Here is a 72,089-nt window from a genome sequence, read left to right as displayed (position 1 = left end):
AGGAACACACCGGCATTTACATGGGTAACCATACACCGGGGAATAGCCAGACATATTGGGAACCATTGCAGAGAGTCCAAATTGGCCGAATACCCGAGGACCTGAAACACTATCATGGACCCCTCATAGAGTTGGGACATCTCCTACTGGGTCCAGTGAGTCCATGGAACCATACAATAGTCATTCTTACCTATCTTCAAGTAAGAACTAGAATCAACATACTTGACATCTTAACATTGAATCTTCCAATCCATGAACATGGTATAAATTTCATTTTACATAGCTCTTCATCTCTTCACAGTGTCATAGTTTCCAGTGTAGAGATCATATATATACTTTTTGTTAAATTTACCCTAAGTGCTTTATAATTGTTATACTACTATAAATGGCATTCTTAAAAATCCCTTTATATCTGCATCTATTTTTCCAAGTCTTTGCTACTATAGTATAGAAATACAATTGTTTTTATTTTTTGACCAGACCCACTACCTTGCCACCACAGTATTTTCATTTATTAGTTCTGATAGTTGTTTGATAGTTATTTCGTTCTGCTTTGACTTTGCATTTGATGAAACAGCTTCGAATAAGACAATTTTACCACTTTATTTTTGATTGCCATGATGGTTTCTCTTTATCTTGCTTCATTGGATTGCTTTCCAGGTCCTCCAAAATAATGCTGCAAGCGCTCATCTTAGCTTTGTGTCTGATTTTAAGTAAGATGTAAGCAGAACATTTTTAGTAGGTACTGCTTATCAGTTGAGAATAAGCCCTTCTTCCTAGTTTGCTGGGAATGTGTATGATGAATATTTGTTGAATTTTGGCAAATGATTTTTCTGCACTCCTAAGATTATGATATGGATCTTCTCTATTGTCAAAGTAATGAATGTCAAATCCCTTTACAGTCCTGAGATAAAAGTCATTTGGTCAGGATGTGTTTCATTTTTACATATTGTTGTATTTGATTTGCCAGTGTTTTGTTGGGATTCTATTATATATCTTCATGATGGATATTAGTCTGTAATTTTTTTAACATCTTTTTCAGGGTTTGATAGTACTAGCCTCCATAAAATGAGTGGGACCTGTTATCTATTCTTTTATTACCTTAAAGAGCTTGAGTAGGATTCGTGTTATTTCTTTTTTAAAAATATTTGATAAAATTCACCAGTGAAACCATTTGAATATAAACTTTTCTTTTGGGGAATATTTTTATTTAAGAATTTAATTTTTCTATAAACATGATGCTATTAAATACAATTGCCTCCAATGCCCAGCTGCACTAATTTTAACCACTTCAGCACCCTGAATTATGGTTTATGCTATGTCTCCTAGGGCTCCATTCCTTTGAACATCTCAGTTTCAAAGACACTGTCTTTGAAAGGCCTCTCACCATCATCTGAGATTACGTTAAGTGGCCTGGCCAAGTGGTTTTTGAGGTAAATTGGTAAGAAAAATTATTTGGCAGCTATATGAGGAAATTGAGACAGGTAACTTAACAAACTAGCAGAACATTTCCAATCAGATACAGGAGGTCACCAGGGTGGAAATCCCTGGGTGCCTAGCCACAGCAAAACTGGAGCTGGACCTCACCCCCAGGGTGGCCTTTCCTTCCCTGGTATATGCTGGCCATGCAGTTTAGACACCACCCTCCCCTCCCCCTTTGACCTTTCCTCTCTAGAGATCTAGGCTTCAGTTGTATTTCAACTCCAGGCCTAGGCAAGCAGCAAAATCAGATAGGCAATGCCAGGACCAGCTGTGATGACTAATGACCCCCTAACTTTGTGCCAACCAATCAGTGGAGACCATGACCCTGAAAAATACAGTGGAAAAGCTGATGAGTATTCCATTGCGATCCTTCCCTAAGACCCCTCCCTAAACTTCCAGCCTTTAAAACCCTCAAGACAAAGAACCCAGTGCAAGCTCTGCTTCCCAGGTGCAACCCAAGTGCCTCTGCCTTTCCCACTTTCTTCCCCCACAGGCCTGCCTCTCCTAAACACCAAGGGACCCCATGAGACTTTCAAGCAGGGGAACAATGGGCAGTGGCAGCTCATCCGGCTAAACCCCTGAACTTGTCTCTAAGGCCTGCTTTTCTCTGACTTCCCAGTGAGCAAAAGCAAACCCACCTAGGCTCACTTCTTTCCTAGAACATTTCTGGAGAGCCAAAGCAGGCCTGCCGAGGCTCTCTCTGATGCTTACTTTATCCCAAGCCCTTCCTTGTTTCACTGTCCCAGCTTTAATAAACATTCTCTCAAAATTACCTCGACTCATATTTTGAAATCTTTCCTGCATGACGTCAAGAACCCCACACACTATAGTCTGGCTTTAGGCAGACGTGCTCCAGGTCTGGTCCTCTATCCAATAACAGTGTTACATCCTATGGAAATAAATTGACTATTTTCTTCTCTACTGCCTCATAGACAAACTCCTTAAAAGACTGCTTCATTCACCACTGCATGTGAGAATTTAGCTTTGAGTATAGTACATAGTCATCAAACATTTATAGACATAAAGAGAGGCAGAGAAACAGAGAAGATAGCAAAGGTAAGATAGGAAGGGAGAGAGAGAGAGAGAGAGAGAGAGAGAGAGAGGTTGGGAGACAGTGAAAAGAAACAGAGAAGGTAACATAAGAAGGAGAGAGAGTGAGAAAGGTTGGTTGGGAGACAAAGGGAAAAGAGAGAATTTTGATGGTGAGGATGCAAAAAAATGTACCAATATGATGAAAATAATAAAAACATTTATGTCATAGAATATATGAGACATTAGTAAAAATATAATCTTTCTAAAAGTTATTATTTTAAGTGCTGGGGAAATCTGCATAAATTCTATCAGTCTTAGTTTTTCCTCTGTAAAATACATTGATTGGGATTTAATAAAATTGTGGTAAACATTTTTTTGTTACAACTTGTTTGCATATTTTTTCTATAGTTTTTTTTTCCAGATTCAAATTAATTTGTTTGAATGGTATAAACTTGCTAATATTTGATCACTATTGACCTACTAAAAGAGAAATTTAATTTGGTTCAATTTACTATATTAATTCCATGATTTTAATGTGGTAAATCTCTTCCTTCCTTGACAACATAAAGTAATTTTATGGAGAATTTTTTCTTTCATTTCAACTGGAATAAAATTGTGATAGAACATACACTGGCTTGCAATCTTGTTCATGTTACACTATAAGGGTTAGTTTCTTTGTCTATAAAACATGAACAGAAAGAGTAACTGCTTTATGAATTGTTTTCAGAATGTGAAGTGCCTTACAGATACAAATACACTCACAGTAAATGTTAACTGTTAGTAACATTATCACTATTATTATAAAATGATTTTGTACTTTAAAATATCCTCGGTATAAATACGGTTAAAATGGGTTGTGTGATTATTTTTCAAGGACAAATATTTTTTTAAATAAAAGAATCTTTAAGTTGTGATCTCAATTGCAAATGGACTCTCTCAACTATTTCCTGACCTTTAGTATATGCAATTTGTCCCTGGATTAATTCTCACAGAGTGTGCAAAGGTTAATATGAAATGCACACAATGCAGTGTGTCAATATTCTTCCTTTATTTAACTCCCATATAAGTCAATGAGGGAAATGTAAACACTAGGATAGAAAACTGAACAAAGTATGAACAAATGATACATATAAAAAAGCAAATGACAAGTAAAATCTACAAATATTCTATTGTTTTAGCAATAACAGATGCAAATTAAAACAGCAGTAAAACATGATTTTCACTGCCAAACCAACATGACTAAAAAGAGTAATACCTCACGTTAGTAAGAATGCAGGAAAGTGGACAGCTATAGACTGATGACAAAGCTGCAAATTATTATTATTTTTAATGAATGGCAGTCATCAATATATATATTGAAGCAATAAATATTCAAACCTTTTGACCCAGAAATACCATTAGGAATATATCCTAAGGCAATAAGAAATAACTATGATTTATATCAAAAGAAGTTTATCACCACATGTTCCAATATGAGTAAAAAATAAATAATAACCTTAATGTCTAACAGTAGAAAACTGGTCATATAAAGTATGACAAAGTCAGGAAATTGGGAATTTAGAGGACTATGTGATATTGTTAACAAGGACAGATGTTTAAGTACTAATATAATGTAGGATAGGGTCCTAGTTTTGAAGTTTGAACCTAGGTGTTTATTAATGCTGCCTTTGGGTGTTGAAATTACAGGATGTCTTTCTCTTCCTCGTGGTTTTAAGCATTTCATCACAAACACACATTATTTTAATAACTGCACATTTATTTTGAGAAAATGGTTACTACAGTAATTCTAGAGGCTTTTGAATTCTCTTTCAAGCCTAACAATTATTTTAATATAAAATCTTGTTGAAATTTCTATAGCACTTGTCTTACATTAAATGCTTATTAGGGAAGATGTTTTAGGGAGACCAACATCTCCAGCTTTTATCTAACTGGAGAAGAGCAATCAGTTCCCCGGCAGCACCGAGCAATATATAGAACAGGAAAGTGCTTTGCTAGCCCACGGGAGGGGCTATCAGCTTCCATATAATTAATTAGACAATGGTCTCTACTAGAGAGACATAAACGGATGCAGAGGGAAACGTGGCAAGTGCACAAATGACCTTCTGCTGCAAAACTGGATGTGAGTTTGTTTAAGGTAACTGTTTCGTTCTACAAAAGCTCTAATAGTGCCCATAAAATTAATCTCCTGGCATTGAGTATTTGTTAAGGATAAAGACCTTTGTCTCTGGCATGTTCATAGTCTGCACTATTTTGCTTTAATAATAATAACTCAGAATAAGAGATTGATAATAAATAATAAATGTAATTCTGGACTATATTATTCTTCTGAGATACAGTTTGAATACTTTATATACATATTTATATACTAGAGGCCCAGTGCATGAAATTTGTGCACAGAAGGGGGGGCAGGGTGTCCCTCAGCCCAGCCTGCACCCTCACAATCCAGGACTGCTGGCTCCCAACCACTTGCCTGCCTGCCTGCCTGATTGCCCCTAATGGCTTCTGCCTACCAGCCTGATCACTGCCTAACCACTCCCCTGCCAGCTTGATTGATGCCTAACTGCTCCCCTGCTGGCCTGATTGCCCCCAACTGCTCTCCCCTGCTGGCCCAATCACCCCCAACTGCCCAGCCCTGCTGGCCCGATCGTCCCCAACTGCCTTCCCCTGCCAGCACAGTTGCCCCTAACTTCCCTCCCCTGCTGGCATGGTCACCCCCAAGTGACCTCCCCTGCCAGCCTGGTTGCCCCTAACTGCCCTCCCCTGCAGACCTGATTTCCCCCAACTGCTCTCCCCTACAGGCCCGATCACCCCTAACTGCCCTCCCCTGCCAGCCTGGTTGCTCCTAACTGCCCTCTCCTGCTGGCCATCTTGTGGTGGCCATCTTGTGACCACATGGGGGGAACCATCTTGTGCGAGGGCATGATGGTCAATTTTCATATTGCCTCTTTATTATATAGGATATTTCATATATATATATAAATTACTTATTCTAAAAATATTCAGACCTTCCAAAAAAGTCTACCTTCATATACTCAGATAGTCCTTTTTTTGCAAATAATAGGTGTTAAAACACATAAGTTTTTAATTTCCTTATGTGAAAATCAGGATTATTGTATTTACATTATAGAGCAGTTGTAAGCATTAAATATATTAGATATATAAACATATATATAACTGTTATTCTAATTTCTCTCAACCAATTTCACAAGAATTACCAATTCTTTGAAGTCATTGAGTTGGCATTTTATAATATTAAATTGTACTTTTTGATCTTTAAAATTGGCCAATGAAACATAGTAGAACTTGCATGAAATATTATTCTCATGCAGAATTTGAATCTAGACTCAATCATGCTGGAAGAAGAATGGATTTTCATAAGGTAAAGATGGATGGCTTCATATTTTTATGAAGGCTAGGAGTCTCTCTCTCACACACACACACACACACGCACACACACACAAACACACACACACACACACACACACACACTTTCTCTCTCTCCCTTACAGTGGGCAGTAATACTCATTCCCCACCCTAAGATATGATGTCTATGTACATCCTCTTGTTTTCAGCATGAAGTAGTATATTGGTATACACTGTGATTTGTACAGTATGAATCTCATTGGAATAAACCTTTGTCTGAAATTATTTGAATGTATCTACTGGAGATTGAAATATCACATAAATTGATTATTCTGTGTTTAGATTTTGGTCTCAGACTTGAATGCCTAAGAACAAAGGGACCATTTATAGAGTTTTATCTTATATCATTTCTAGTTCTATTATGTGTAAGTGATCATGCGAATTTTTAAAAAATTCAATCAACCAGAAACCACTTATTAAACATCTATTGCAGAAGTTTTCAAATTTTGGCAAGTATTATATTTATATGGGAATTTATTCAAAATACAAGAACCAATTTTCTACTATTCTATGGTTATGGCAGTTGCTATAGGACATAGTTTAGGACATTATCTGCTGTACCATCCCTGCTATAATTTTCAAACAATGTATTTTAAAATTAAATGCCAATAAGTTTTATTTTCCTTTTTGAATGGGTAATTTCTCCCTCTATAGGTTGTGATCTATCAGATCACATGCAAAAAAAGAAAATCATCAATACCATGCCAGTCACTTGCAATCTAGATAAAGAACTACCCTAGAGTGCCAGGAATTGGAAACAGGATCCTGAATTCATTTCTCTGGGACAGTGGTTTGGGCAAATTAATGGAAGCACAGGACTTGACTCATTTGTGATAATTTCATTTGCCCAAGCATGCTGGGATATGGGAGGTGGGGAAAGAGGAGGGCTGAGGACCAGTGCACATATTTTGAGTCTCAATCTTTATTAGCACAAATGGTGCAAGTCCCCTGTAGAATCATATCCATAGATCATATTGCAATACATTTGAATGAGGCCATCTATTTTTAAAAAGTCATAGTTCCACCTAAATAAAAAACATTCAAAGTACTATTTAATACAAAGCATGAAATATAATAATTGCTTTAAGAAATTTATGATATATTTTTTAAATTATTACTTTTGCAGCCTACCAGAATCCTCTGATTCATGAGGCAATTGCAAAGGCAGAAAAGAAAGGTGCTCTTGTTTCCAGTTGCAGTGAATGGTATTATATCTAACAATTAAATAGTAGAACCAAATGTCATAATAAAAAGAAATGGCTATTATATTTTACCACAGAGCCATTTGCAGGTAGGTAAGGATTACATCTTTAAAACTGCTGTGTCTTCATGCACTGGCTTACACATGATAAATGTAACTTTTGTTGCTTGAATAGAAGATTCCTATTTTAGTTGAGTTGTTGCTGTTTTGACTAAGAAGCATTTTTTCCAAGTATATAGTTATAAAATAATAACTTGTTAATGATATGTTTTAGAGTGAAGTAGATTTTATTCAAGTGGCATGCCATATTTCTCATAACATGTAGAGTATTATAGTGAATTTTAGTTTGTTGTAAAACATTACATCCAACTCAGTACACTAGTTTTTATCCTACCATATAAATAACCTCATAAAATTTCCTTGGTAATTCAGGCTAAATAATTTACATAGCATTCTTTTAATCCTCATCAGTCTTTGTAATTTCTTCCTAAAATCTAAAACTAGATGGCCCACACTCCATTTCTTTAAAACAAGATATAATACAAATTCTGGAAACTAAGTCTTTTTACCCCTCTACATCTATCGCCTTATAGAAGAAGTGTGTGTGTGTGTGTGTGTGTGTGTGTGTGTGTGTGTGTGTGTGTGTGTGTCAGAGACAGAGGTGGGAAGAGAATAGATTTGCTTCAGAAGTCTTTTAACTTGAAAAATTATGAACTTAATATATATTCAGTTCATATCTCCACTAACATTCTTTAAAAGCAAATTTAAGAGTTTGTTTTATATCTTGTATCATATCTTGTTTAAAAGTTTACTACAGCCTGGCTGATGTGGCTCGGTGGTTGAGCGTCGACCTATGAACCACGAGATTATGGTTCGATTCTGGGTCAAGCCACATTCTGGGGTTGCAGACTTGATCCCCAGCAGGGGGCATGCGGGAGACAGCCAGTCAATGATTCTCTTTCATTATTGATGTTTCTGTTTCTCCCTCTCCCTTCCTCTCTGAAGTCAACAAAAATGTTTGTTTTTTTAAAAGACAGTTGATCTTCATTCAGGTTTCTTTAACATCTTCATTCCTGTTAATTCAGACATCATTGGTGAATTGTCTGAAACACAGAATCAAAATATTCCCTATAGGGTAGATACAAAAGAAAAAGGTAAAATAGCTATGCATTATTATTCTTTCTCTCTTCCTTCCTTTCTTTCTCTCTTCCTTTCTTTCTTTCTCTCTTCCTTTCTTTCTTTCTTTCTTTCTTTCTTTCTTTCTTTCTTTCTTTCTTTCTTTCTTTCTTTCTTTCTTTTTTTCTTTCTTTCTTCCTTTCTTTCCTGCTCTCATAAGCAAAGCAAGAGTTTACAATAAATACATACATTTTGGAGTCCTGACATAACAGTAATTCAGAAACTTACTGAATATTCATCAGGTTGAGTCACCATTGGTGATAGTCCATTGCACAAATTATCCTCCCACACACACATCATAAAACAAGTTTGACATTATTTAACCTGACTTTATATTGTTATACCACAGGACTCTGCAGTAGGCCTAGTAAGTTGCTTTAATGTCTTTTTATTTAACTATGTTGCACATAGTGAAGAACCTGTTCTTTTGAAGTAAATGTCCAAAGATACATAGAAAACCAAAGTCTACCTACAATTAAAATAATCAGAAGCAATTTCAAATAGTTCGCTCTTGATTTTTATTTCACGAACATTCTTCTTACAGTTATAGATTAGAAGATGGACTGTGTATTCATATATTTTCCAGGCCTATATAAAGTTAAAACTTCTAAGTTAAAAGTAAAAACAAACAACCCAGATGCAAAATTCTTGAAGCTATAAATTCCCAATCTCATGTTTACTCTTAGAGCTCCAAACTGCTACTCTTGTACTTTGCCTTGTGTGTGCTTTCTTTCTGTACTCACATTAAATGCTTGGTTATACATTAACTCCTTTGCCATATTTATCGTTATTGTCTGTGCTACTGTACCATACTTGACTAATGCAATGTTAACATTTCATTGAGTATTATTTAGCAAGATTTAAATATTTTATGTAAATCCTTATAGCAATAGTAACAAAAATATTTCAATTAGAAGTAATATTCTAAAGCATTTTCAAATGTATAATATTGGGGAGATTTAAAAAGAGGAATTAAATAAGCATGTTTCCTCCATGCTTTGTCCCTTTGTCCTAAAGGAGAAAGTTCAGTGAAAGATTGATTTTTTTTAACTCATTTAGAGGATATCCTGTGAGAGATAACTTGACATTAAAAGTGATTGATAAGCTTATTTTAAAATGTTGAAGTGAAGGATAATTTTAAATAGCTCCATGGAATTGGAATGGATTATGGATTATACCTGGTTCTCTAACAGACTCAATTCCCTATTTGGGTATTAGAAGGGCTTTGCAAGTCTTCTATAATCTAAACTGAGGATGACCAAATAAAATACTTTAGCATTCAAAGTAGGACCCTTTGTGAATAAAATAGGACTCTTTGGGGATAATAATAACACTGAAATACTAGGCATAAATGCAGATTGTCTCAGATAATCTGAGACACCTGAGATATGTCCCTCTAGCTACAAAACATATATACCTTTTCAGATGTAAAGTATAATAATCCAAATAAAATGTTTAGTTAAGATGAAGTAAAGAAAATACAAGGGACCCAGAATAGCAGAACTGTTATTCAAAAAGATCTAGGTTGGACTCAACTGGCGTGGCTTAGTGGTTGAGCAGCGACCTATGACCCAAGGAGGTCTTGGTAGGATTCCTGGTCAGGTTGTATGCCTGGGTTGTGGACTCCATCCCCATATATTGTTATTCATTTCAGAGAGAGGGAGAGAGAGATAGAAACATCAATGATGAGAATCATTGATAGGCTGTCTCCTGCACACCCCCTACTGGGGATCGAGCCCACAATTGGAGCATGTGCCCTGACAGGGAGTTGAATCATGACCTCCTTGGTTCATAGGTCAATGTTCAATCACTAAGCCACACCAGCCAAGCAGAGTTGCCCTTTAAACTATTAGGTCTATGCAATGGCCATCTCAAAACAGATAAGTCTGCTTACTATAATTGTAAGTTTTGTTTTTCAGCCGTATTCCTTCCTGTGGTATGAGGCCTTCAGTGTTCTTGCCCCTGACCGAGGGAGCATGCTCACCTGCCTGGTGTGTAAGCAGTGGTCCTCAGAGACTGCACAGGTAGCAGTGCTTGTTAGGAGCAGCATGAGTGAGTGGAATAATGGGACCAAAGTGGCCATGAACACTAAGGCAGGCCTTCGGTGCAAAAGCTTATAACCCCCACAATTCAATAATGCGTCCCTCTGGGAGTGAAAGCTTCAAATGGAAATCCTGAACTCTCTCCACACCTGCAGCACAATCTCCTGTTCATCTCCCCTTCTAGACCCAAAGGAATTTTTTCTAACTCCCCTCCCTGTGAGTAGAGGAGGGAAATTACATTTCATCCCTTACACATAGTGTTTTGCTAGGTGTGGGTCTTACATCTTTGTTGATTGAATAGTAAAATTTTGAGCATTAAACCACAGAAAGAAATATACAAGGACCATTCCATGACGTTACCAACGGCCCCAGTTCTCAATGCCTGACCTTATTCAAGCTTCCTTGTAGACTTACCTGCCATGCAGAACCTTCTTCTTTTACATCAGCACATTCTAACAAGAAATTTTAATACAGAAGCCAACTAAAAATTACTTCCATTTAGGATATTCTCTCAGCTACACGTGCTTTGGCAGGCCCAGTATGTTATAACTAATGAAGAATTAAAGAAAACCATGATAGCCCTGGCCAGTGTGGCTCAGTTGGTTGAGCATTGTCTTGTGTACCAAAAGGTGTCAGGTTTGATTCCCAGTTAGAGCACACATCCAGGTTTCAGGTTCAAGCCAGTGGTCAGGGCATGTGCGGAAGGCAGCTGGTCAATCTCTCTCTCTCTCCCTCTCTCTCTCTCTCTGAAATCAATGTTTTTTAAAAAAGAGAAAAAATCATGATTATTTTCTGTAAGAAGTGTCAAGATGCTATCCTAGCCATTTTCTAGATCCTTTGTGTTAATGGACATCTGTAGCTTATAAGCACTAGATTTATAAGGAGAATGTTGAGTATTAACTACAGATTTCTATTGTTTATTCCTAAATCAATACCCACAAAGCATTAAACAATTTTCACATTTTGCTGCCCTTGATTTGACAATGTTGTTCACAGCTCTGTGAAAACATGGCACTTTTTGACATTTGTAGAACTAGCAATTACCCATAGTAAGAAACACGAAAAGGGCCCAGTCAGCTTGTCTTAACTTTAACTGTGTCCAATGACATGATCAAAATTGGTTCAGAAACACAGTTACTCAAGTGAATAACTATTAAAGTAATAAACCCGAGGAGGAAAATCCATCTTTGTTGAACCGAGTAGGAGGGAGGCAGTAGGCCAGCACCATTGCAACTAAGCAGAGCATGTATTCACCTTATAACAAGGCCAAACAAACAAAAACAAGGTGTTCAGCTCACTTCCCCATGTTCTCCCTTCCTGAGATATAATGTGGTATGAAGAATGTGGCCACACCTTTAGGGGAACAAATATGACACATTTGTGATTCCCAAAGCCCAGTACATCCTGGGCGGGGAGGTTTGCTTTCATTTCCCATTCATAGATACTTAGAGCCCAGAAGCCAGTACCCAAGCATTAAACCTCTGTCCAGGGGCCATAGTTCATGATCTGCTGCCAACTTCCCAGGCAGTTCTATCAGTTCACTTACCTTCCAGTTGACTTACCTGCTCTGTAATCCCCTCTTCTAACCTGAAGCAGGGATCAAAATAGTTCCCTCTAATTCAATCTTCTAATCTTTAAAAGGGATGCTCAACTTTACAGGCATGCTGCTAAAAGAATATTGTTTAACTTTAATAAAAGCAAAAGAAATTCAGATAAAAATCACGCTGTACCATCACTGTTATCATTTTTAAGTCCCTTGCAGACCTTACAGTTTTGAGAACAGATTAAGTTACTAGGAGATATTTTAAGAGCTTCAGAGTATACTACTTATACTGTGTATCTAATTTCTCTTCCTCCTCCTCCTCCTCCTCTTCCTCCTCCTTCTCTTCACTCTCTCTCTTTCTATCAATTGCTATTCAAAAGACTTGTACAGTTTTCATTGCCTCTAGCCATTTTAAGAAATGCCTCTGGGCATTTCTTCAGAGGGCTAGTTCTTTGTCCATCCATTAGGTCAGACTGCACATTATGCTCACTTCTACACAAGAAGAATGGAATCCCATTTGATGAGAGTTTCCCACCATTGTGTCAAGGCACAATCGCATGGCACAAATCAATTGCAGTTGTTCCAGGATATTGACACCCTTCATCTTCAGGGCCAGAAAGCTAAGACCTCTCACATAACATCCTTATCTAGGTACCCCAGTGTTCTATATAATCCCCTCATTTTTCTAGAAGGGTAGGGTGGTAAATAGTTTTGGAAGGACTAGATTATACTATTCAGCATCTTAGAGGTGTGGTGGTCTTTATCTAATTACCCTCTTCAGAAATGTTATGGATAGAATGTTTATGTCCCCACCAGAAATATTAATATGTTGAAATCTACCCCCCAAAGTGATGTTATTAGGAGGTGGGGCCTTTGGGAGATGATGAGGTCATGAGAGTGGAGCCCTAATGATGAAATAAATGTCTTTATAAAAAAAGAGCCCAGACAACCCCCTTGTCCCTTCTGCCACGTGAGAACACAGTGAGAAGTCTGTGACCTGGTAAAGGGGTCCTCACCCAAGCTGCTGGCACTTTGATCTTGGACTTCAAGCCTCCAGACTGTGAGGAATAAATGTCTGTGTCGCCCTAGCCAGCTTGGCTCAGTGGATAGAGCATCAGCCTGCAGACTAACGGGTCCTGGGTTCGATTCCGGCCAAGGGTGCATGCCTGGGTTGCAGGTTCTATCCCCAGTGGGAGGCATGCAGGAGGCAGCCGATCAATGATTCTCTCTCATCATTGATGTTTCTATCTCTCTCTCTCTTTCTCCTTTCCTCTCTGAAATCAATAAAGAAATATATTTCAAAAAATAAAAATAAATGTCTGTATCTATAAGCCCCCCAACCTCTGGTGTTCTGTTACAGCAGCCAAAACATACTAACAAGAAATAAAGGAATCTGTTCTCTTGCAGCTTGAGTGTTGATGGATGAGAACACACAGCTGAGAATTCTTGCAGGAACTCTTTCTATGGCAGCAAAATTGTCATGCCCAAGTGGATGTCCCATCCCAGGTGCTCAATAACTGTTTGATCTGGAGTGATGGCCCAGCTTCACTGCCTAAATTTGGGACACGGCTGAAGAAACACTGTGGGACTTCTGAGCTCTCTATGGATTCCACTGAGGCCTCCATTGCAACTGTGTGATGTGCTCCCAGGAAGTGTCTAAAAGACAGAGCTCCACCTCAGGGTCTGTTTGCTGGGGAGCCCAACCTCACATAGGATTTACCCCTAAGACGGTGATAAAGTCACTTCCCATGACAGGTAGATTCTTAAGAAAAATCAGTGTTGTGTTAGCAAAGAATGAATATGAACTTTGGGTAAAAACAGTGTCAAGACTTTTTCTAAAAATGAACTGGCTTTATCCCTAACACTAGAGGCCTGTTGCAGAAAGATTCTTGCAAGAATAGAGCTTCCTGCAGCTGGAACGAAGCAGAGAAGGGAGTGAAACCCGCCGAGGCGGTCTTTGCTCCCACCTCCGCCGCCCCGCTTGCTTCCCTCCCATCTCTGCGGTCCCACTTGCTTCTCCGCAGCTTTGCTCCCTTCTGCAGCACTTGGCTTCCTTCTATGTTGTCTTCAGTCTTCACTCTGCGCCTGCTTATGCAAATTAACCACCATCTTTGTTGGGTTAATTTGCATACTCATCTGTTTGACTGGTGGGCATAGCAGAGTGACACTAATTTGCATGTTTCTCTTTTATTAGTGTAGATAGGTAAGCCCTATACCCCTAAATAACAAATTTCAATCCAAATATTAAAGACATTTAGCAATAAGTAATCAATGATAATGAGGCCTTGTGAAAACTATTATGATCATTGGTTAGGTCTGGAGACCTTGCCAAGTTTTATTGTTACTATTGCTCTTACTCATAATCAACCAGATGTACTTAGAAATTAGAAATATAATCTCTGGTATTGAGATCCCTCCTACTTTGTTCTTTCTCAGAATTGCTGCAGCTATTCAGGGTCTTTTTATTGCAGATGAATTTTTGGAGAATTCGTTCTAGGTCTGTAAAATATGATGTTGGTATTTTAATGGGGAGTGCATTGAATCTATAGATTGCTTTGGGTAGTATGGACATTTTAATGATGTTGAGTCTATCAACCCATGAACACGGTATGTTCTTCCATCTGTTTATGTCTTCCTCTATCTCTTTTCAGAGTCCTGTAGTTTTCTGAGTACAGGTCTTTTACCTCCTTAGTTAAGTTTGTTCCTAGGTATCTTAATTTTTTTGGTGTGATGGTGAATGGGATTGTTTTTTTAATATCTCTTTCTGTATGTTCATTATTGGTGTATAAAAATGCCATAGATTTCAATTTTGTATCCTGCTACATTGCTGAATTCATTTATTAAGACTAATAATTTTTTTATAGAGTCTTTAGGGTTTTCTATGTACAGTATGTCATCTGCGAATAATGACAGTTTTATGTCTTCTTTTCCAATTTGGATACCTTTTATTTCTTCTTCTTGTCTAATTGCTATGGCTAGCACTTCCAGTAATCTGTCAAACAGGAGTGGTAAAAGTGGGCATCTTTGTCTCATTCCTGTTCTTAGGTGAAATGGTTTTAGTTTTTGCCCATTGAGTATGATGTTGGCTGTTGGTTTGTCATATAAGGCTTTTATTGTGTTGAGGTATGATCCCTTTATTCCCATTTTGCTGAGGGTTTTTATCAAGAAAGGGTGTTGGATTTTGTCAAATGCTTTTTCTGCATCAATTGATATGACTATGTGATTTTTATCTCTCAACTTGTTTATGTGATGTATCACATTTATTGATTTGTGGATATTGTACCACCCTTGCACCCCCAGGATAAATCCTACTTGGTTATGGTGTGTGATCTTTCTGCTGTAATACTGGATCCAATTTGCTAGAATTTTGTTGAGGATTTTGGCATCTATGTTCATGAGGGATATTGGCCTATAATTCTCTTTCATTGTGCCTGGTACTGGCACAAGAATAGACATATAGACCAATGGAATAGAATAGAGAACCCAGAAATCAACCCAAACCACGATGCTCAATTAATATTTGACAAAGGAGGCAAGCACATACAATGGAGTCAAGAAAATCTCTTAAATAAATGGTGTTGGGAAAATTGGACAGATACATGCAAAAAAAAAATGAAACTAGACCATACACACAAAAAAACTTATACCAACTTATACCATACACAAAAATAAACTCAAAATGGATAAAGGACTTAAACATAAGACAGGAAACCATAAAAATATTAGAGGAATCTACAGGCAGAAAAATCTCAGACATATGCTGAAGCAATATCCTCACCAATACAGCTCCTAGGTCCTAGGTCAGTGATGGTGAACCTTTTGAGCTCGGCGTGTCAGCATTTTAAAAAACCCTAACTTAACTTTTGTGCCGTGTCACATATAGAAATTTTTTGATATTTGCAACCATAGTAAAACAAAGACTTATATGTTTGATATTTATTTTATATATTTAAATGCCATTTGACAAAGAAAAATCAACCAAAAAAAATGAGTTCGCGTGTCACCTCTGACACGTGTGTCATAGGTTCGCCATCACTGCCCTAGGTAAAGAAAAATAAACAAATGGAACTACATCAAAATAAAAAGCTTCTGTACAGCAAAAGAAATCATCAACAAAACAACAAGAAAGCCCACTGCATGGGAGAACATATTTGCCAATGTTATCACCAATAAGGGTTTAATCTCCAACATTTCAGGGAACTCATACAACTTAACAGGAAGATAAACAAAAGGAAGATAAACAACCCAATCAAAAAGTGGACAATGGACCTAAATAGATACTTTTTAAAAGAGGACATAAGGAAGGCCAAGAGAAATATGAAAACATGCTCAAAGTCACTAATCATCTGAGAGATGCAAATCAAAAAAACAATGCAGTACCATCTCACACCTGTCAGAATGACTATCATTAACAAATCAACAAATGACAAGTGCTGGCGAGGATGCAGAGAAAAAAAGAACCCTTGTGCACTGCTGGTGGGAATGCAGACTGATGCAGCCACTGTGGTGAACAGTATGGAGTTTCCTCAAGAAACTAAAAATGGAACTCCCATTTGATCCAGTGATCCCACTTCTAGGAATATATCCCAAGAAACTAGAAACACCAATCAGAAAGGTTATATGTACCCCTTTGTTCATAGCAACACAATTTACAATAGCTAAGATTTGGAAACAGACTATGTGCCCATCAACAGATGAGTGGATTAAAAAACTGTGGTACATCTACATGATGGAATACTATGCTGTGGTAAAAAGGAATACTTACCATTTGCAACAGCATGGATGGAACTGGAGAGCATTATGCTAAGAGAAATAAGCCAGAGAAAGATAAATACCACATGATCTCACTCATTTGTGGAATATAATGAACAACATAAACTTATGAAGAAATACAGATCCAGAGATAGAGAAGCATCGATCAGACAGTCAAACCTCAGAGGGAAGGTAGGGGATTATGGAGATAAGGGGGAGAGATCAACCAAAGGACTTGTATGCATGCATATAAGTCTAAAAAATGGACACAGTCACCAGGGGGGTGAGGGCATGAGTGGGGGGGGGGTGTCAATGGAGGGATAAGGACACATATGTAACACCTTAATCCAGCGGTTCTCAACCTGTGGGTTGAGATTCCTTTGGCGTTCGAATGACCCTTTCACAGGGGTCGCCTAAGACCATCCTGCATATCAGATATTTAAATTATGATTCATAACAGTAGCAACATTACAGTTATGAAGTAGCAACAAAAATAATTTTATGGTTGGGTCACAACATGAGGAACTGTATTTAAAGGGCCAGAAGATTGAGATCCACTGCAAGAAAAAAAGAAATATAATCTCATTTTTGGCAAATGCAGTAACCAAAAAAACAACATTTGCGTGATTTTTCAAGGAATGTGTGTAAGATCCTATAGTGTCAATGTCACAGGTAAACCTAGAGTTGCTCTTCTGTGGCCCTATACTGTCTAATAAGGGACTTCTAGACATGCAGCTAGTCCAAATTAAAATATAATGTAAGTACAAAATACATATTGGATTTTGAAGACCAAGTGCAAAAATTAAAAAGTCAATATCTCAGTAGAAATTTTGCTCTTGTTGCAGCTTGTTTTTTTTTCTTTCTAATGAATGGTGCTGTGCTGTGTGTCTCTCTTATGTTCTAAAGATATTTGTCTCCTGTTTGACACATACACACCCAACTCTTCAGAATTAGTCTGTCAAAAGAATATTATACATATCTTGTTTCCTCTTCCAGCTGAAATTTCAAGTGCCAAATCCCTGGTACGTTTAATTTGTCTACAATTAGCATTAAAATGTTCCTCTTAGTCACAATCCAAAAGACATCTTTGTAATCAGTCACTTCTGTTACCATTGTTAGGATAATGTAATTTGACATAATCATATAAAATTAAGGTTTAGTATCATCAAGTTTTTTCCCCTTGAATAAAACAAGGGTAATGAACAAAGCAAATAACCCTTACCAAGCCTACCATTTCCCCCCATTATTGAATTAATGTCTGCAATGACAGTACTAGGATAGACAAAACAGTAATTTAGATTTCAGGTATCATTTTTTAATTGATGGAAGCAGGTACCAGATAATGATAGTGTAGGACAGAAAGAAAATGAAACAAACAAACAAAAAATAAATTGTGAAATGTGCCCAAAAGCATTTAAATTGCCTTAACCTACAACAATAAATTGCCTTAGCTAACAATAAAGTAGTTGGACTATTTGGCTTTTTACCTGATTATATTTAAAGATTTAAATTTGAATTCCTAAAACTTACAGGATACATTTTCTTGCCACCTTCCATGTCACCAGCATTTGGGGAGCTAAAGCCCCACGCTGAGTACATTGTCTGGTTTGGTAATAGCTAGATTTGTCAAAGAAGATGACTCCTTCACTCTTGCAGTCTCATGAAGTTTATCTAATTTAGTTCTCTAAATTGCCTCATATTGTGAATCTCAACGGGCCCCGTGTAACAGCTTTCTTTCTAATGATTTTTCTTCTGGAAGTCATTGTGGCCATTGCATTTGGGGGTATTTCTCCTCGCTTTTTATTCCCAGAAGTACTGAATTTACGCTCACTTAAAATTACACCACTAATGACGCTCCTAGCCACATGATAATATTTGAAAAGAATAAGCACAAACCACTTAGCTAAAATAAATAAGACTTTTTTAAATTAACAGTGACTTATTAAGGTCATACGCTGTCTAATTCCCCAATCACCTTTTATTTTCAACTGGCTAAAAATTCCTTTTACATGTTTAATTTATCATGAAGGAAATGAAGCACACACATAATTTTCTTTTATTGGGAACTCGTAATTTGGGATTTATAGATACAGTAAAAAATTTATTTATAAAATCAGAATGCCAATGCAATTTAAAAGTTGAATGAATTTTCATCATTTCCTTTTCTTATAAAAATATAATTCCATGTAGTTTCACAAGACATATCTTATTTGTTCTTAACAATTACAGTTAATTTCCTATGATTCTAGATCCCCATAATCTTCACAGCGCCCCCAAGAGCATAGTTACTGGTGGTGGTGGATGCAGGGGGCATATTAGGAACAATTGCATAAGGTCTGCCTCATATTCAGCCTTTCGATTTGTAAATTCCTGGGGGGCAAAATAAAATTAAAATCTTATTTTCATTGATTTACAATTAAATTATTCAAATGTATTTTTATGAAAGCTATTTGATGTTCAGAAAACCTCATAATTCCCTGATAGATGTTTTTCTTTGAAGAAACAAGTTGTCTTTGGCCAAGCACAACCCAAATCCAAACCCTGATAAGTTTGGTTGGAAATTGATCACAACATTATAATGAATTCTTTTTTAAAATGTACTTATTTACCCTTCATATTAGATGACTCTATAGTTTGGACATTTTCTTTTAAATGGAGAAAGTATCATCTGCATCCTTGGAAATTATCAGAAAGATGTGAAGTCTAGAAAAAGACAGTAGAGAGAAGCGCATGCTGTGGTATTTTTCAAGCATCAAAAGACAAAACTCTTTATTTTGTTGTGCAAAATACCCAATTCTGCTTTGTTTTCACTTCTGTTTCTCCATGTTCTGCATCTGCCTAGTCCATACCCAGAAGTAGAGTCAGACAAAAGTAAGAAACTGAAAAATTATCTTCATATACCAATCTCTATTTTGTTTAACACGATCTAATGGAAAGTGTACAAGACCAAGATATAAATGGAATTCTAACACAGGTTACTTTATATTCATAAGTTTTCTGTCATTTTTATTAATGATTAATTTACTTTGAGATAAAATTCATATACTGTAAAATTCACCCTTTTAAGCAAAGAATTCAGTGGATTTTAATATATTCATAAATGTGCAATCACCACCACTATCCAATTCCAGAACATTTTCATTACCTGAAAAACAAACTACATACCCATTGTCAGTTGGGTACTATCCCTACCCCCGCCTCCAGTCTGCCTCTCCCCCAGTCTCTGGCAATCAATAGAACTTATAATCAAATAACTTATATGCATATTAGGGGCCCAGTGCACAAATTTGTTCACCTTGAAAGGAACTGTAGGCCACGAGGCTGCAGTGGGCACAGGGGCAGGTTTCCTTTCATCCTCTGCACCCCCTCCCTACCCCTCCTGCCAGGGTCCCCAGTACCCTGACTGCCGGCAGCCCTGCTCCCACCGCCACCACTCCCATGTGCTGATGGTGCCAGGCTTGCTCACAACCCCTGACAGCATGGAGCGGTTGGGCCAGTGCCAGCAGCGGGTGCGAGCAGTGGCTGCTGCCCCGATCACCCCACAGGAGCAGGGGGAGGTGGAGAACCCTGTGGGGCAATTGAGGCCGGCAGCCGCAGCTTGCACCCACTGATGGCACCAAGCAATCGGGGCCAGCACCGGGTGCAAGCACAAAGAATTTTCAGTAACCCCCAGAGGCTCACCCCGATGAAAGTGACTGGCATCCCTCCTTGATCTGGTGCCCCCGCTCACCTGCTCCACCATCCTATAGCAGCCGACACTGGCCATGTTCCGCACATGTTCCCTAGTGGTCAACGCACATCATAGCGACCGGTTGTTTGGTTGTTCTGCCATTCGGTCTATTTGCATATTAGGATTTGCATATCAGAGTTTTATATATATATAGATATGCATATTCCATGGACTCAGACAATAGGCAGGTGGTGACCTGGTGTGGGGTGGGAGCCAGGTAGAGGGAGATGGGGTGGGGGGAGGAATGGGGGACATCTGTAATATTCTCAACAATAAAATAAATTTTAAAAAAACATAACTTATTTTCTATCTTTATAGATTTTAGTATCCTGGATATTTCATATAATTCTGGGATTCTTTCACTCAGCATGATGTTTTCAAGTCTAATCTATGTATCAGTACTCATATGCCACAATCTGTTTTTCCATTCATCTGCTGGTATAAATTACTGTTGTCTTTAATTTTTGTCTATTTTGAATAATGCTGCAATGAACTTTCATGTACAAGTTTTTGTGTAGGCATATGTTTTAATTATATGATATGTACCTAAGAGTGAAACTGTTAAATCATATGATATTTCTATGTTTAATATTTTGTTGAACTGCCAAAATGTTTTCTAGTACGTTTATTATTCAAGGTTTTAATGTACTGTAGCAATTTTATAATCCTAAACATATCAATGCCATATTTTGTCTATATCAGGGGTGGGCAACCTTTTTGTGAGTGCGTGCCAAAACCAGCAAAATCTCTGACTCAAAATTCTTCTGCGTGCCAACCCTAATTTTTTGAGAACATTATGCCTACTTGATATCTCTTAAGGTGTACGTATGTGAAGAACCTTGAAGAAATAATAAAATTCACTCGAGCGACAAAAACACAGTATATGATGATGAAAAATACATTTATTTTTTAATGTATATATGTACACTGATAGTCCGACAGAAAACTTTATGACTCCGTTTGATATTATCAGTGAGACTTTTGCTGCTGCATCACTGATGACAGAGATTTTTACATCAGGTTTATATTTTGTGACCTTCAGAGATATACACGAGCTACTACTTTCATCCGTCAGGCTACTCCTATTATGAGACTTAACAAAATTCATCACTGAGAACAAAGATTCACAAGCCTTTGTGGTTGAAACCAAAACACTGGTCGGATCTAGGAAGGCAGGGAGAGTTAAGGCAGAGGCATAGAAATTGCTCTTCTCCTCTCTCGTCAATCCATGTCTATGGTCTTTAAAATAACTTGTTATGTAAAATTATTTATTTATCTAAGATGCACCTACACTGAATTTATCTGAAAAATAAAAAAGTCGATATTTAAGAAAAAAATTGTAAATGGAAGATTATAAGAGAGGGTTTCACATGCCAGCAAAAGTTACCGGTGTGCCAAATTTGGCACGCGTGCCAGGGGTTGCCCACCACCCCACCCCCCGGTCTGTATAGTTTATTGGCAAATTTTTCACATTAAATACTTTGTAGCCTTCAGTCCACTTTTTTTTTTTCTTGGAGTAACGTTGTCTTAATGTTTTTAGTCACAGGAAAAAGAAGTGCTAGTTTAATGTTTTAACACCGGCACGAGAGTGCATAAGACCTCGTTAGGGGAAGAAGCGGGGTAGAACAGGGAGGTATCTTTAATACTATCAGCAATTTAAAAAAAAAAACAACTTTTTTTAAAAATAATTATTTCCTAGACAAGGTTTTTGTGGGCAGCTTATTCTAGTAAAATCGAAGGTAAATTTGCATATTATGTAAATGAGGCTGACGGGAAAATGACAATCTGAGGTTAAAAAGGACAAATTTAAAAGTTTTCTTAAATTTCTTTCCTGACAACTGGACTGCTATTTAGAGAGTAACCTGGACGTTTTTAGTCCAGCGCTGAATTTTAACATCAAGTAACCACCTTCACAGTGTAATAGGTGTTGCTTTTACCCGAGGGGTGAATTCTAAAGGGGAGCTGTATCTCTCTCTCTTCCTCCCAATTTTTTTTGGGAGGCAGCTGATCAATTTTTGGTGGCCTTGCTTCGGCAAGGCTTACTTATCTGGTTCAAAAAAAGAAATGGAAAACTAGAAAACTAGGGGTGTTAGTTTAAAGAACGAATTTGCTAGGAGAAAATGGGGTTACTCAAAGATGGCGCGGTCCTCCGAGCTGCGCAGCGAAAGTGCTCGCTGAGGGGGTGGGGCCTGCGGAGCGAAAGTGCTAGCTGAGCTGGAGAGGGCGGAGCCAGAGGGCTCGCTGAGGGCATGGGGAAAGCGAGGGTGGGGGAAATGGCAGATATCAGTAATACTATCAACAAGAAATATTTTTTTAAAAGAAAAATATTTTAGAAAAAGGCTTCCTAGACAACATTTTACGAGCAATGTGCTGTAGTAAAAGCCAAAGTAAAATTTGCATAGCATGTGAACGCAGAGGCTGATGGGAAAATGATATTTAAGAGGAAATCCAAGATTAAAAGACAAACTTAAATTTTCTTCCACTAACATTTTCTGAAAATTAGACAGCTATTAACAGAGTAACCTGGGAAATTTTATTCAAACACTGGAACCTGGCCATGTCAATGAAATAGGAGTTGCTTTTACCCGAGGTGTGCGGCAGTCACCTAATACCTCTTTCTCTCCCAATTTTTTTTGGGAGACTGCTGAAATTTTTGGTGGCTTTGTTTCGGCAAGGCTTATGTTCTTCAGATCACTTTTTAAAATTTGTTGAAGCCAGCAGTTTGCAGAGGAGGGATTTTTTTGAGTTGGATTAGAGTGTAAAAATTACATTTTCTGCTACAGTAGTTGAGAAGGTGAGTTTCAGTGAATATGGTAACTGTGCTATTTGTATTCATCAACTATCAAGTACTCTGAAATTTTATTTCCTGAAAACTATTTCTTTAGAAATATAGACACTTTTGCAAAAGTATCTTCTTGACAACAACTAAAAAGTGGATTATTTCAATATAATAATTCACTCAGGATAAACCAATAAAAAATTCAGTTCATTTTTGATAATGAGCACAGTTCATGAGGACCATAAAAAAGTGCATGTCAAGAAATTAGCGTTGTGTCATTGACATCAATGTGAAATAGCACATAACTAATGAAACGAGTGACATGAAACTAATGAAATATCAAGGAGAATTAATATGATGCCCTTCGTATTTCTAAAAGCATTTAAGGTAAAGGGCCCAAACACTAATGGATCATACAGGGTGATTATCTCCAGCTTGTCATTTTAAAGCAATCATTGATCATGTACAAGACATCTGCTAAAAGCCATACTTTTTCTGAAGTTAAGAATGTATCCACCTGCAGTGACTTTGAAATATATGGCATGCCAGCTGCCAGTTATGCTAATTTCAGAGTAGAAATGAACCAAGGTAAATTGCTAAACTGCTTTCCAATGTTAGTTCCACACTGCGTCGTGAATTTTTCAGCCTTTTTCTGATTTCAAACTTAAGCCACTTTTCTCTCTTTCTCTCTTTTTCACTCACTCTCCCTCTCTCTGTCTCCATAACGTGTTATTATGAAATTAATATATTAATCTCCCAAAAGAAAAAGCTATTCCTGGTAATTTCATAACTGCTTTTCTAAAAGCTACTTTTGCATCATTATTCTATAAGAATAAATACATTTGATAAGTGAGCTTGTAGGTTGAAATGAGTAAAATATGCTTGGGAGTAGAATACATTTAAAAATTAAACTAGTCTCTAAAATGCAAAAAGAATGTCTTGGCTCCTCATTTATGATATGAAGACTAAGTTGATTGTCTTGCTTCTATAGTCTTAAATAAAATAAAAATAGACATCACTTTTCTTATAATCATGAACTTTTCTAATTACAAACAATTCTATTTCTTCTCATGTGGAAAGGAGCTTATATACCACTTTTTATTCATCTAGTTTAACCTTTCTTTTTTATTTTTATATATTTTAGTTCTGCACAGAAAATACCTATATTGTTGCTTTCTGTCTGAGAAGTGTTTGTGACCAATTTGCCAAATGTGAGTTGTGCTTCCTTTTTCAGTTTCTGTTTCACTTCTCGCTTCTTTGTGCTCCTAAATCAGGATAGGTTTTAACCCTGGAACCCAGTAATCCTGGCTGTGAATTATCAAGTGATTAACAACTTTGCATTACCACAAACACAATATCTAGCAACAAATTTCTAGGACAAGTGGGGTAAATATGATTATTCTCCTTTTACAGTTGCTCATGGAAGCTGACACAACTATTAATAGACGAGATTAAATAAAACGTGTTTTGAATTCCTGGTCATTTCTTTGTATGGCATTGTATGCCAAATTTAAACTTCAGAAACGTACAATAACATTTGGCAAGATAGTATTGATTTTGCTTTTTCTAGACTAGTGTGTATATGATGTGATAAGAATGTAAAAATGCATTGTCCCTCACAGCCAAAACTCATTAGTGCTTGTGAGATAGAAAATACAGGAACATAAAGCAAAGAGATGTAATGTTGAACTTAGGAGCTCCTGAAAGAAGACCAGAAATGATACTTTGATGAGGAAAGGAAAGCAAAAAAGAGAGAGGGTAATTAATAGGGCATGAAAACTTTAAAAATAAACTTTAATGTAATAAAGGTGTTATATATAACCAAGCCACTTATGCCCCTGATCATCACAAATTTAATGTAGCTGTGCTATCAATGTAAATGTATGGCCACAGTGAGATAATATCTAGACACCCATATTGATTCACTCCTATCTTGAGGCATTATCTGCAAACTGATGGACATTTGCACACTGGAGCACTCAGTGTGAGGGAAAGGGGCTTGTCACACTTATTTACTGGATTTAATTTACTATCTAATAATAAATGCTCTATGTTAATTAAATTTGTTAAAATTGCTATATGTTATTAGGGGAGAGATGAATATGACACAATGTTCCATGAAGGCGGTTACCTGAGGAACTTGCAAATCAGACATTATTGCTAGCAACTCTTACCATGGGTTATAACAGAACCCAGGATCAAATACCATATTTCTTCATTGTTAACCCATCACTAACTTTCTCCCCCACTGCTGGTAATATTACAAATAAGAGAATACAAGGAAGCTGTGGATATTGTTCTTTTGCTGGGAAATTAGCGTAGCTATTAACAAAACAAGAACACCTGAAACGGTTGGTTGACTGGGGAGATGGTGATGATAAGTTCAAGTTTAGATGTGTATAGCCATTGCCGTGGCACGGAAATGTTTCTTTAATGGACACAGCCACAATAAACACGTGTGTAACCTGGGCAAAGCCAGATCTCCACTGGGTCAGCCTTAGCCCAACATCACCTTCAAAAGAAATAATATCCTAAAGCCAACATCCTTGCAACATAATCTGTATACAGATCTTCCTGAAGTGGTGAATTAGGAGGTGACATAGTCATTCACACATCTAAATTTCCCAAAATTATGCTTCAGACTTTTCCCACTCTCCCCCATCTTTCACACTTCTGTGTGAAATTTAACACCAGCTGTTAAAATTCTCTCCCCCTACTTTTTTTCTGGTTCTCTGCTTAAAAAAAAAAAAATGCGTTTGTTTTCTTGTCCTCCCTCCACGCCCCTGCCCCCACACTCACTGCTCACCATGGCTCTTGCTCTGACAAGTGACACCTCATCTCACTAGTGCCTGGGAACTGTCTCCTGCTCTCACTCAGATGGGTTTTCTCATGGGCACAGCTGTGCTGGAAATTTTGTGAAGCTGCCATCACATCAGTTTTCCTCAAAGAAAACTGTAGAAGTCTCTCTCAGAAAGTTTGGTATGAATAAGACAAAAGACAGTGTTACTGCGGTAGCAGAGACTCTTCTGGCTAACCACCTATGTCTCCTTGTTTTTCCTTCTCCGATCACTTGGGCACTAGGCTATCCTTAACCCCTGGGACTGGAAGGTGTGAAACAGCATCTCTTCCCGTGCCCCTTGAAGCCCCTGTTCTGGGAGCAAACGCCTTCCATGTTCCCTGCCTCCTACACCTCTTATCCTGTGCCTTTCACTGGCTCATTCTAAAACTGACCCAATATTTGCTTTGTCTTATTTTCTGATTGTTGCATGGAACTTCCTGTAAATCAGACTTCTCCAGATCTTTGTAACAAGCAGAAAATATCCCGTTCAAGAGCAAAACTCAGTATCAGAGGTCTGGCTTCCACTGCAGAGCAGGGGAAAGCCTACCACCGACTTCCCTCTTCTGTCCAGGAAGAACTTGAATCGTTAAAGCAACCTGACAGCTATGGTTTTTGCATTCATGAAATAATGTGTTAGATGTGCTCAATCTAGGGAAGCAATGTAATGCCTAAGTTTCATTTTTGATTCTGGGATATCTGGTTCATGACTGTGCCTTCTCCCCAAATGTGTAATTAAGTTCTCACGTTAGCCCACACGATCTCTCTCTTCCCTGAATGGTATTTCAATAATCATGAAGCATATGGTAAAATTTCTGCCCCAAATTCACTCTTTATCAGCAAATAACCTAACTTTACTGATGTTCTTTCTACATAGGATGAGGTCTATTCATTTCTTAATCACTGAAATGATCAGGTTTATTAAAATATATTATTCCTGAACTAAAATAAGCACATTTCTGGAGTTTATAGTGGTTTTGAGTGGCTCTACTAGAAAGTCTGGTCACTTCAAAATGGGGGAGAGCTCAATGCTTCCTGACCAGAGATCAGGAAGGAATATCGAAATTGTGGGAAAGCACGCTTGAGACTTGAGTCATTTGTATTATTAATGTCTTGAGGTGTAGTTTAAAATGGCAGTTCCTCCTTTTTTAAATTATAAATAACATACATTCATCACTTTCAAGTTAATTGTTGTGACTGGGTTATTTCCTAATGTATGGTATAATCTTGCATATTCTCATCACATGTTTTATCAATTCTCATTAAATGCTCAAACATGCATGTGTAATGGAGAAATTATTCATTGTCTTTATATCTCATTCTTAAAGCTGTTTTAACATTCTCGCTCCCAGAATATCTTTGAACGTGACATTTTTGTGTTTTATTGATGGCTTTTCCTAAAAAGTGGGGGAAATGTGGAACCTTTTGCTTTTACTTAGTGGGCTGCCATTTAAAAAGTGTGGAATCACTTGGAAAGTAGTAGATTAATAGTATGCAAAGGTAAACTGAGACATGTTTTAAAAAAATTCTTTTCTCAAGAGTTTAAGTGCATACTTTGAATTGGGCAGCTCCAGCCCAAAGATGGTTAGGAGTTGCCCCTAAATGATAGCTAAGGGAAAGGTATTTATGCAGAAGCAATACAAAGAAATTATTTGATTGGCTACAAGGTCCATGGTTGACTTACTTGGGAAAGCCTAGTTGGCTGTGATTGGTTGTTTCTGTGCTTCACTATGGTGAATTTGAGTATATTGACTCAGGCTAGGTTTTGGTTTCTTTCATAGGCTCCAAGGTTTTAGAGCCACCTCAATCTAATGACCTTCTTTTATTACTTTAACACTAGTCATATGGATGGTGGTAATAGTACTAAAAATACTAATAGAATACTCTAAAAAACGTTAGATGTATTTCTCAATTGCTTTCTTAGCTCTACTTATTTGCACATTATTGTTATCTACACAATGGTCTTTGCTGTTGGAAGTAATCAAGACTGCCCTTTTAATTGGTAATTAGAAAATGGATCATTTGTTCTCTCTCCCTCTTATTCCAACTCTCCCTACTTGATGGGAGGCAGCAAAACACTCATTTTGGGACTTCATAATTGATTTATTTTACCATGCCAGTTTGGCACACAATGTCAACAATTGAATTTGGTGGAAGAGTTCCCAAAGGTTTAGCAACCATAGGGGGGAAAGTGACTCTTTAACTCTGATAAACAATAAATTACATTCTAGAAACTTGAACATAGAGCAGGATTCCAGGATTTAAAGTCAAGGCAGGGGCTGCTGCCTTCGGCAAGGTCCCCCTAGAGGCCCCTGACCTTTCAGAGAGTCCTCCTTATAGACTTCCGAACCAAGTTCCGTGCTTTCCCACAGAAGCATTTAAATTTAAAGGAAGAAAATGAGCCTCTGCAATATTAGATGTTAGACATTATTTCTTTGTATTTCCTTTAGCAGCAGGTGCTGTGGCTGTACAGTGTGATTCTTCCCCTTGCTTCCATCATCCATGATGTGAAGTTTGACACATCTCACATCTGCATTTATGGTCACCTGACACACAGTGACCTCAGGCAAGTTCATACTCAAGCAGCCATTAAAGGAAATTCCTTGTCTTTAATGATCACAGTACATGGATATTTCCTGTACTGTAATACAGAATGCTTGGTTAATGTATTTCAAGGCCATATTTATCAAGGTTTTTTAATACTATTTTCAATGAAAAGCAATGGAAGGCTGACCCCCACAACTCAAGGACTTTACTAGATTAACAACAAAATTATTCACATACCTGAATAATTTTATCATTGTCATTCATTCCTCTTTCAGGATTTTTTAGTCTATAATTTAAAATAATCCTATCTAATAAAGAGGGAATATGCTAATTGACTGCCCCACCCTCAAAGATGGTGGTGCCCACAGCCACAAGATGGCGGTGCCCAGTCCCCTCAGCCCCACCAGGGCGGCAGGTACACGGCAAGGCTGGCCCCACTCTGTGTGCCTGCCTCCAGAGTCCCCCAGTCCCCTCAGCCCCCCAGCTGCCCAGGATGTTGGCTGCCCAGCTGCCCAGGGCCACCCAAGGCTCAGGTAAATAGGGCCAGCCGAGGTTTGTGCTGCCGGCAGTGGCAGCAGCAGAGGTGTGACAGGGCGTTGCCTTCACCTGATCGCTGGGTCACTCCTGCCCCTGAGAGCTCCCTGACTATGAGAGGGGCCAGGCCGGGCTGAGGGACCCCCCCGCTCCAGTGCATCAATTTTCATGCACCGGGCCTCTAGTAATAATAATAAACATGAGTCACAGAGAACATGTTCTCTGGAGATTCCAAATATATACTAATTATAAATGACTTAAAGATAACTCTCTCGGCAAACATTTTGCATATAATTTGTTCCTCTATCTCACCTTCAATATGAAAATGTAAATAAGTAGAAAAATGCAAGTCTTAGTCATCTTAGTTACTTAAAAAAAACCACACATATATAACTTCTCAGCTACTGCAGATAGAGGCTTAGGAATAAATTTCTAATGATGTTAAATAGATTTCATTAAAAGGAAATCTGTGGAAAAGAAGATAGTTTGTAAGTAAATAAAATTTAAGATTTCACTTGTTCCATGGTGACCCTGTACTAGTAAATATCCAGTAATGTCCAATAAACCTAAAAATTAAGAATGATTTTGGAGTAATTGTGTCCATTTAAATTTTAATGGTTTTTTAGAGCAAATATTTCTATATCTTCATAGAATAAATTCCATAAAAGTTGAGTATTTATATTAATAAAACAGTTTAGTAATGTAACCCACCAACTAAAATAGCAAAGCCCAAATCTCATTGCTGGAGGCAGTTGCTCTAAGAGGACACTGCACCCTCATTTTGCCTCCACTATCAATGAGAGGTGAGGGAGCCCAGGAAGGGAAGTGCCCTCTGAGGACTGAGAATGACTTGCCTTTAACCTGCACCCACATGTTTGTGTTTTTGTGCACATGGAAATAGGGCCCACCATAGCCGGGGTAGCTGTTTCTTCTAAGCCTCACCTGGGAACTTGAGGACAAAGGCAAAGGGATTGATGTTGACTTGCCCAGTGATATGATTCTCAGCCTCTTAAGGCACATTTAAGTTGTATGTATGGGAGTACTTAACTTCCTATGACAGATCACAGGAAAAATAAGAAAAACTCCCCAAATTGTTTTCATAAATCAGGTGAAACATTGATCTGGAAACCTCACAAAAATTGAAATAAAAATCTCATTAATTTTACTTATAAATATTGATTCTTAGGTCAAATGTTAGCAAACATAATCCAAATAGTGCACCACACCTGACTGTATGTGGTGCTTGTTTTATTAAAAAAAAAAAAAAAGACAGAAAAAACAGGATGCACTTGCCCCTTCTATTCCAGGAAGCCCTTCTAAATATAGTAACTTAATTTAAATAATTTACTAGATGTTTAATTATTAATTTTTGCACAAAAATAATCATCAGCAATTTAAGGAATAATACTTAGCATTCTTTACTGATAGTGGGGTATAGAGACTATTTCTTCATATAATACATGAATGGGAAGCAAAATAATTATATGAAAGGAGCTGACACATAGCACTTTATCTGCCATACTCTGCATCCCTATTCATCCCTTTTCCTATTTTTAAATCCACACTGTTTGATGAGCCTCATTGCCAGTGACTGCCTTCCCTGCAATTCTGCTCTGTCTGCCATTTACCTATTTCTATATCATATTTTCATACTGCCATTACTTTGTCAATGTTATGTAATAGCCTTGACTCCTATTATGAAACTTCTAAATTTCACACCTACATACCCCCACTCAATAGCATCCTTCCCTTGTCATTCTTCCAATATTGTTAAATACCTGCTTTTCTTTACATCAATACACATTGCTTCCATTTTACCACTTTAAATGTTGCCTATAACTGAGCCAAATACTTTACTATATTTGTTTATAATTGAGTAACTAGGATTTTTTTTTCTACCACTTCATTCCTGATGGCCTGTCTTCCTTTGAGTAAGAAGTTAATAAATCCACCCAGACCAGCATCAATTTCTACACTGTTCTGCTCTTATCATAATCACTGAGCTCTCTGTGCTGTTAGAAAGACCAATTTTACACATGTGCACCAAATCCCACAAATATTGCCAGTCACGAAAATTATTCCCAGCTTTGGGAATAATTGCAAAAATTTCTAATATCAAGCTAGAGCATTTCTGTCACATCCACCTTAGGATCATCTGACTATCTGTAGACATAAAATGTATTTGTCTAACTAGGAACCAGGGCCTAGAAACTTTACAAGCCTATAAAGTTAAAATTAACTTGTCAGAAACTAAGTAGAAAACTGATTAGTGTAATGATTTTTTTAAAATCATCCATTTTTCTCCTTTTCTTTTTACCAGATTATTCTAGTTCCTATATAAGCATATCTATACTAATAAAAGGGTAATATGCAAATTGGTTGGGATGCCCTCATGCAACAACTGAACAGCAAACTACATGGGGTGACCAGGCCAGCAGTGGGGGCAGTGAGGGGCGATCAGGCAGGCGAGGGGGGAAGTTTCGGGTTACAAGGCTAATAGGGGGGGAGCAGTGATGGGCAACCAGGCCGGCAGGGAGGCATTTGGGGGAGACAAGGCCAGTGGGGGGGCAGTTAGCGGCAACCAGGCTGGCAGGGGGGCAGTTATGGGTGATCAGGCTTGAAGGGGTGGCAGTGATGGGTGACCAGGACAGCAGGCAGAGGAGGTTAGGGGTGACCAGGGCAGCAAGGGGGGAAGTTACAGGTGATCAGGCTGGCAGGCAGAGGCAGTTAGGGGTGATCAGGCTGGCAGAGGGGGAAGTTAAGGGTGATCAGGAAGGAAGGCAGAGGCCATTAGGGGCAATCAGGCAGGCAGGCAGGTGAGCGGTTAGGAGCCAGTGGTCTTGGATTGTGTGAGGGATGTCTAACTGCTGGTTTAGGCCCAATCCCTGGGATCAGGCCTAAAGCAGCAGTCAGACATCCCCCGAGGAGTCCCGGATTGGAGAGGGTGCAGGCTGGGCTGAGGGGACCCCCCCCCCCCCCGCATGAATTTCATGCACCAGGCCTCTAGTTAAAAATATAAAAATAACAAGCAAACAAATAAATAAGTGAACCTCTCCTAACCCCACTTCACCTTCTGTCATTCCACTTCTCAGCTCCTCTTTCCAGAAAATCTCCTTAAAAGAAGTATATATACTTGGTGTCTCCAAATCCTCTCTTCCCAGTCTCTCTTGAGCTTACACATATGAGCTTTTCCCCCATGGGAAAAATCCTGTGCTCATTTTTTTTAATCTTCCTTTTACAAGTGTTAAAAATAGCACTTGGCATAGTTGGTCACTTGCCCCTCAGGGATACCACTTCACTTGGTTTCAAAACACCACACAATGCTCACTTTCCCCAGACCTTGCTGGCTGCTCCTTTTCTTTCCTTTTGCTGTTTTCTTATTGTCTCTTCACCTGCTAAGTGTCAGAGCAAAGTGAGCTCAGTCTTCAGAGCTATCCCCCACTCTACCTACACCTACTCCCCTCCTGACCACAATTAGATGCATGGTTTTAAATATTATTTACATGCCAATAGCACCACATTTGCATTTTGTCTGGACATCTCTCTTGGACTCCTAACTTGTATATCAGACTGTCTGTATCTCTACTTGGATGTCCAATAGACGCTTAGGATGATTATGCCCCAAACAACACTTCTGATTTTAAACCACCTATATGGCCTCAGCTCTCACACAAAATTATCCATATCTGTACATTGGAACTTCATCCGTCCTGTTGCTCTGGCCAAAACACTTGAATTCTCCTTTAATGCCTTTCTTTATCCAATATCCAATCCAAGTGCAAACTTTGCCCAGTCTACTTTCAGGGTATGTCCACAAACCAGCCTTGTCTTACCCCCTCTTATATACAAGACACACACAATCCCTGTCTGCACTTCACAAATAATTCTCCTAACCAGTCACATTTATCTGTCCTTGCTCCTAAATTGTATTCTCAAAACAGAAACCAGAGTGATCCTGTTTGCACATAAGTCTTTGCCAAAAGTCCTGCAACAATTTCTCATCTCTACTAGAGTAAAAGCAAAGTCCTACAATGGCCTGACTCCCATCTGCTCACCTGATAGCCTTCCAACCTCCTTCCAAACTCATCCCTTACATGCCTCCCCCTAGATCATTCTGCCCCAGCCAATGGTCTCCTTTCTCTTCCTCTAAAACACCAGCTGCGTCTCCCCACCCTGCCTTTGTCATTTTGGTCCATTGTTGCTTCTGCAGCACCTAGAACAGTGCCTGGTGTAGAGGCTTCATCAATATTTGTGTAAAGTAAAATATGAATGAATGTCCTAGTTTTTCTAAGCATCGATCTCTAATTCTTTTCCAACTCTTCAATATAAATGCAAAATACCTCTTAATAAGGTCAAACACATTAAGCAATCTATCAGTTTCATGTTTTCCCTCTCAGGAGGTAATGAAGATAAATACAAACTTAAAAGCTCCCAAGTTGTCTAGAAGTCCATTTTCTGCATCACTATTTCAACTTCAATAGATGCCAGTTATTTTATAGAGAAGACATAAAATAAGTGAGTCATGACAGGTATAAACAACATTCCAAGAGGTTTCCTTTCAGTTTGTATAATTCTGTCAGAGAGGATTCATGGCATTTGGAATTTTGTCCCATGCAGATATCATATTTTACTTATAATCTTTGATCATCTCATGCTCCATATTGGGAACACAATGGTTCCAAGTAATGATAATAAGCATATTTTCTTCCATTTTATATAACATAATGTTGCTGGATTTTTAATGGTTTGATTTACACATTACATTTAGAAAATATTTTATGTACTTTATAGGGTCTCAAATTAGGTCTACACCCCTGACAACTTATTCACACTATCTGGGTTTCAATCTATAAACATACAATAAAAAGATTTTGCCTACAATAGCCTAAATTTTAGATTTAGATTTCTAAATTTAGAAATCATAGATTCTATATTATTCCATTTTCACAACAACCCTGTGAGTTAATGCAACAGATACTTTGATTATTGATTTAAACAATAACATATCTGAGCTTGAATATTAAAGGTCACAAGGCTACATGAAAGGCTGTGTTTACAATCCAGGCCTTCTGGATAACCAATTCTATTTAAAAAATAAACAAACATATAAACAATAACAACAAACTTAGGGAGAGCAACTTTTTAACACTTAAATCTTTTAATTATTTACTCTCAATAAAGAAATATTTATATTTAAATGTAAGAAATATTATGTAATACAAAATTATGTAAAGATTACTTAGAAGTAGAGCATCAAGTTTTTGAGAGCTCAATCACTGGATTTATACCTTACTAATTGACTCAGACTGAATAAATGACCCAGATACAGATAGCACTTCCATAAACTAATCAATGTGCTTATTACCTAAGGATATAGAAAAGGAAATTAGCATGCACAACAGATAGAATAAAAAGTATTTATCAAGAACCAAAGAATTCAAGCTTCTAGACCCACCAAATCATCACCAAGAATTACAATTATGCATAATTACAACATCTAAGTAATCAAATAACATATAAGTTCTTCTAGGTCAACTTTTATCCTTTAAATTCATATGTTATATACTATATATATATATATATATATATATATATATATATATATATATATCCATTAGTTCTTTATGTAAGTTTGTAGTATGGGAATGTATTAGGGAATATTTTATCAAGGCCAATTATAAGTCATCAAAATATAATAATGATAGTTATACATGGTATAAAAATGGCACACAAAGTTGATATAGTATGCTCAGATAAGAATGGACTTCTCATTTATCACTGTCAGCCTCCCATACTGACATATCATGGTCTAAGTAAAGTTCTGAACTTGGAATAGCAAAAATGGAATTAGAGTTTGTCTACAGAGCTCTCTGGAAATCATGCTAGTATGCTTTGACACAACTATAAGGCCTGTCCTATTAGAGTTCTTTGCTGGGAGGAAACATAAAGAAACAGCAAGAAAAAATGGAATGCATTGAAAGTACTTGGCATACCTCAAATAAATGAGAAAAAATAAAAACAAACCTCAGAAAGGAAAGCAAACAGAACAGCTCTGAAAATTACTGGTTGACACAAAGGAGGTGAAAATGTTCACACAAAAACTTGCACACATATGTTTAGAGCAGCTTTGTTTATAATTGTTGACACTTGGAAGCAACCAAGATGTCCTTCAGTAGGTAAATGGATAAAACTGTAGTACATCCAGACAATGGAATATTATTTAGGACTAAAAGAAATGAGCTATAAAGTCATGAAAATACATAGAGAAACCTTGAATGCATACTGGTGAGTGAACAAAGCCAACCATATGACATTCTGGAAGACAGTAAAAAGATCAGTGGTTGCCAGAGGTTGAGGAGAGAGATGAATAGGTGGAGCACAGAGTAGTTGTGAAGCAGTGAAAATATTCGGAGTTATATTACAACAATGGATACATTCACTAGATATTTGTTCAAACCCATAGAATGTTCAACACCAAGAATAATTCCTAATTATGTGAACCTTGGGTGATAATGAAGTGCAGTGTAGGTTCATCAACTGTAACAAATGTACCATCTTGTAGGAGATGATGATTGTGGGGGAGGTTATGAGTTTGTTAGAGCGGCACTATATGGTAAATCTCTGTACCTTCCTCTCAATTTTAATATAAGCCTAAAAGTACTCTAAAGAAATAAAGTATTTTATAAAATACACACAATTACAAATACTAAGCACTGAATATTGTAAAAAACAAACACATTCTCCTTGGGTAAATCAGAGTTCTTATATTTAAAGGGCTGATGATAATCAGGATACAAGAGAGACATACATGTGCCTGTGTAAATGTAAAATGAGACATGTGTACATCTATTTATGAAGTCTCAACTGTGTGCAAAGCTCATGGTAGTTCCCAAGTTTCTAATACACTTGAACCTTTATGTTGATAATACCACATGCCCAAGAGCTTCAGACATATGTCCTAATGAAAAAACCGGCCTTGCAGAGAAAGGAAAAAAAGATACAAAGTATATATATATTTATAATAAACTTCAGGGTAGATATCGCCTTTCAGAGTTATTCAATGGGATTTCTTTGTCTCAGTGGGTAATTCTATTTTATATCCTGTTATCATTTCACAGACAATGATCCTGTTGAGATCAATGTACTAACAGCACAGGGAATTATAGATAGAAACTGGATTTTAAGTTCACCACATGACAAAGTGAATTTGCTTTCATTTTTTGTGTAGTCTATTTCTAGACATTTCTACCAATTGTTGCTGAAATGGTTATGAAAGCTGTAACGGTAATGTAGTGAAGCTCAAATTTATCTAAAAATTATGTGCTTTGCTTTGAGTGCCATTTAAATATCTGTGATCAAATTTGGCTTAATATTTTTAAAAGAACACGAAAAATATATGCTTAATGTTCTCTGAAAAACAAATATAATGAGCTTCCATTTTCTTGTCAAGCCTCATGTGATCTCTTTGCATCTACTAAGTGGAGAATGAGGCAGTCTGGCCCCATCAGTATATCTCCAAATTAGAGTAATACAAATAATTATATGATAATAAGAATGTACTAGTTAAGATAGTGAGCAGAATATAGACACATAACATGCATCTCAGTTTGTAATAGAGCCCCAATGGGCCTTGATCAAATTGACAAAGTGAGTCTTTGTTAAAGTAAACTATTTAGCTAATAATAAAAGTTAATTTTAAATAGGAAGAATTACTTATATATACACATAACATTAGGCTTTTAGAATTTATTAATATATATAATTTTCATGAACATTGGCTTTGGATGAGAGAGGAGAATCAGCCTTATGGCAAAGACTTGTTAATCACTGGATAACCAGAAGTAACAATATAGAACCTCACTTTCAAGGTGTTTGATAAAGCAAATAAATACACAAATTGTTATAATTAAGTTAATCTGAAAAAAACTTCTTTAAGAGGGACATAAAAACAAAAATTTTGCCCAGGAAAAGACAATGAAAGCTTATGGGGCCATAACATCTAACAGGGACTAGGAAGTCAGGTATAACTCCCTAAGGTTACAGGGTGTGGAGACAGCATTGGAGGAGAAAGACGCCAAACATCGATACCACAGTCTTTCCTTTGTCTCAGTACCACAGGTGTTTTGTTTTGTTTTTATAACCTAGGGTTCTGCTAAATGATTTTTTTCCCTACAACTTTCCTCAGTATCTCTCTTTTATGGTCATACCCAATTCTTTTATCAGCATTGCTGCATCACCTCCAAAATTTTAATTTTTATTCTTTAAATATGTCCTCCATGTCTTTCTAACAATCATTTTTACACCAATAATATCCATAATCTATTAGCCCTGGTATTACTTTCTATTTCTAGGTAACAAACTATTAGACTTTAAAGCAAGTTTATTGAGATAGCTTGACGTGTAAATTATGTATGTCAAAGACAAGAGGGCTCAGGGCTGAGCCCCTTGAGGAATGAGAACAGTTAGATAAATAGGAGGAGTTTGGAAAAGAGATTAAGAATGAGTAGGAAGCAAGAAAAAAAATAGTTTTACTGTAGGAACAGGGAGTTAAAGAAGAATAAAACTAATAATTGACTTGGATGTGGCAAAATGGAGGTCGAAGATATTACTGACAAGAAGCAGGTCCGGTGGAGTGGTGGGGTGAGAGTCTTAAGGCAAGACTGGGAAGGAAAAAGCAGATCATCTTAGCAAGGAGTTTTGCTCTAAAGAGGGGCAGAAGCGTGGGGTAGTAACTGGAGGGAAATCAAAGGTCTCTAGAGGATATATTTTGTTTTAAATTTAAGATGAGATGATTCTATGGGCAGATGTGAGAGAAGTGCTGGGCGGAGTAAGGATGGTATATCCTTTCCACAATAAGCAAGAATCTCCTCGCACCTTCAGAGACCATGAGCTTAACTTGAACACCACAAGCACTCAGAAACTTACCAAGACTTCACAATTCATTGTTTTGCTAGAACAGATACATAAAAATTATTTTGATTCATATGCCTTACTTTTGTATGATTCTTCTTAAATCACTCTTTTATAGAAACACCAAAAAAAGAGGCTACTAACCTTCACCATTTCCTCCATTTCCGTATACAAATATTTTAGACACTTATCATTCCCTATCACTAGTTTTCCCTTGCCTGATCTAACATAGCTCCATTTTCTTTTCCTATACTGTATCTTTCTAAATCTCTTTTTATTAGGCTTTTCTATTTGCAGGCATTACATTCTATTAGTCATCCAAATTTAAAACCTTGCAGTTATTTTTAACTTCCGTTCTTGAAATTGACATAAATTATTCTGCAAATTATCTTAATTATATCTCCATGTGCTGTTCACATTCATCCTGTAGAAGATGCTAGAGATTTCCTATATGTTCATTCAGTTCTCATTGACTGTTCTCATCACCAGGCTACTTCGCCTGTCCACCCTCTTTCTTGCACAGTCTTCATTAACAGCTAACAAAGGCCATGTTCACTATTAGAAAATGCACACTGTTGACTTACAGATAAATAGGGAGAGTCTATGAAAGATCTTACTGCTCTGGCATCAGAGGACTTCTCCTCTACTTGCTTGAAGTTAGTCAAACCTTGATCTGAATATGCAAGATTGTTTTGTATTTGTGAGAACAGAGACTGAGGAGCATAGCGGGAATAACATTTCTTAATTATTTCCCATAATGAGACACTCAATGACATCCTGGATGAACACTTGAAAATAAAAAATAAAAATGTTTGCCCCGCGCCAGTGTGGCTCTTTTGGTTGAGTGACATCCTGTGCATCAAAAGGTTGCTGGTTAGATTCCTGGTCAGGGCACATACCCAGGTTGCAGGTTCAATCCCCAGTTGGGGGACATGTGGAAGGCCACCAATCATTGTTTCTCTCTCTCCCTCTTCCTTCCTCTCTCTCTAAAATAGTCAATAAAAAACTATTTTAAAAATAAAATTAAAAAATGTTTTAAAGATGCATAATCTGGGCTGTGACCAAAGGAGCAATACAGCCCTGCTTCCTTTTTTGATAGAGACAGACAACCAGCAGGGCTCATTCACCTTGATGTGTTAGACTTTTGGTCCAGTGGGTAGAGAAAGAGCAAATGCATAGAGGTGAGAGAATTTAGTGCTATCTGATAAAGAGTGGCTTTGTTGGCACTTTTCTCTCCAAACAGCAGGATTACTGAAAATAACAGGCTCTGGCGTATGTTTTTCATAGAGGCACCAAAAATAGTTCTTTTGTCATCAGTCTTAATAGAGCTAAAAAGTCAGTCCCATTAAAATTAGAAGCTTATCTGGATTCTCTTAGCAGGGATGCAGTGGAGGGCAAGTGTGCAGTCGCTACTGCTGGTCATATGTTATGTGCAAGATGGGGGCAGGGAGGATGGAGAATAACCAGTTCCTTATCAAAGACAAAAAAAAATAACAACAACAAAAGAACAACAACAAAAAAAGGAAGAAATTAGAATAAAAGAAAGCAGGCAATGCTGGTTCTACCCTTCTCTCATCCTGCACATAAAGAGCAGTTTACTTCCCACTTGTATCCATGTCAAGTAGAAGTGGAACAATTAAAAATGTTCTCCAACTGCTGATCAATAGAATTAGTGAATTTTAAATGTTAATGCATTCCCTTCCCGGCAATGGCAAGACGGTCCAATTTTTCAATATTTTTCCCCTTGACTTAGATGACCAAAAGATGGAAAACCTGTCTAACATATAATTTATCTTCTTTATAGATGTAAAAATGAAAATAAAATATAAAAAGAAAAATATGCTCATGAAGAAAAATCAATTTCCTCAATGGCTTTAAGTGTCCAGTACTTTTCCAGCAAACCTTCAAGGTTGTCTCGGAGAATAAGAAGGGTGTGGCCACAGGATACCAGTAGACAGAAGGGCTCTAGATTTTTCTTTCTGACTGCACTGCTAATTTTAATACATTCATCTACATTTCCACATGTTTTCTTTAAAAATCTAAGAGTTAAGCAATAAGGAGCCAAGGATTTGCTTCCATATTTGCCTGTTGGTCCTACAAGAACCCAGGCTAATGGAAACACTACCATCTATAAGCTGCACCCTATAAATATGCCCCGGCTATACCCCTCCTTTGCTGTAAAAAAGAAACATGGGAGTTTCACTGTTGTACCCAGGGAGGAAATCCATCCACCCCACTTATATTTCATTGTCAGGACTAAGTACATAATAGTAATATTAATGAATGCAATGTTAGTTGTGCACTTGGTCACTCCACATGAATGGAGCTTCCTCAGCATATGGTGGCCAGTCTCTAAGAGGAAGCTGATGGGGAAGGTTGGGGAATAGGGGTCAAGCAGAGCGAGAGAGCGAAAGAATGAAAGAGAGGGCGAGAGAGAGAGCAAGGGAGAGAGAGAGAGAGAGAGAGAGAGAGAGAGAGAGAGAGAGAGAGAGACGTGCCTGCCTTCTAGGAGCTGGCTTCAGAAGTCAGGCAGCATCATTTTAACTACACTTTTTTCATCCCTACATGGAGCAGGGAGCACTCTAGAAAATGGCACAGAATCTAAACACAAGTGTCATCACGGGGACACTTCGCTGTATTTCATGTCACCCAAGGTTGATTCCTGGCGTTTCTTAGGTGGTAGAATCATGACCTTATAAGAGTTGGTGGAATGAACATTTTCCATCTATTTCCAAACTTTCCAATTACGATACGTCTTAGTCTAATTAACTGACCCAGGCAGCTGTCCTGGAAGCAAAGCTGTGGATGTGCAGATGGTGGCAGCGACCCTCGGGGAGGGCCAGTGACAGCAGGCCTCCCGCCTTCCCTCTGCGCCGAGGACAGGTCAGCCGTTCTGGTGGTCAGCCAGACATCAGGCCCAGGAGAATCCAGCGCCACTCATCCATCATTTTAAATTTATAAAGAACTCTACAAATTTGTATCCTTTACAACAAATTTGATGGAGATACTGCATATTTTTTAAATATAGAAATTCAAAACTACCGATACCTATCACTACTGTGAAATAATCTGCCAAACTTCAAAAAACAGACATAAACTGACTCTTCATTAGGAAGATAATTATGTAATTGCTCATTTATCTGCAGCCTCATCTCTCCTTACCTCTAGGTTGCTATCTTAGACTCAGGGAAATTACACCACAACTATGTTAATTTCTGACTCCACATCCAGCTATTTAAGCCATATAATATACATAAAATATCCTCCACTGAATGTTACTTGCTATTTTTATTTCTTGGGATGAATGGTTTCAAGTAGCATGTTGGATTTTATGTAAATAACCACAATTTTGCTTATGACAACAAATTTCGAAACATATTATGTCAGTAGAAAACCATATATAAGTAAAATAAAAAATAATGCTAGAAATTAAGAAGTAGATTAGAAATAATTATTGGAAGTCTGAGAGAAGAATTTAATATAAAAATTATTATGATTTACCTAAAATGGAGGGTGCATCTTGTAGGTGTTCTAGGTAACTGACCACAGTTTTGTGATTCAAAATTCATTAAATCCATACAATTGCCCAACAATGTTGCCAAACCCAATGAAAGTGGTAACATTGAGCAGGATGAGAGCTAAGAAATATATGACTCAAAAATGATGGTATTAACACTCATATCCATTAAAACGTTTAAACTGCTGTTCAGGTCCTGATATGACAGACATTTTTTTCTCCAGATTTCATAATCAAATGCACACAGCTTAGTTTTATAGTGGCAGTCTCTTGATTGAAGTGGAAATGTATAGGTGTTCCCACACCATTGTTTTAAAAAAAATGCAAATTTCCCTGGAGCCTGATCTTTATTTGTTTTGGAAACAGTAAGAACACAAATGAGTGTTAGGAATGGAGATACCAATTAGTATTAGTCATGATTTACAGGGTAGCAGTTTGGTAGTTTCAACTGTATTATCTACATCCTTAGTATTTTTTTAAAAAAACAAAGCAGCAAAATTAAATGGATTTCATGCCACTATGTACACATATTTACTTATTCAAGGAATATTTACTGAATACCACTGAGTACCAAGCCCAGGTCTAACCTTCAAGGATTTTATAGTTTAGAGCCAAGCAACTTGATACCTATAATACTATATGCTGATGGTGAGATAAAGTGTGCATACCTTGTGGAACCTAATGTCTAAGCTTAAAATATTGATGACCAGAGCTGAAAGGCACAGCCTGCTCAAGGGACAGCCAGAGGACTGTGTGCTGGGGGAGAGCGGGGGTACACAGCTTATATTTTGTGGGGAATTTCATCCTTGTTGGTAGACATGTGCCATCGGCATCACTATCGCTTGCTTTAGCCATTGTCTGCCCTGTGCTCCAGCTCATTGAATGATGAGGCTTTTAATAACTGGAAATTGCTTACCTTACCATTTGCAAAATTGCCCTAAGAGCACACTCGATCCAACATGAAACATATATGCTATTTTCTTCTTCATGCAGAAAAGGCATGGATTCTGAAATGGAAGACCAAGGAGGAACTCATAGTTTTCTTTGTCATCCACTTTAAAGCTTTAGAAAGTACATGCTTTACTTACATGCACAACATAAAAGTTTCTGTCTTCTTCTCATCAGAACATTTGCTTCCTTTTTGTTTCTTTGTTCCTTTACTTCCAGAGTGAGACCAACTGCTGACAGGATTCTGAGCTTCAAACTTAAGCTGTCTTTTGATTGTAACTACAGTGTTTGAGTCTATGAGTGGAACACAGATGAATAACCAGCCCTGGGATTGAGTGAGTGACAGGTAATAAAAAATACTATTTGTTTAACCTGATGTGATGTTTACTGAATCATAAAAATACTGAGCATTGTGATGGCTGCCAGCCTATATTATCTACTGCTTGAGTTTAAGTGACAGCAGTGGGATTTTCATGTAAATCGATGCTTTCTTTTTCTCACTTGTACACCAAAAAGTAAAAGGATTCAGATTTTTGACATTATTGAGCATTCTTCGAATGAAATATTAAATGACTTTAGGAAAAAAGGTAGTTTTATGCTGGAAAGCACGACACATTATAAACCTCTCTATCACTGTAACCAGTCTCCTGACATGAAAATAATAGTGCTGCACATACAATGTCACTTTCCCTCTCAAGCTTGATGCTTTAGGTGAACATACAGTGCAGAAGTTCATTCATTGGAAAGAAAGTAAATGTGCGCATTCTGGAAAGATGTTTGTTTTATGTCTGTATTTGCAAGGCTACGCACCCTCCGGGTTAGTCTTGCTGATTTGGAGAATCAGTCACCTGAAGTGTGTGACTAATCCAGAGTCTGATTCAGAAGATGGAGAGAGATGAACTTGCTCACAAAGTGCTCATTTCATGGGTGAGGAGCTCTCTGGATTACCATTCTATTCTACTTTCTAGAGCTCTGAACATATTGCACAACCCATGAGCTCCATTTCAGCTTACGTTTTCAATGTATTTTTTATTTTACTCTGGTCTCCCAGGGCCTGAGTCATTTCTTTCTTAAAACTGGAGTGATTGTTCTTTAGTATTTACCCAAAGGAGTTAGAAACCATGTCTACACAGAAACCTGCACACGGATGTTAACAGCAGTTTATTCATAATTACCAAAACTTGGAAGCAATCAAGATGTGCTTCAGTAGGTGAACGGATAGAGTTGATACATCCAAATAATAGTATATTATTCAGCACTAAAAAGAAATGAACTATGATACTATGAAAAGACATGAGAAAACCTTAAATGCATATCACTATCCCTGGTTATATACTATCGCTGACCGGTGGGGCTCAGTTGGTTGGTGTATCAACCTGCATGCTGAAAGATTGCAGGTTTGATTATGGGTCAGGGCACATATTTAGGTTGAGGATTCCATCCCCAGTTGGGGGGCATACAGAAAGCAAACCAATCTACGTTCTCCCTTACATTGATGTTTCTCTCTCTCTCTTTCTCCTTCTCTCTCTTCTTCCTCTCTCTCTAAAATCAATAAGTATATCCTCAGGTGGGGATTTTTTTAAAAAGCTACATACTGTATGATTCCAATTATATGACATTCTGGAAAAGGCAAAACTATGGTGATAGTAAACAGATCGGTGGTTGCCAGTGGTTAGGGTGGGAGAGGAATTAACAGGTAGAGCAGAGAGGATTTTTAGGGCAATGAAGCATTCTGTATGATACTCTAATGGTGGACATGTGTCATGGTTCAATTGTTCAAACCCATAGAATGTTCAACACCAAGAGTGAACCCTAAAGGTAAACTATGGACTATGAGTGATGGTGATCTGTCAATGCAGGTTCCTCAGCTGTAACAAATGTAACATCTGGTGGGGGATGTTGATAATGGAGAAGGCTGTGCATGTATGGGGTCAGGGGATATATGGGAAATCTCTGCACTTTACCTTAAATTTTGTTGTGAACCTAAAACTGCTCTGAATATGAAAATTTAAAGATAAAAAAAAACACTTGGAGTGACTGTAATTGGGAAAATTGACTGTAACTTCTTATGCCATACTAACATTGGCATTCTTTTAGGATTGAGAATATAATGCAATGCTTTTGGGTGTTCCAGTGAAAACTCTAAAAGTCTATTAGGTTTTATATTCAATATTTAATGGTGGGTCATTGCTGCTATATGTTGTCTACTGCCCAAACACAATCCAACACCCACATGACCACCCAGGGTTTCAAACCACCAGTTTATTGAGAAGACTATCTAGGTGTAAAAAGTAAAGGTTTAGGTCAGTACTGAAACATTCACACACCTATTTGTTAGTGAAATGTGTAGAAATAGATACACAAGAGGTAAACCAATCATAGCAACTCTTTATTCAGCATGAGGGTAAAGAACTTACTTAGGAGTAAGCATCTACACAAACAAAAGCATCATGACTGTCTGGTACAACTTTCCTGTGCTAATTCTATGTGGATTAGCTCTGCCTGTTTCATTCTTTGTAAAAAGAAATTATATTTTTATTTATTTCAGAGAAATAGAAACATCAGTGATGAGAGAGAATCATTGATTGGCTGCCTCCTGCACTCCCCACACTGGGGATCGAGGCCACAACCCAGGCATGTGCCCTTGACCAGAATCGAACCTGGGGCCCTTCGTTCCACAGGCCGATGCTCTATCCACTGAGCAAAACTGGCTAGGGCTCGTTTCATTCTTTTGCTTATCTTCTTCCTATGGACTGCCAGCTTTTACTACTTTATAAGGCCAGAGCCTATTCCCTAACATCCCCTGTCTAGTCTTCTGTTTTTATAATAAGGTAGATTAGGAAAACAAATATATTTCAATTGGGCTTGAGAGACTGATGGGATCTCATGCAAGTAAATGTGACCCTTTGAGCTCAGTCTTTGCAACATAACAGAGATGCAGGAGAAATAAAGGTATTGCTCTCATCCGCATTTATTTGCTAATTTCCTTTTACAAACTATATAAAAATTTGGACCTAGAATTCGAGACTAAAGATTCTTCATTAATAAAAAGTAAATTTATAAAATGAGACCCTGATTGGGTAGCTCAATTGGTTAGAGCAGTGGTCAGCAAACTCATTAGTCAACAGAGCCAAATATCAACAGTACAACGATTGAAATTTCTTTTGAGAGCCAAATTTTTTAAACTTAAACTATATAGGTAGGTACATTGTTATTAACTTATTTAGGGTACTCCTAAGCTGACCTTTGCTAAAAACGTGGTATTTTGTGGAAGAGCCACACTCAAGGGGCCAAGGAGCCACATGTGGCTCGAGAGCCGCGGTTTGCCGACCACTGGGTTAGAGCGTCATCCTTACATGCTAAGGTTGAAGGTTCGATCCCTGGTCAGGGCACATACAAGAATTAACCAACTGCCCGGCAGGTGTGACTCAATGTTTGAGCATTGACCCAGGAACCAAGAGGTCGCTGGTTTGATTTCCATGGGTTTTGGGTTTGATCCCCAGTAGGGGGAGTGTGAGAGGTAGCAGATCCATTATTCTCTCTCATCATTGATGTTTCTATCTCTCTCTCCCTCTCCCTACCTCTCTTTGAAATCAATAAAATTTAAAATTAAAAAAAGAAAATGAAACAGAAATTAGCAGCTAGATAGTGGAGACATAAACTGTCTCACATCTTGTTAATACATGCACATATGTTTTAAAACAGGTTTAATACATTTTACTCTTGAATTCTTTGTCATGTTAGGGCAGCACCTCATTCAATATCGTTTTATAGGTGGGTGACTAGATTGATAAGATGTTTCATTTTTTCTATTATTTGTCTATAATATAAAAACATCTAAATGAAACACAATTGATCATTAAATGGCACCAAATAATCCTTTTCATGTGGTTAATGTTATTAAAACAAATGAATAAATAAACTTTACAAAATAATCTTGAAAAGCAATCTCAACAATTCCACTAACAGCACCAGAGATTCTATGAGATTGCCTCTGGTGGTAGCTCACAAACACAATGGCATAGCAACTCATAAAAGATTGGGTGTTCTTGCAACCAATTTGTTTCACAACCAGTGATTAAAAGATTAAGAAATTCCATCTATTGTCACCAACAAGGGAGGTCTTGCTGGCCCCACCCTGAGGTGTTAGACTTTGCATAACACTGAGTCATCTACAGGATCCAGGATCACAATTTTCTATATGAATTTTTAGTTATTAAAGGATTACATATGGGTTAATTAGGAGGACTTACTCTAAATTTAAACTAAATCTTATTGCCACTGGAGACATCTTCTGTCCATTCTACTCCTTGCATACCTGGAATAGCATGAGAAGAGTCCTGAGAGGAGGCAAGAGACACGTCAAACTCTTATGAATGATCTATGCAAAAGCTTTGGCATTATAGTTGTAGTATCTCAATTCTGCCAAATTTGCTACTGAAAGAGCATGAAGCAAAAAATATACGTAACTGGGAGATATCAAAGCTATTAAATGGGAATGAGATCAAGATCACTATATAAAATTATACTTTTTAATTTCCATTTTCTATAAAATTTTGTATATTTATTTTAATGTGTCATTATTTAACACATGACGGACTATTCCTTCAGATCATACCAATTTCTGCACCTTTTTACAGAATGGAACTGTACTTCTGCCCACAGAATTTCTCCAACATAAACTATGGAGGCTGAAGCAAGTCATAGCATACAAGATGAAGGATGCCGCTTCTTAGTCCTTAAATACCCCACTGAGAGCAGCTGTCAATTTGGAGCTGTTGGGGCTATCTCTTAATTTTCTTTTTTTTTCTTCTTGTTTTTCTTTTCTGTTTTTTGTTAATCCTCACCTGAATTTATTTTTTGCATTGATTTTTAGAGAGAGTAGAAGGAGGGAAAGAGACAGAGAGAAACATTGATGTGATAGAGACACACCGATTGGTTGCCTCCAGCATATGCCCTGTCCAGGGCCCAGGATTGATCCATATTTTTGGAAGCTGGTGACAACATTAGGTGACTGTTTTTTTCTTTTTCTTTTTCACTCTGCAGTCTGGACTATGTACCTCTTTTCCTCTATTGCAGTTCCTCAGGGCCCTTAAACTTGACCATCCTGCTGATCTTCCAAACTGGGCATTGATATCAGTTGGCCCATTCATTTTGGCTCATGTTTTTTTGTTCCATGAATTATCTCCCTATGAGCCCTGCAATATTCAGAGATCATCTTGTACAAATTTACAACTTGAAAGTAACTTTATTTCCATTTAGATTGTTCTTATCTCAGACAAAGATAACTAAGATTTCAGGTACACCAGGCTATTTAGCAAAATCAGCCATTTTCTTTCATATAAGTCTAGTTCATTTAGTTCAGTTAGTATGTTTTTAAACACACAGTGCTTTGGGAAGATGTAAACAAAATTATACTTAATTCAATTATATCGATTGGCATGTAAACTAACTTATATAAACAGCAGCAGATCCTTTTAGTGGCTCCTTTAAATTGTTGGAAAGAGATCAAAACTATTTTAATGAACAATTTCAAATATGTAAAAATTCAGGAGATAATATATTCTAATTTACAACTATCCAAAAATATATTCATCTATTCTGCTAATGGACATTGAGTTCATTTACATTTTTTCACTATTTTATTTAACACTACTACATTTCTTTATTGATCATTAAAAATTCATCTTCCATTAATTGCTTATTCTTACCCTTCACTTTTTCTTTTTTTTTTTTTGGAGGGGGTGTTACTTTGGTGATTTGTTACAGAGTATTCATATGCAGTGTAAATCTATTTATTCTTCCCATCTGTAGCTTATCTGTCATTTTTATTATATAACATTTGATCAAATATTTAAGATATTAAATTTTATATATGTAAGTATGTATGTACATAATGCCTTCATGGCTTTTGTTTTTCCCTTGTGATTTTATTCAAGTAGTTCTTTTTTTACTTATGGACATAAAAGAGATTTTTAAATGTTGTTATGTACATTAAAGTTTTGCTTTTTACATTTAGTTCCATGTTAAGTAAAATTTATTTTTATATCATCTTTTTCCATATGGATGTCCAATTTCTAATAACATTTATTGAAAGAGAAGCAAATCTTTTTTTAATCCACAAGAAGATCTAACAAATTATCTAACATAACCTGATGTTAACTGATTTAAGTTGATTTTAAGTTAATTGGCCCACAGATTATGGGAAGACCTTATAAGTCATTAATGAACCCAAGTAGCACAGGCCAGTATTTTGAGCAGTATTACAGATTCTGCTCAAAATTCTCTAGGGTTTGTATGCCTGACTTGGAAATGTTCAAAATAAAGTTTTTCTTAATGTACATAAAAGTTATAGAGAAAACATCACTTTGTAGCCATCATTTTCAAGAGTGACATCTTAGGCGGAGGGTAGAAAGTTGGCAGAGCCAGTCTTGCTTACCATTTTTCCATGATTTAGATTGTAGTAGGACCTCACAAAATATGTATTAAAAGAAAGAAAAAACTTACCTGATTTAATTTCTGATTGTTAATGCTTGGCAATCTGAAAGATTAGTCAAGCTATCAAGTTACACAATAGAGAGCTATAATGATTGAAAGTAAATACTGCAGAAAACAAGTCTGAAAAAGGCTAGAAAATCTCAAGATGGAGATTTCTAAGGCATAAAACATGTGCCACTTACATGTATATAATGCATAACTATAATACACATTACACATTATATTATAATGTATACATTATGCATTATATTATAATGTATGAAAGGAGAGCTTATGGACAATGGAAATATGCAAAGAAAATGTGCTTTGACATCCTTGAACTAGTTAAAACTCTTTGCAACAAAACGTAACGGTGACAAGGTATGATTGAATGTGAGTTTGTGATGAACTCACGCCTTGGTCTCTGAGACCCAGATGTGCTGAAGAAAATGAGAGACACCTTTCTCTTTCTTTCACAGCACACAGTAGGTAAAAGACTTAATCCCTTTTGTAAAGTAGATAAGCCTGGTGTATTTTGTAATTAAGCTTATCTGTGCACTACCAAAACTCAGAAAAAGTATTATTTAAGTGAGAAAAGAAACAGAATTCATAATTGAATATTTCAAAGTGACCTTCATTTTTGAAAACTATACATGTATAAATAAATATGATATATACAATATTATATGATATAACATATGCAATTGGATTTTTATGTATTATTTTATGTGTTGTATACATTCTGTATTATATTTTGTATATGTATGCACAAATAAGTATACAGGCAAACAACAAAATATTTATTTCTTGCTGGTGAGAATTTGAGTGGTTTTTATACCTTTGGTATTTCCCAAATTTTGTTCAAGGAATTTGTATTGCCTCTACAGTAATACATAGTTATTTGCTTGGAGGCTGGACAGTAAGAGAACAGACCATCAATCTGTCTGAAAGTTCTAAATGTAGTAAATGCCTGAAGCCCAAGGGTTCCCTCAGCCAGAAACAATCCCAGTTGCCACATCAGAGTAATGTGGACACTTCTGCCCCCTACTGTCCATCTTCAGTAAGTGCACATCCAGTGAGCCTCAACCTACTGGTAGTAGCCTGCATCTTCTGGGGAGACCGTTGTTAGTGAAATTGGGAAATCTTGAACTTCCTCCTCAAACAGACTGAAACTGAGAACCCTCAGACTACACTCTGAGAAAGGTGCACTTAGAATTAAAGGATATTTTGATCACAGCTAAGGACAAATAAGAACATCACACATAGGAACACCAATAGAAAGGAAATTGACTTTTTTCCACTTTTAAAACATATATTAGCACATATTATATATAAAAGAGTATATGTTAAAATAGTATATAGTAACATAGCATATAATGGTGTAGTATATACTAAAAAGTATATAAGAATATATATTTAGTATATATGATTAATGTTATTTTATACACTTTAATATATTTTATATATTTTTACATATATACTTTTATTGTATATAGACTTTTAAATGTATGTTTGTGTGTTTATTATATATAGTTTTATATATGGACAGTATCTGGTATAGGATGTATATATGCCATGTATACTATGCATATGCAGAATATTCAGTATATAGCATTTATACAGTATAACATACATATATACTCTTAAAAATTATTTTGCATTTGTCAGGTTGTTTTCTTAGAAAGAGCCCAAATTGTTACTAACATCTCATTTTAACTCTGCAGCTGGTAAAGCTTTTTGTCATTTTTGAAGTTATTTGAAGTTCCAATTTGTTTTAGAAGTTGACACATCCAAGGTTTTTATTTTTGTGTTTTTTTTATTATTTATGAAACTCAGCATTTCCTCAAAGCTGGCTTTGATATAATGAAGTCTTCAGATCTACAGTCTCACAGCAATTTATTTACAGCCAATGAGATAATGAAGCCAAATTCCTTTCTTAGACATGTTCTCAGCCATTCCCACTCAATTCAGTTACACGTGCTTGTTTGAAGAAAAATATAAGCAATGTGATAAACAGTCTTGTTTTACCCATAACCAAACTGAAATAATCGTATTAACAGTAGTAGTTAAGGAACCAAATAGCCTGGAAAAAAAATAAATAAAAATGATCCTCCCACTTTCCCTTTCTTCTCCTTTCCTCTCCCCTGCTTTCTCTTCCTCTCCATCCCTCTCTCCCATCTTACTTTTTTTCCCTCTCTCTCCACCCATCTCCTTCCCTCCTGCTCCCTCTGAATTGTGGGTGACCACTGAGAATCAGGGCGTCGGGGGCTGAACAGGACTATGAACTGACAGGAATGAACTGGGGCAGGTTAGGCAGGATGATTAATGCAAGTCAGTCTAAGAGCCAAACTCTGGTATCAAATGTCCAAGGAGAATAAATGACTCAAGGTACAAAAGTCACTTTATGGCAAATAAACTGCTTTACCTGATGCAAAACAACCAGATTTTGCTCCTATTACTCTAAAGCAGTGGTCCTCAACCTTGGCTGCACATTAGAATCACCTGGGAATCTTTTTAAAATCCTGATTTCTGGGCCTCATCCTCCGGAAATTCTGTTTCTTTGTTATGGGGTGGGGCCACAACATTAGTAACAAAAAAATAGAATTTCCGGAGGATGAGGCCCAGAAATCAGGATTTTGAAAAGATTCCCAGGTGATTCTAATGTGCAGCCAAGGTTGAGAACCACTGCTCTAAAGGGAAACACAGGGTTTTGCAAAGTGACCAAGAAAACAATTCTGCAATATCTCATTTTCAATGAATTTACCAAAGGTGTATACTAGATAGACATATGTATAGAAAGGCACTTTATAGTCTGTATCCAGTGTGATTACACAAGTCACTGTCGTATGAAAGTGAATCCACAGCCATAGCATGAGTCTATCCTACTCTGGGGCCAGTGTGTTGATAAACAGACTGCAATGGAGTAGTTTCACTGTCTTGTTCCAATCTCTGTGGTTTCCCTTTTGTTTTCTCTAATTTCTCAGGAAGAATTAGCTTTTGGTAATGCAGGTGGCAAAGCTGTAAGTGTGGGATCATAAGGCTCCACTGCACATGAACAGTTCAGCTCCCGGGGGCAGCTGCTGAGCTTCTCTCCTACATGTCACCTCCTCAGGAGCCCTCCCAGCCACAAATGACACTGACTGCCCCCAAAGCCACTGGGATTACACATCCCGTGTTTTCTTTTAACTCTAAGCTGCAGACTCTGAATGAGCCAACCTACTGAATGTTCCCCTTAATGTTGTTCTCAGTGTGCTTGCCTCCAGTTCAGTCCCTGCTCCTACCAACAGTCCCACTTTCAGCCAGATAGTTTCATTCCTCTTGTCTGCTTCTGGCTGACATGTAGATTATCTTTTGTGCTCACTCTGTTTGCCAACGTTCTTTAGTGCCTTTGAACTCCAGCACCTGAAACAAATTGAAGTCTGCACTGCTCTGAGAATAGCTAGCTGTGTGGAGAGCATGGCTGTGTCGGGATCCAGTCTATTTAAAAGTCTTGTTGATATTTGAGTTACCGGGCAATTCAGCAACACCCTCCACCTTTACCTCCTCCCCTTCAACTCAGCCTCAGCTTGTCTCCATGAATCCATGTGGGGCGCACTCATCCATTCATATAGATGTATATTGTTCATGCTGATAGTTTTCTGTAACTACTACTATAGCCAAAATAAATAAAACTTGTTCTCCAAACAAAATGTAGTTTTAAACTTGTTATCCAAACAAAATGTAGCACAATAATAAAGTGCTAAATTATAGAAAGTCTCTTAATTATATTTTCATGGTAATATTTCTTTAATTTATTACACATTAGTTTTAATAACTGAAAACTTCCAAAGGTTAACCTGAGGAACCAGTTGGAAAAAATTATATACTATCTGATCCCAACTTTCTGACCTTCTGGAAAAGGCAAAACTATGGAGACAGTAAAAAGATCAGTGGCCACCAGGGTTTGGAGTGGAGATGAGGATGAATAGATGGAGCACAGAGGATTTAGGGCAGTGATACTATAGTAGTAGATCCATGTCATTACACATTTTTCCAAACCCATAGAATGTACAACACCAAGAGTGAACCCTAATGTAAACTATGGACTCTGAGTCATGATGACCTGTAAATGTAGGTCCATGGGTTATAACAAATGTACCATTTGGTGGGGAATATTATAGTGGGGGAGGCTGTGCATGTGTGGGGATATGGCATATATGGAAAGTCTCTGTACCTTCTTCTCAATTTTCCTGTGAAATTTAAACTGCTCTCAAAAAAATGTCTTTTGATAAAAAGGTTAACCTGAAGCCATCTTTTCCAGAAAAAGCTTGAATGAAATCATTTGATACCATCTAGAACACCTTCCTATTTAAGAATGGCACATAAACACGTTTTTACTACAATGGTAGTGACTGCCCCATATACCATCCTAAGTAGCCTTGCTTTGATTCTTCCTCCTTCACATTTATGACTTTTGTCCTTATTTTCTGGGTTTTCAAGTCCCAGACCAGCCTATGGAAGCTACACATATCTCCCCAATGATCCTAATTTTCCAGAGAAGGGGCAAATTCTTTCTTCCTTCCTCTCTTTCTTCCTTCCTCTTCTTCCTCTCTTCCTCTCCTTTCTTCCTTCCTTTTCTCCTTCTTTCCTTTCCTTTCTTTCTTTCTTTCTTTCTTTCTTTCTTTCTCTTTCTTTCTTTCTTTCTTTCTTTCTTTCTTTCTTTCTTTCTTTCTTTCTCTTTCTTTCTTTTTCTTTCTTTCTTTCCTTCCTTTCTTTCTTTCTTTCTTTCTTTCTTTCTTTCTTTCTTTCTTTCTTTCTTTCATTTACCTTCATTTTTAAGTCAATCAAAATAACTCAAGAGTGGCAGAAACAAAGTAACCATGATAAGTAAACACTCCAGAGGGCAGATAGCAGCTGCGTGAGTCATGTGAGCACCCACCTCTGACTCAGGGTGAAGTTAGAATTCTGAGCCCTTCACACAGTTCTGCTCACTGGGTGATGTCAGTGGATCCAGTAACAGAAGTCAAGGCTCAAACAAATGCTGTGTTCATTCAGCCCGAAGTCAGAGATTCCAACAGCACAGCCAAGGAAATACAGGTGGCACAGAAAACCCGATAATAGAAATGACTGGAAGTCCAGTGTAGATATGCTCTGACTTCAACAGATTCCCCTGTCAATATGCTATTTGTCACCTCAGGACAGGGCGTCATTTCACTGGGCTAGGTTACACCGGGTGTTTTCAGTTTCCTTGTTGATTTCTAAATGCCACTGTTCAGGAATCTGTATGAGGAATAGACCTATTTTTATCCATAATGACTTCTCCACCTGTCCTGGTATTTTCTGTAAATAAGGATTAACATCCCGTATGTTAACATATTGTAATCTGTAAACTATCTAGAGCGAAATGTGTTTTTGAAGAACAACATTGTGATATGAGCATTCTATTTCACAGTGTAGAACTGATAGCTCCTAAAGGTCCTTCAAGCCATTCAAAGGGCAGCATTAAATGAAGGGAAGGAACATTTCACTCACTACAATGAAACTACATATTGGCTTGATTTTTCTTTTAAGCCAGTAGGAAAATGTTCTCACCAAATGTTTAAAGTGGACAATTTTCTTTATGTGAGTTCTCCCTTCTATGTGTTTTGGAAATAATTTAAAAATGGCTTTTAGATGACCATTCTGCCTTCATCATTGATTTATTATGAAGTCTTGAATATAATCCTTAAATACTCAGTTTTATGGGCTCTTCATAGTACAATGAGAACAGAAGTGCCTGGATATAACTGAAAAGGTGTTAAAAGAATAAAATGAGATGTGAAAAGTATGTAAAGAATTGCCTAAAAATGTCAAATGCTATTATAATTAAGGCTAAAAGGCTTTGCTGAGATTTCATAACCACTGTATGAATAAGTGGGAATTAAAGACTCATTGGCTTCATTGAATCAGCATCTTTCACACCCACAATTACATAATGTATGCCATTGTGGGTTTAGTTACAAAGTTCGGGTTGCTTGTAATAGAGGAAATTAGTGCTTATACTGCTCTTGTGAAAAAAAATAATTCCTATGTCTAGATATGTCAATTTCCAGTCATAAGCTATATATGTATATGCGTGTGATAAAGTCTATTTCTCCATTTCATACATTTTTAAAAATTGAGATTAAGACATAACATAAATTTCACATTTTGAAAGTGTAGACTTCAGTGGTTTTCGGTATATTCACTAAGTTGTACAGTCATTACTACTATGTAATTCCCAAACATTTTCACGCCAAAATAGAAATCACATACCCATTAGCAGTAATTCCCTTTCTCCCTTCCCCTCAGGTCCTGGCAAACACTAATCTAGTTTCTATCTCTATGGATTTGTATTTTCTAGACATTTTATATTAAAGTTTCTGGCTTCTTCCTTTTCGCATAATGTTTTCAAGTTACATCCATGTTTTAGAATATGCCAGAATTCCATTTATTTTTATGGCTGAATATGTTATATATCTTACATGGAGAATGTTTATTAAAATCATTTGTCCATTTTTATAATATGGCTATAAAATGTTTTGTTCATCCATTCATTAATTCATGTGCATTATGGGTGTGTGTTTTTTCCTACTTTGGGGCTATTATTTTTAAGTGCTGGTGTAAGCATTCATGTACAAGTTTTTGTTTAAGCACACATTTTCATTTCTCATGGGTATGTATCTAGGAGTAGAATTGCTGGGTCAAACGGAAACTCTATTTTAGTTACATGGCTAACTGCCAGTAACTAAAGTGGCTATAGCATTTTACATTGTCATCAACAATGTATGAGTATTCCTATTTTTTTCACCTAGTAAACACTTGTTATTGCAAGTCTTTTTTATTATAACTATCCTAATGGCTGTCAAGTGGTACCTCTTGAGATTTTGACAGACTTTTCCTAATGACTAGTAACCTGGAGATCTTTTCCTATGTTTTATTGACTACTTATATATCTTACATGGAGAATGTTTATTAAAATCATTTGTCCATTTTTTATTATTTGTCTTTTTATTATTGAGTTGCAAGTTTTTACATCCAGAACACAAATTTCTTAAAAGATAGATAATAGCCAATATTTTCTCACATTTCTATAGGTTGTCCTTTCTATCTCTTAACAGTAGTGCCCTTTGATACACAAACATTTTTAATTTTGGTGAATTTTATTTTATCTAATTTTTTCTTCTGTTGCTTGTATTTTGTTGTTATATTTAAAGAAATCACTTATACTGAAATCATGACAAATTATATCTAATGTTTTCTATAAGTTTTATCATTTGAACATTTGCTAATGAGTTAATTTTTTAGTATGGTGTAAGGTAGAAATCCAATTTCATTCTTTTGCATGTTGATACCATTGATGCCAATTAGAAACCTTTTTCTAAGCATGTGCTCAGCCCTGGGCATGCGTGCAGCTCTATGCAGGCATGTGATCTAGATTCCCAGAAACATGTCAGAGCTTCACAAATCCCCCCTCAAGACAGCCTTGCCTCCAGCTTTTCCTTTTAACCTTTCTGATTGGCTATTGTTTACCCTACTGTTACTGTCCACTTAGGATGTTGGAATAGTAAAAGATTGTCACTAATTGATTTCACCAAATGCCCTGCAAAAAGGCTGTTGTTCTGAGTAAGTTCAGGTCAAATAAAGACAAGGCTGATAAGTGGGGTCTTCTGGGAACGACAGACAATTAAAATAATGACTGTTCTCTGGGAACTGGGCCTGTACCATCAGGGGCTGCCAGGCTGCTGGTTTTCCCCAGGTTGCAAGCTGTGCCCAAGGCTACCACCGAGCTGGAAGGGCGAGATGGAAGATGGGAAAGGGGAAGTTAAAACTCCACAAAACGTGGTCTCTTTACCAAGATTAAGCAGTTTTTCTTGAATAAACATTCCTTGGATTGTTAACTTTGGTTAATTCCCTGAAATCTAAAAAGTCTTTTCTGATCATTTTTGCCAATGCTCTCATTGCTTTTATAGAGCAGAGGATTCTCAGAAGTCCTTACTCTGTCACCCCCCTGATGTCCCATGACCGTATCTTTCAAACTGATAAATGTTTGTTTGTTTCTTTGAATTTATTAGAATGAGAGAAAACAGCCTTAAATGTGAAGTTTTTAATTAAGAAGCACACGTATCACTCTGGAAATATACTAAAGAAGCAAGCTCCATTCTTAACCTTGGGAAAGCTACATCTTTGGCAGTCATCTTTCTGGATCTATTGATTGCAGGCAGAGAAAGCTACTCCCGGTTTCACTGAAAAGGTACAGTTTGTCCCATGGGATACATTTTTACTAGATGAGTAAGGGTAGCTTATTCTCTTCTACTTGCAGGTAGCACTTAAACCAAAATGACTTGGATTAGTTATTTCTCACAATAGATTTATTTTTATATCTTTGAATTCCTTGTTAGTGCATTTCACGATAAGATTTCAAATTCACATTTTATTATGCTTGGTCTTAATGGATTGCATTGTTCAAACAACCTTGTGGTTAAAATCCATTTAAAACAGAATCAAATGTATTATAAAACCCCATGGTTTACTTTTGAAAAACAATGTATTTAAAATGTACAAACTGAATATAAGACATAGGGTTAAAAAAACACTAATATATCTAGAGCCTCTACTACCATGTTTCAGATACTGTGCCTAGCACTTTCACACATATCAAATAATTTCCAACTTCTAACAATCTTTTGAAGACGTTAATAGAAAGTATACCTATGCTACTAATTACACAAAGGAGATCTTAAATAAGATGTCTAAAATTACACAACCAGCGATTGACAGAGCCAGGTTTCAAAAGTTAATCTGTTCATTTTCTTTTTTTATTAGGCTTTGGTTTTGAAAATAATATTAGTGATAAATACATCTCCTTATTATCTGAACTCCCATGAATTCATGTTCAGAATTGTCTAAGGATTTCTCCAATTAAAAGTATATAGATATTTTTCTAGTTGCTTTTTTAGATAATAGCCAGAGGCAAAATCTTTGTCCTTTATGCCACAAACTATATTCAATAAAGAATTCAATATTATTGGATGACATAAATCATAAATGAGTGTTGGTACTGCCTAGACTTTGTACGAAAATAATAGACTGATAGCCATTTTATCAAAATATATCCGGTTCACAATAAATGCCTAAACTACTTATCTATATATATAAAAGGCTAAGCGACCATCCAACCCGCCAACCGGAAGGTAGGTATGACATGCACTGACCACCAGGGGGCAGATGCTGCAGTGACTTGGCAGCAGTGGTTCTCAGGTGATGCACCCTGGAACCAGAGAGGAGGGAGCCCGATTCCGGAGTGCATCATCCAAAAACTGCCATCTCACAATCCAGGACCTCTCAAGGAATGTCAGAGAGCCAGTTTCTGCCCAATTCCCACAGGCCAGGTAGAGGGACCCCACCTGCCGGAGGGACCCTGCTCACTCCACAGATGCCCTTCGAGCTGCAGCGCCACCCCAGGTGAGCCAGGCTGGGGAGGGACCAGGAAGGTGCCCAGCCCATCTTGCCCAGTCCCACCCCCCGGCCACCTTCTAATTAATTTCCTTTCAATGTGCATGAATACGTGCTCTGGAGCACTAGTCTATAATAATAAAAGGGTAATATGCTAATTAGACCAGATGTCTTCTGAATATGCTTTCTGATAAAGCCGGGCCCGATGGAAGCCAGTCCAGGTCCCAGGTGCCTGCTGGAGGCCGGAGGAGGGAAGCCTGGGTCCCAGGTGCCCAAGGAAAACCAGTGCTGGCAGCCGGGGGAAGGAAGGCCTACTCTTGCACAAATTTTCATGCATTGGGCCTCTAGTTATTTTAATTTTTTTCTTTTAGCTATTTAAATTATATATTTGGATTTTCAAAAATATCACTAAACCAGTAATAAAAATAATGTTCCAAATCCTAACATTTTCTTGGAATTTAAACATATGGCACTTAACACTCTTTCATGAGTCATTTTCTTAGAATAACTTTCTTCTTAATGTTACCATACTTTCTTATAGGGATTTTTATTTGCAAACAATTTTATATCAATTGATGTTTTCAAAAGTTTTTCATTATTACACACACATTATATTTTAGTTCTCTTTAAACAAAATCAAAATATACAATAAGTAATATTATCACTTGCTCATGATCTAAATAGTTATAATACACATTTGGTTACCATCTTGCTTATTCTTTCTTCAATATTAGGGAGTCACTTATGCATAGGGTAGTGATTCTGCTGATATAAATGCCCCATTATTTTTAGCGAGATTCACAAACTCTATGTGATTGGAGCTCGTCTGTTTTATGGATCTAGAAGCTTTTTGCTCTGGTTCACTCAGAAAATAAGTCATTGCATCACTTTGTAAGTGGCATCATTAAGCAAGGACTACCTTTCCTGCTTGCTTATCAAGAAGCCTCCTTTTTAAGATAGTTACCTTGATAACTATTATAACACTTTTCTATTTCCTTCTACCAGGTGTAAGAAAACTTCCTTGGTATGAAAAGGAGAAGTGTGTATTATGCTTGGTGTTTTAATACACATGTGAGAAAAGAAGAGTATAGTCAATGCCTTAAACTACTTATGCAAGATTGGGAAGTTCAAGTAAATACTTGTAAAATGTTGGGACTATTGAAGGAATACTAATCATAATGAGAATTCTAGAACATGCCCCAAGACAGGGCCAAAAATACTTCAAGAGTACTGCCCATCTACATAGGATTTTTAATGGGGGTGGAGGGGAGGGGGGAAGGTTGTAAGAAATTAACTCCTAGTTTGACCTTCACACAGCTATATAGACCAAACTAATATTATCAAAGGCTTGTGGAAATACCAAGCTGATAAATTAAAATAAGATATATTTGGAGAAGATGAAATATTGGTGGCTGGCTCCAGCCAAAGAAAATGCAAAATCACTTTTTATGTGTTCCACTTCAGGCATGGCCAAGGAAACTCCAGCCAGATCAATTTTCTCACAAATAACAGCTATAAACTTGGATTAAAAAAAAATTAAACTGCCTGGAGGTAGCACAGAGTGAACAAAAGCAAGATTATAGCAGAGAATCAATTTGGAAGAAAGAATGGCATTGGGTGATTTTCTTGTGTGTTTTTTAAATGACTTAAGCCTGGCAGCAAGCTGGGTAAAACATTGGTGGAAATCCATACTTTTTCTGGCCTACAGAACAGGAGGACAAAGTTTGGAATAATCACTGTCACCAGAAAGTTAGGGAGATATTCCAAAAGAAAGGAGCCAGAATGGTGGAGCCCCAAATCCTGGGGGGGGATTAAAAAAATGTCCACCTTCCGGGGTGATTTTGAAACATGCACACACAGGGCAAATTCAAAACATTTCAAAACAAATTTTAAGCTGCAGCAAAGAGAAAATGTTTATGAGTCCAAGATAATTGCCTGCTAAATTTTAGAAAATCAGCCCTCTACTTAGGAATACAACAGAATTCAGAATCTCTGCATCTTCAGAATATTCAGAAAACAATACAAATTCAGCCAACAGGTGATGAAAGTGGACCTTTTAACCCATTCTTACAAGAAAAGACAATCAATGGAAACCAATCTCACAATGTACATATATTGGAATAAGCAGGCAGAATTTTATTTGAATTATTCTTAATAGCATAAAGAAAAATATTCTTTCACTAAATAAAAATATAAGAAGGTTTATTAGTAAAAGGGAAACTATGAAAAAGTCCCAAATGAAAATTCAAGAATGGAAAAATGCAGTATATTGAAATAAATGCTTACTGATTGGGCTTAAAGACTAAATGGAGCTGACAAAAGAAGCAGTCAGTAAACTTGGAGGCAGATCAATAGAACTCTTTGAATCTGAAGATCAAAGAAGAGTTTGGCTCGACCGATGTAGCTCAGTGGTTGAGCATTGATCTATGAACCAGGAGGTTATGGTTGGATTCCCAGTCAGGGAACATGCCCAGGTTGCAGGGTTGATCCACAGTGTGGGGCATGCTGGAGGCAGCTGATTGATGATTCTTTCTCATCATTAATGTTTCTGTCTCTCTCTCCCTCTCCCTTCCTCTCTGAAATCAATAAAAATATATTTTAAAAAAAGAGTTTGAAAAAACAAAATGAGCAAAGCTTCTTGGACTTGTGAAACGTTATCTTAAGTTCCAACATACATGTAATTGGGGTCCCACAAGCAAAGAATAGAGAAAATGAGACATAATAAATTTTTGAGAAAGAATGGCTGAAAAAATCTCAGTCTAGTAAAATATATAATTTATAGAATCAAGAGGCTCAGTGAAGCTCCAGAATTGGTGGACATAAAATTAGTAAGCACATTATAGTCAAAATACTGAAGACCAAATAAAAAATATTTTTAAAAACCAGAGGAAAATGACACATTACCCACATGCCAAAAAAATTCATTCAAATATCTTATCATTTCTTGTAAAAAATTTTGGTGATCAGAAGACAGGTGAACAATATAAAGTGCTGAAGAAAAAACTGTCAAACCACTATTATACATCTAACAAACATATCCTTCAAAAATGAAGGTAAAAGGTAAAAGAAAGAAAATCTCAGATAAAAGAAAACAAAGACAACTTGTTATTAGTTGACTTGCACTTGAGAAATACTATAGTAAATTCTTCAAATGAAGAGAAATAATATGCCAGGAAGAAATTCAGATCTTTAGGAAGGACTGAAGCACAGTGAAGAAGATGACATAATTCTTTACCAAAGTATCCTAGGAAATTTACAAAACAATTGCTAAAATTCAAATTTTAATTTTAAAAGATTGCATATCATTTGTGCAATCAGCAAACAATGAGAAATATCCTATATAATAAAAGCCTAATATGCAAATAGACCAAACAGCAGAATGACCAGTCGCTATGATGCGTACTGACCACCAGGGGGCAGACACTCAACACAGGAGCTGCCCCCTGGTGGTCAATGCGCTCCCACAGAGGGAGCGCTGCTTAATTAGAAGCAGGGCTCATGGCTGGCGAGCGCAGCAGTGGTGGTGGGAGCCTCTCCCGCCTCTGTGGCAGCACTGAGGAGCAGCGAGCAGGTGGGCAGTAAGGAGCAAGGGGTCCCAGACTGTGAGAGGGTGCAGGCCAAGGGGAGGGACCCCCCCCCGCAGCACATGAATTTCATGCACCAGGCCTCTAGTAATAAAATAAAGCAGTAAACAAATATAAAAATAAAAGATCACATTTTATGAACATTCTACAACACAGGCCACATTGAACAACAAATGCAACTAAATATAGACTTTAGAAAATTACAACATAGAAAAACAAGGAAGAGGAAATAGAAGCAACAGACAGGCACAAGAATCTTTGACAAAAATAAGGAGCATGTTATTGGAACCTGGAAGAAAGGCTACCTTGATATAAAGTGGCAGAAAATGTGGCTGTATAGTGTTCTACCACTGGGTGGAAAATAGAGCTTGTAATCAATGAACTTGTATATTTAGCTAAGATTTCCAAGCAGAACTGGAAGATGTGACCTTGCTGTTTGCTAAAAGAAAGAGATAAATTGAGCAATGAACTATTACTCAAAAGGAACCAGTTCCTGATGATTTGGAAAATTCTCACTCTTTCCAGATGTCATGCTCAAGAAACAAGGCCAAGGGTGTGACTGAAAAACCATTTGCTAAAGAAACTAGATGTGTGATTCATGGATCCAATCAACCATCTCAGCAGAAGTCAGGAATAGAGGTGGGTTATCCAGGATGGATCTGTGTAGAATGCTTGTGGTTAATGGTGTGCATCCCCTTTGACATCTATGGGAGACTCACAAGGTTTTTGAGAACTTTATACTAGCAGAAACACTTTTAGCTTGGACTGAAAGGGGCAAAGCTAGGGGAAAGGAAGGAAAAATTACTCCAAAGGCAGAGCTGTGAACCCAAAGGCCAGACAAGGCAGAGCTGTCATCCTGAAGGCCCCAGAGGATTGTTCTCAGCTTTGTAACCTAATGTAGCTTATCTCAATGGGTTAAGAACTTGCTTTAGATCAGTAGCCCCTTTATTCCTTGCATTGTATCCCTTTTGGAATATAAATATCTATCCCATGCCTGTCCCACTCTTATAATTTGGAAGCAGATAACTTTTTTTTCCTAGTTTCATCGCTCTGTGGATGGAAAGAAATTTTGGCCCCGATGAATCATACCAAGAGTCTCACCCATACCTAATTTAGATCATTTAGATCATGAAATTTGGAACTCTTCTGAGTGGGTAATATTTGATGAGGTTTTAGATTTAGAGTTAATGCTGGAATGGTTTAAGACTTTGGGGATAGTGTGAATAATGCTGTGCACATGGGAGGGCATGAATTTTGGGCATCAGGGGATGGACTTTACTGGGTTGAATAATGACCCCCCTCAAAAAATTCATGGTCACCTTGAACCTGTGAATGTAACCTTATTTGAAAAGAAAGGTCTTTGCAGGTGTAATCAAGTTAAGATGAGGTCATACCAAATTACAGCACTCCCTAATCCAATATATGGAGTTCTTATACAAAGGGAAAATTGGACACAGATACATAGAGGAACATGGCCACGTGAAGACAGAGTCAGAGATTGGAATTGTGCTACCACAAACTAAAGAACACCAAAGATTGCCAACAACCACCAGGAGCTAAAGGTGGCAAGGAAGAATTCTTCCTTAGAGCCCTTGGAGCGGGAATGGCTGTGCTGACAACTTGATTTCAGATTTCTAGCCTCCTGAACTGTGAGAGGATAAATTTTTGTTTTAATCTACTTACTATTTGGGACTTTGTTATAGATACTTCAGGAAATGAATACATCATGGGACAAATTAAATGAATGGCCTGCTCTAACAGGAGACAAACAGAGTCATTAATAAAATCACTAATACAGGAAGAAATAAAATTATTATTGCTGACTCACAGGATCATCCTCACAGAATGTTTAAGAGATTAGATAAGCAGTTAAAACAAAAATGAATTTTCAAAAAGTTTTATGCTAAAGATCAATATACAAATATTACTATGCACCAGTAAAATTTATATTATATAACAGTAATAAATAATATACAATAAAATTAATTCAAATAAATAGTATTTCAAAATAGCTACCAAAAACTTAAAGTACCTATAACATTTTTTTATATAATACTAGAGACCGGGTGCATGAAATTCATTCATGGGGAGGTCCCCTCAGCCCAGCCTGCACCCTCTTCAATCCGGGACCCCTTGGGGGATGTCTGACTGCCGGTTTAGGCCTGATCCCGGCACTTGGACATTCCTCTCACAATCCGGGACCGCTGGCTCCTAACCGCTCACCTGCTTGATCGCCCCTAACAGCCTCTGCCTGCCTGCCTGATTGCCCATAACTGCCCCCTCCTGCCAGCCTAGTTGCCCCTCACTGCCCCCCCTTCTGGCCTGGTTGCCCCTCACTGCCCCCCCACCAGCCTGGTCACCCCTAACTGCTCCCCTGCCAGCCAGGTTGCCCTTCTCTGCCCCCCGCCAACCTGGTCACCCCAACTCCCCCCCTGCCTGCCTGGTAGCCCCCAACTGCCCCTCCCTGCCAGCCTGGTCACCCCTCCCTGCCCCCGCCTGCCAGCCTGGTCATCCCCAACTGCCCCTTCCCCCTGTGCCAGCCTGGTAGCCCCTCATTGCCCCCCTCACTGGCCTGGTCACCCCTCACTGCCCCCTTTGCCAGCCTGGTCGCCCCATGCAGCCTCCTGTTCAGTCATTGCATGAGGGCGTCCCAACCAATTTGCATGTTACCCTTTTATTAGTATAGATGCTCAAGACCTTTATCTTAGTTCTAACTGCTATAACAGAATCATAGAGTGGGAGCTTAAACAACAAACATTTATCATAGTTCTAGAGGCCAGGAAGTTCATGTTCAATGTGCCACATGATTCTGTTCTTGGTGAGAGGCCTCTTTCTGGTTTGCTGTGTCCTCACATGGTGGGGGGAGAACTTTGGACCCTTCATCCCCTTATAAGGGCACCAATCCCACCATGGGGCCTCCATTTTCATCCTCATCCAACTTATCTCCAAAAGGCCCCATCTCCAAATACCATCACATTGGGATTAGGGCATCAACATGAATTTGGGGGTCACATAAACACTCAATTTATAGCAATATTTATGACCTGAAAATTAAACCAGAAAAGAGATTTTTTGGTTTTATTTTCTTAGTATTTTCTGCCTACAAAGCCTAACAGCCAGTGACTAGTTAAAACTGGTCAGCCTAGCTGACATGGCTCAGTAGTTGAGCATCAACCAGGAGGTCACGGTTTGATTCCTGGTCAGGACATATGCCCAGGTTGCAGGCTCAATCCCCAGTAGGGGGTGTGCAGGAGGCAGCTGATCAATGATTCTCTCTCATCATTGATATTACCATCTCTCTCTCTCCCTTTCTCTTTGAATAAATAAAAATATATATATATATTTTTTAAAAGACCATAAAAAAAACTGGTCAGCTGCTTCTAGAGTGAGAAATTATAGATTTTTGTAAAGTCCCTCCCAAGATATTACCTCCTCAAAGCTCTGACACAAATGTGATCATTAGAATTTTACTCCTTCAGGTAAAAGTCACCCAGGGAAGACTGCATTGTTGATAATCATTTACCTCAATGTAAATTATTTTCCATTGTAAATTATTTTGCCATATTTATTCAAATAAAACAACCAGCTGGAAAGGGAGAGAGGCTGAAGAATTTTTAAAAATTTAGGTTGGACAACCATATGACCTGGGAAAGGTTATTTATCACTCACTCTCAGCCTTGTGTCCTCATCTGTAAATTGAGGATAATAAAAATACTATCTCCCACGACTGTAGGAAGGGTTAGTTAATACACCCACAACACTTATGACAATGACTATCAGGAATATGCCCTCATTAAGTATAAATTATTCTCCTCCTCTCTTCCTCCTTCCTAGCTCCTCTAATTCCCAGGACCACTCCCATCACTACCTCTGCTACATACTTCACAAACTATTGCTAATTTTGTCTTGAGGGCATGCTAGAAGCTTACATAAAAATCAGATACAGTGCTTTTCATTCACCTTTAACAAAGTATTTTACCTTTTGGGGGAATAAAAAGAAATAGCTTAAGCTACATTGGATCTCCTGAATATTTTTTCTGATGACATGAAGGCATAGCAAAATATTATGTTAATTTTTACCTAATTTATGCAATTTTTCTCCCTTAAAATATCTGAACTAAAACATGTAAAATATCTGAACTAAAAAATGTAAGAGTTTCTTTTCAAGTTTATTTTTAAAGAGCTAGGCGAATATATATATATATATTTCTAAACAGTTTTGTTTTATATTCATTTCCTTTAGAAATCTAATTCTCTCTTTCCCTTGATTTTATTGAAAGGCTCACAGGTCACTTGAATTAATTTCACAAAAATATCAGGATGTATGTATTGACCACATGTAATACTTAACAGAGAGATAATTAAGTCTGTCTCTGGTAACTTGTATTTTGCCCTTAAGTTATTCACTCAGGGGGTGGTGCAGATGCTGGGATTTCCAGGGGGAAATATTCTCAGAGGAAGAGTTTCTGAGTTGGAGTCTCAGGACCTACCATGATTTACATCTCCTGATGAATTCTTTATTTATGAACTCAATAACAAGACAAGTAAAGAATATCATAATCAAGCTTCCAATTTGAATTTTATATTTGTTTATTTTAATTATTTCTTATTTAAAATATTACATATAGTGTTATATATATTTGTTAATTCACTCAGAGCCTAACACATAGTTTTCATTAAAGAAAAAGTTTTTAAGCAACCTATTTCTATATTTAGTATTTGTTACCTATATGCTCTGCATTTTGTGATAGAAAGATCCCAACTGAATCCAACATTGACCTTCTCTTAAGAAACACTATAAAAATATGCATGCAAAAATAACAATATGATAAGATAGGAAATAGTGAATAGCATTGAAGAAGGACAGAGTATTATGAAGTTTGTCAGAGATGTATATGATAAGTGTTATTTTTACATTTTACGTCCAGAAAAAGTATAAAGAGAAATGGAAAACCATGATAAATATATGACTAATCTAGGCCAAAAATGTGTCTTACCTATTTGTTTAAATGATGGGTTCATTATGGGAAATTAAACTGATGTTTAATTGATCCCATCTATCATTTTTTACATCTAATGAGATGATTTCAAGGATATCCATAAGATGAGCAAATTTCCAGCTGCTGTGATTTAACCTGGTGAAATAATATTCCCTAAACCTTGTTTAGGTGTGAGAGAAGGAAAATAAAGTCTAAAATGCAATATATTTTCCTCTTCTATATCTCTATCTTCTTCATGCACAGTTTTCACATACACATTATTGAAAACCTGTAGTCATATGCACCCACAGAAACTACCCCAACAAGAAAACCAACAAATAATTGCCAGATGAACTGCAATTTTCCTTCGTGCCAGACCGTGTTGGCCCATGTCCAGCACAGGGTAAGTCATAAGAAATAGGTGCTGCGAATTAGACTCCTTCAATGTCAGCAGTATTTAGGAGCTAATCTCATTATTTTAGTCATCTAGTCATGATTATAATAAAGATTTCAGAAAGCTATTAAAATTTTTATTGTAAGAAGGATGTAAGAACAACCAAGGAGTGGTAAAGTAGCTTTGGACTGATTCATGAAAGAAAATTTCTGAATATAAGGCATTTATGTTTGTTTTATATTCATTGAAACATGGTGAGTGAGCTTTAGAGTCAAGCTGTATTCGAACAGTTCATAAAAAATTAGACTTCAACAGCCAAACATTTACTGGTATCTATCTGTGCCCTATGTAAATAAGTAAAAAACCCGGGGTAAATAAGTAAAATATTTTTGAAACCTACAACACACACACACACACACACACACACACACACACCAAATTCCAGTGGAAACTGCTTTTTTCTGATAACCACAAACACACAGAAATAATAATATGAATAATAGAAAAATTTGTAAGTCCCCAAAAGATAATGTACAGATTCATTCAACCAAGGCTTGCTTTGATAGTTGTAGGAATAAATCTAAAGCATTTACTCTAATGTATCATTAAAGTTTAATCAGATCACAGTCAGAATGTGTGAGGATGAAAACTCATTTGAGCTGAATAATGTATGCTAAAATGCATATCGTCTGGGTCAAGGTAGTAATAATCACTTGGCTAATGTACTTCAATGGACTGATGGGCATCAGTCCATTCTGAACTTAAGCACAAATACCTTGACAACAGAAGGGAATGTGTTTTTTTTATCACTGTGAAAATGCAGTACAAGCATCTAAATGTGGGTCATCGTAGCTTCTGTTTGAGTAAGGCATTAAAATTGTACCACTCCCTATTTGATATATTCAGTAGGTTATTTTTTCAAATGAGCTAGATGAGTCTGAAGCAACTTTTCTGAGTGTTTATTTTTCGTGAATGTTCTTTATCATTATCTTCTAGATTCTTTACTGCTGGGGAGCATTCTTCTCTCCAATAACTGTGACCTTATACTTAGTTTTCCTTTGGTTAACATGTTAATCAGCTCTTTAACTCACAATGAAGTATTAAGGGCTACTTACATTAATGCGCCATGCCTTTCTGATTCATAATTGAGGGAGAGGAATGAATTTTCAGTCTCAGCTAGAAGAAGTGGTAAGCATGAAGCATAATGGGGCTTCCTAATGTTCCACCACATCCTAGAACCTTACCTGATTATTCTACTTATGGTAAAAGTCAAACTGTACACTCCATGATGGAGTAGGTTTCCTATTCAGCTCCCTTTTTGGAAATGAGAAAAGATGACTATAAGAAGCCTTTTTGAAACTTTAATCTTTTCTTTATCCCTTGTGGATTTTGCCTTAGCAGAGAAACTGCATATGTAGTCTTATATTTTTGTTAATTATTATTATTGGCCTTGAGAGCAGTTTCAACAATCATTTTGCCTTCTGGAAACTGAGGATAAACTTTATTTGATACTCTTAAGAGAGGTGAAAACATCCGTGTGGATAAGATGAGGGGGGCTGTTGATAGTATCATTAGGTAATACCTATTATTTATCTCAGGTTTTCAATGAGAAAATAATTATTTGGTTCATAAGAGAAACTGCCCCTATGGGACTGAGGAATAAATTATATTCAGGATGGGGCCCCTCTCACCTGAAACTTACTATATGTAACAGTCTTCTAGAAGCCCCCAAATTTCTATAACTAAAGTCCACTCCTTGGGACTCAGCACAGTACTGAGGGAAATCCATAGTAATGATCAAATCCATGGATGTGTAATACATCAACTTTAACCATTAATAACTGAATGAGTCATCAGATTGCTCTGAACCTTAGCAGATGGCTGAAAGAAGGGCTCTGTAAGACTGAAAGAAGTGTGGGTCAATAATGAGCAGGGGAAAAAATCTAAAGTTACAATGAGGCAACAAGAGAGAAGTAATTACTTGGCTGGGGAGTGCAGTTCTTAAGAAAAGGAAACAAGGAAAAGTTAATGATGACTTTGTGGGGTTTCTGCTTGCGTGTTACAATAAAGAGGAAAATTAGGACAGACAGAGTACCACCCACATTCAGACAATGGTTTACTTTATAGAAGGGATTGTATCTTATCCATCTTTCAACATCAGCACTTACCATGTTGCATGACTCATGTCAGAGACACAATAAGTATTTGTGGAGTGAATGAATGAATACATGAATATAGTAATATAATTTTAATTTTAGGATTTCCTGGCATTCCATAAAGGCATTTTTCTCATGTAAGCAGTAACATCTCTAGATAGGCAAGATTTTTTTTGTTACAATTCCATTAAAAAAATGGTTTAAAAATGGGCAGGAGTTGGAAGTCAAAACTACTTGTGACTATTTATAGTGTGCTCAGAAGCATTTCACAGAAATCCCTCTCAAGTGATTTTTCTTTGGAAGAGTAATGTCTGATGGTCAAGACAGCTGGAGTGAAGGACCAAAAATGAGAAAACAGGCAGAGAGACTTAGAAGTTGTGAGGGAAACCAGAGCAGTCCTGAAGAGCAGAGGGAGATTTTAAAAGAATTTTTATATAAATAGCACATTAATCAATTCAATTTAGAAGTCATCTCCATGGATTTAACAACAACACCTACGGTGTTATAGAGTATGACTTAATGTTCTTTCGGATACATGGTTGAATTCCATGTAGCATCACTGAGAGCATCATACACACAAAATAACCCAGGGTTAGATTTGCTGTCCTTATCACAGATTTCAACTAAGTATCTCACCATCAGAAAGGCGAATGGCAATCGCTTTCTGATCTTGAGTGTGTAAATGCTTTAGAAAACCCCACAGCCCACAATGGATGTGGTTTGTGATTCCTACTTGCCTGTGCTTTATTTATTCAGTAAATACTTTTGAGAGCCCAGTATGTGCTGTGTGAGGTGCTGCAGAAAGGGCAGTGGGAATGCAGAATCCCTGACTGCAAAGGTTTCTTGCATGGATTGGGGGTGGCTGTGGGGGGAGGGTTTGGTGGTGGTGAATGAGAAATAAACATACACACATTAGATATAAAATATACTTCAGGTTTCAATAATGCAATGAAGAAAAAATAGAGTGGAGACAGTTGACAGCAGCTGAAAGAAAAAGGCAGAGGAGCCATTTGCTGTATTTAAGAGAGAAGTAAAGCAAATGTTCTCCATGGCAGTGATGTTTTGGCCAAACTTGAAGGACGTGAAGGAGTGGGCACTGAAAATGTCCTGGAGAGGAGGGTTTCAGGCAGAAGTAACTAGAAGTGCAAAGGCCCCGAGGCTGGACTAATTTTGAAGGGTTGGAAAAAGAGTAGAGTCCAGGGCGGAGTAAGGGGAGTGAGAAGAGAGAGCTGGGAGAAGGATGCAGGGAGGGGTCAAGTCATAGCGCCCTGTGAGCACCTACAGGTGCTCCTCTTAGGGATTCTGATAAATGTTGGCGGACAGTTCTGTGTTGCAAATTTTACTTTCCCACTAAAGGGAAACTGTTTCCCTACTCGCAATGCTTGTGACAGCAAATGTGTGGGTTTTCCACATCAAGCAATTCTCCAATTCTCTGCTGACACCAACTGGGTGTCCTGCAATTTAACTCAGTTCTGGCACCATCAAACCAGAGTTGGTGCAGACACCACAAAACTGCCCCCATTATAGATGTCAGGTTACCCACACTTCTGTTTGATTGGCTACAAATAAGGGGGTTCCCACAACCCTCTCCTCAGTATTGGTAACTTGCTATAAGTGCTCATGAAACACATGGAAGCAATTTACTTATATATACTGGATTATTACAAAGGATATGATTAAAGGGTCTTGAGAAACCGCCAGGTGAAGAGGTACAAAGGGTGAGATCTGGAAAGGTTCTGAGTGCAGGAGCTTCTGTCTCCATGGAGTTGGGGTGCACCAAACTCCCTCTTGAGGATATATTTACAAACTTAAAGCCCTCCAAACACCCCAGTTTAGGGATTTTAATGGAGGCTTTGTTGTGTAGGCATGATGACTATTAACTCAATGTACAGCCCCTCCCCCTTCTCCAGAGGATGGGGGTGGACTGAACCTTCCAAGCTGCTAATCATGGCTAGTGATTGGCCCTTATCCAAGAAGCCACCAAGTGTCACCTCAGTAGAACGAAAGATGCTCCTATCCCCTAGGAATGTAGGAGCTCTGGGTAAGATACTCTTACTAGTATAATCCCTCTTATGGATTCTGCTAAATGTTGGTGGACAGTTCTGTATTACAAAGTCAGGAAATTATACGGGTTTAGGACCTCTGTTCCAGGAACAGGAGGCAGAGGAGAAATATGCATTTTTATGTCACTCTTATCCTTGCAAAGCTTTAGGAATTAGGATTCTGTGACTCTTTGCTCAGCCTTCTTTCCTTAAGTGAATAAACAAGTTTATAGGGTAATTCAGAAGAGTATAGAGTCATCATATTAAAACTGATCAGTTCCTCAGAAAACTAAACATGGAACTGCCATTTGACCCAGTGATCCCACTTCTGGGACTATATCTTAGGAATCCCAAAACACCAATCAGAAAGAATATATGCACCCCTATTTCATAGCAGCGTAATTTACAATAGCTAAGAACTGGAAACAGTCCAAGTGCCCATCAGTAGATGAGTGGATAAAAAAGATGTGGTACATTTACAAATGGAATTGTATGCAGTTGTAAAAAGAAGGAGCTCTTACCCTTTGCAACAGCATGGATGGACCTGGAGGT

This window comes from Myotis lucifugus, unplaced genomic scaffold (genome assembly GCF_000147115.1).
Source record: "Myotis lucifugus unplaced genomic scaffold, Myoluc2.0 scaffold_47, whole genome shotgun sequence".
Classification (NCBI taxonomy): Eukaryota; Metazoa; Chordata; class Mammalia; order Chiroptera; family Vespertilionidae; genus Myotis; species Myotis lucifugus.
This window is presented reverse-complemented; position numbering follows the sequence as displayed.